Raw genomic sequence first — 72,089 nt, 5'->3', positions numbered from 1 at the left:
CAAACATCGCTGAAATAGTAACCGAAATAGATTTTTTTTGCAAAGTTACAGAATTTACAATTTTGGTCATCATTGTGTTTTTCAAAGTGAAAAGCTCTACTGGCAACATTGAAATTGAGACGTCATGGGAAGGCAAAGGTTCACTCTTAGGGCTGTAGACTTTGTTCACAATTGATCACAAACAGTTTCATGGTGTCAAAAGAATGCTTTGGAAGGTTGCCACAAATCCCACCCAGCAGCACGAGACAAATGCTCGGCATAGTTCATTTCTACACAGCCGCTCGAACCGTGAGCCTGTCATCCTGTGACGCAAGCACGTAACTAGAGGGGGTTCATGGAGTCCGGCCCGGCCCGCCCCGCCGCTGCCGCCCCCCGCCCCCCAAAACAAAATCCTGGCTATGTGCCTGCGTGACGTCACGGCAATGAAAAGCACAAGTATATTTCAATCTTGGATTGGCATCATACACGACAGTGGTAGGAACATTACTTGTGTCGAGCTAGAGAAGCCATATTGGGGGCTACCCCAGCTACGTCCACACTGGCTTTCATGGCAGTTATGTGCGATGCAGACAGCTTTCACTATTTCAACCAAGTGCCTAGGCAAACACTAGGCAAACACAATAAAGCGCAAGTCGTCGATTCCTCCCTTCGTGAAATATTAGACGCTTACAATTCAAGCTCGCGTTTGAGTTTGTGGCCCGCGGGACGCGGTTTGGAGCCGAAAATCTACCTTTTTCTTTAGGTTCCGCGGTGCGAATGCCTCATCATAGCAGGCGAACTCACTTCGTCTGCTCTTGCTCCTCGTCTGAGCGAGGCATGACGGGATCGAATTTTGGCCCAACGGCGCTACGGTGCCCAAAGACAACGCACTGCGAGCGGCGTGAACGCTCGCCTCCCCGCGCTGTCTCGTGCACCGCCTAGGGATCGCGAGGGATTTTTCGTCCCTCTAAGGTCAAAACCTGCGAAGTTGAGCGCGTGCAGGGAGGGGGAAACTTTGCGGCGTTCTTTTGGTCACTTCCACCGCTACGTCAGAAAGCAGAGAATGTCTTGTTCCACGAGTTTAGCGACCCTAGACTTCGTTTCACTTCAATTCAAGACGCAGCGAAAATAGCTCGCGAACACGCGGCTGCAAGAACATCGAGCATTGCGAGAGCACGCCCGCCGTTGCAGCAGCCAAACTCCGAGCTCGCGTAGAGTGCTTTCTTCCCTCGGGCGCAAGCCGAGCTTCTCGCCGGCGCCACTTCCAGTATTTGGTTCGAGCCTGCTGAAATCCGCGCGATTAACCTTCTTTCCCAAGGCTTTCCTAAGGAAAGGAGCTTTCCTAAGGAGAGGAGGGAGGGAGCGCCTTGACTGCGCCCCCTTCCTCCTCTTTGGTCAGCTCTGTCACGTTACCCGAGTGGAGGAGGGCGCTGATAAGCATAGCCTCCGAGATCGGGGAGCGCGCTCGCTGGCAGCCGCTTTTTTCTTTGTCTGCTTGTTGTCCGTTGCAGTTCGAACTTCGTTCGTCCTACGTCCTTCGACCTGCCGCTTTACCCCGCGGTCTTATTAGGATGTCTTTCGACAACGTATTCGATGTGCACCAAAGCTATCAGTGTTCAAAATGTCCTACGCGTATATCGGCAATAAGCGATTCTTCAAAGAAGTCAGGAATTCTTGCGGTTTGGTTGGCTTCGGCAAATGACAGCTTGTGCGCCGCATCGTGTTGAAACTTCCAAGGAGCCGTTCCCTTTCGCAGTGTTGTACAAGTTCCTCAAAAAAAAAAAAAAAAAAAGGAACGAAAGCTCGTTCCTCGTTCCTTCAGATTTTTGGAACGCGTTCCTGTTACAAGTTCCGTATGTGGATAAGGAACTCGTTCTCGTTACAGTTAAAGAAATGGAAGGTGTCGTTACATATACATTACATTTGTATTTTGCTGATTACCATATTTAATTAGATTAATCAAATTTTTTTTATCAATCTCATAAAATGGAGACATACGTCTCCATTTTATATGTCTCCATTTTATATGTCGTGATGGAAGGGCACCAAGAGAAGGAAACAAGCGGAATCAAGGTTTGTTTTGTTGATTTATTCAAGTTTAAATATCTCAGCTTTTAACCATATTTATGTTTGTAGTGAACGATTAAGACGAGCCAAATGTACTGTTACCCCACATTGCACGAGCGTTTTACAACCATCTCACACGTTTCAATCTAACAAAGTCCCTTGTTCGAACTTAACAACAGTTTAACAACTGTTGCTCCTCGATGTTGCTGTCCGCAAGACGAACAAGTGAAGTAGAGGATAGGGCATTTGGAAGGTTAGTTTTGCAAACTACAAGTACGTCTTTGTGAAGGTTGGATTCGTTGTTCAGTTTGAAGGTGGGGGACAAGGGGAGACAGAATGAAGGTTAATTTTTGTGTATCTTTTAAGTGACCAATGTTCGCGATTCAAGGGTGCGTTCGATGTCTGGTAGTCTGTGATTTTGTTATCACTGTAGGTCTCTTATTGGAAGTTCAGAAATGGCTTTAGTGGGCCTTAGATTTCTGGGAGTATGAGGATTAGTGGAAGGGGAGTTGGTTAGTTGGTTAATTTGGTGTTTATGGCGCAAATGCTACTAAGGCTATAGAGCGCCAAAAACAACACTATTGCTCGAAAATGTTTAGAGAGAAGAAAGAGGCTTTAGTAGCCAGTGATTCGATAATAGATGGTAATGGGGTACCAAAAGGTAAAAGGGTGATGGGCATGATCTCTGGGTTAAGAAAGCTACAATCGGTGTAGAAGGCCGATACTATCTAAAAATTTGAAAACATTAGTGTGTGTCACAAGAGAATCATCACTTAAGAGCAGGGCTGGGTGTAGTGGGACTTGTTCTTGATACAGTTGCGAAAAATACAAAAGACGTTCTTCATGATAAGCAGGATATTCAACTAAAATATGTAGAATGCTTAAGGCATTGTCACACTGCTCACAAGTGGGGGCATCTTCCCCACGAAGGAGGTAGCCATGAGTCAGATGAGTGTGACCAATCCTGAGCCGGCAAAAGACGACCTCAAAAAACCGTTCCTGGTGGCGTGCACTCTGCCATTCGCTCAAAAGAGGTTTGATCATGTGCAACTTGTTGCAGATTTCTTGGTCCCATTCAGCCTGCCATTTGCAGTTAACGTGACGCCTGAGAAGGCCTTTGTAGTCTGCATAAGGAATGCTGTGGAGGTCAACTGTTCGCTTTACACAAGTAATTGCTGCGCGATCTGCTGCCTCATTGCCCGGAATGCCCACGTGGCTGGGAATCCAGCAAAACACAATTTCGTATCCCTGTCCTGAGGCAGCAACAACCTTATTTCGCAGTTCAAGGAGCAGGAAGTGCTTGAGGGGTGTTAGTGAAGACAGTGCATACAATGCACTGAGGGAGTCGGTGTATACGATGGAGCGAGAAAGCTTTTTATCGAGTATGAAGCCTATAGTTAGGAGCAGACCGTAGAGCTCTGCTGTAAAATTAGAAGCAGAGGAGTTGATTCGCCTAACAAGTTGAACTGTCGGGCCAATCATGGAACACCCAACAGCAGATTCCGTCTTTGAACCATCTGTGTAGAAGCTTACATATTCGGCATACTGACTTTGCAGTGCAAAGAATTCCTGAAGAAACACACCATTGGGAGTATCAGCTTTCTTGTATCGCGTGAGTGAAAAGTCACACTTAATGACAGGGTGCTCCCAAGGTGCTCCCGCAGCTGTGGACTGCACTACGGGGGGCCTCCAATTGAGTCCCATGTTCTCACAGGCACTTTTTAATCTCAAAGGGAAGGAAGGCACAGTTGTGGCTTTGTTTTGAAGCACCCTTTCAGAGCGCATGTCTTCCACAGCCATTCGCGCAGGGTGATCAGAGAATGACCTGACTTCTCTTCTCTAGAGACAGCTCGTTGGCCTCTGCATATAGACTTGGCACAGGAGACGTGCGAAAGGCACCCGTCGCCAATCGCAACCCAAGATGATGGATAGGGTCGAGCATTTTTAGAATGGAAGGCCTAGCTGAACCGTAAACAATACTGCCATAGTCCATTCGTGATCGCACTATCGAGCGATATATCCTCAAAAGGCACGTCCGGTCAGAACCCCAGGATCGGTGGGACAGGACTTAAAGAATATTAAGTGATTTGTGAGCTTTTAATCTTAGATTCTTAATATGGGCACCAAAGGTTAGTTTGCTGTCAAATGTAAGACCCAGAAACTTGTGCTCAGGCTTCACAGAAACTGTGGAATTGTTTAGTGCAAGAACAGGTTCTGGAAGTAGTCCGCGTTTCCGAGAAAAGCACACACAAACTGTTTTATCTGAGGAAAACTTAAACCCATTTTGATTGGCCCAGGTTGATAGCTTGTTGATGGTTAGCTGAATTCGTCGCTCACACAGTGACAGATTGCAAGACGACACAGAGATCTGAAGGTCGTCTACATAGAATGAATATTGCACCGATGGGGGGATAGCCAATGCAAGAGACTTCATTTTGACAATAAACAAGGCGACACTAAGAACGCCTCCCTGAGGAACGCCATTTTCCTGGACAAACACTTTAGATAAAGCTGTTCCTATCTGAACACGAAAGGTGCGCCTGCGGAGGTAGCTCTCAATTGTACGAAGCATTCGACCACGGATACCCATATCATACAAGTCCCTCAGTGTACCAAAACGCCAGGCTGTATCGTAGGCTTTTTCGAGGTCGAAAAATACAGATAGGCAATGTTGTCGATGAACGAAGGCCTCACGCACGACTGTCTCCAGCCGTACTAAATAATCAAGAGTGGACCGAGACGAGCGATAGCCGCATTGGTTCACATCTAGATGTTTGTTTAGTTCAAGGAAATACATCAATAGTCTATTAATTATTCGTTCAAGAGTCTTTCCAATGCAGCTAGTCAAAGCGATACGCCTATAACTAGCCGCACAGGATGGCTCCTTACCGGGCTTGAGTATGGGTATGATTGTTGCCATTCTCCAGTCCAATGGAAAGTAGCCCTCGAACCAAATAAGATTAAAAAGGTATAAAACCATATCAAGTGTGGAAGGATGGAGATGTTGAAGCATAAAATAATGAATACCATCTGGACCAGGAGCCGATGACTTAGAGTTTTGGGGCACTATGTTCAGTTCGTGTAAGGTAAAGGGGGCATTATAAGCTTCGTGTTCACCACCGGATGTTTTCAGTACCATACTTTCAGCTTTCCTTTTATGTTGCAGAAAAGCAGGCAACTAATGCTGCGAGCTGGAAATTAATTCAAAATGCTCGCCAAGGATGTTGCCCTGCTCTTCAAGATTGCTTGGGCACTTTCCATTTCTGGAAAGGAGTGGAATAGTGAAAGCATGATATGAGCCATTTACTTTATGAATTCTGTCCAATACTTCCTTGGAAGAAGTACTACTATTGATAGAGGACGCATATTTTTGCCAGCTCTCACGTTTCGCTTTCCGACGAATGTACCTAGCACGAGCTTTCATTTTTCGGAAAAATATCAGGTTATTCCGACTTGGATAACGTCTTAGAACAGCCCAAGCTTTGTTTTGCTGTTTGCGACTCTCTTTACAGTCTTCATTCCACCATGACTTCGGTCGTCTAGGGAGCTGTCCAGATGACCGAGGGATTGAGAGTGACGCTGCAGTGAGAATATGGGATGTTAAAAGGTGGCTGAGCTCATCAATCGAAAGCTGATCGAGGCGAGAACAGGCCAGGAGTGACGACTGCTTAAAAATGCTCCAGTTTGCTTTTTTCAAACTTCCAGCGTGGATGGCGCGTAGGTGAAGACTGCGGAGTGTCGTTACATTTTAAAATAATGGGGAAGTGGTCACTTCCATGGGGATTCTGATCAAGAGTCCATGAAAAATCGGGTAGCAGATTTGCACTGCCAATAGAAAGATCGATGCATGTAGATGACAAGGATGAAGGACTAAAATATGTAGGATAGCCAGTATCAAAAATGTATAGTGACTGTGAAAATAATATGGATTCGATTATCTTTCCACGTGTATCTGTATGATCACTTCCCCAGAGGGTACTATGTGCGTTAAAATCACCGAGTAAAAGAAAGGGCTCTGGAAGCTGGCTTAAAAGAGAGTCGAGATCTTGTCGCTTCAGAGAAAGAGGTGTAAAATACACTGAACATACAGTGATGGCTTTATGCAACAAGAGACGAACAGCGATAGCTTCGAGTGGCGTTTGAAGCGGAACCTCTGCACACGGAATATGTCTTGGAAGCACCACCGCAACGCCGCCACAAGAAATGGACGTGCTAGGGCGGTCATTACGAAACACACTGTAGCGTCTCAGAAAGTTAGTGTGAGATGTATTCAAGTGTGTTTCCTGCAAGCATAAGGCCTTATACTTATAGTAATGCCGCGCGCGCCGCTGGCCAAGTAGGCAGGGCGCGCGTGGCCTAACGGTTATCGCGCTTGCCTTCCGCGCAGAAGGCCAGGGTTCGATTCCTACCCCGCACCTCCACCAAAATGTCACGGGTGGTGACCAATAAACAAGAAATAAACAGGAAGAAATAAACGTTTAATGTGGCGAACTTGTGCCAAAAATAAAAGGGTACAAAAGATAATAACAGAGCGTCGCGGGCGTCAAAGTCGGCGTAGCAGCAGAGTCGAACGCTGGGGCGAAAGCTGGGGCGAAACTGACTCCGCTCGCCTTGCGGAATCACTTATGTACCCTCGTTGGTTTCTGGATCGTTCGGCGTAGAAGGGTCGGCGCGTAGAACATTCTAACCTCGAATAAGCAAGACGGTTCTCGAATTCACCAGAACATCACATTACAGTGTCAACAAAGATGTGTAGCCGCGGGCAGGAATCGAACCCTGGCCTTCTGCGCGGAAGGCAAGCGCGATAACCGTTAGGCCACGCGCGCCCTGCCTACTTGGCCAGCGGCGCGCGCGGCATTACTCCTCTCTTTAAAAAGTGCATCGTCCCGATGCATCTCAAAAACAAAATAAAGCAAATAAAAATAATGGTAAACTGATGAGTCATTTGGAACACATAAGGTCCACAGTCCTATCGAGGCTCCTGTCGCATGGCTCCTGTCGCACGACGTGGACGACTTCCGGTCGTGGAGGGCGGCGTGACGAAGTCCGTGTTCCGTCGGGCATCACCTCGTAGTTCAGATCCCCGAGTCGACGAAGCACTTTGTAGGGTCCGAAGTAACGTTTCAGGAGTTTCTCGCTGAGACCGCGGCGGCGAATCGGTGTCCACACCCACACCCTGTCTCCGGGCTGGAAGTGGACGTCCCGATGACGAAGGTTGTAGCGGCCAGTGTCGACACGTTGTTGAGCCTTAATCCAGAGTCTGGCGAGCTGACGGACTTCTTCTGCCCTTTGGGAAACCACCTGGGCGTTGTCGCTTGCGTCGACAGCCGGTTCGTGGGGTAACATAGCGTCCATCATTGTCGTTACCTTGCGCCCATGCACCAGTTGAAAGGGTGTCACTCCGGTGGTCACTTGTACGCGTTGTAGGCAAATGTCACGTACGGCAACACCTCGTCCCAAGTCTTGTGCTCCACGTCGACGTACATGGAGATCATGTCGGCGATGGTTTTGTTGAGTCTCTCCGTTAGCCCGTTGGTCTGCGGGTGGTACGCCGTGGTGCGACGATGGCTGGTGTGGCTAAGACGAAGGACTTCTTGCGTCAGTTGGGCCATGAAGATGATCCACGGTCTGAGATTAGGACCTCGGGAGCGCCGTGCCGGAGGACGATGGATTCGATGAAAAACTTCGCTACTTCAACAGCCGTTCCTGATGGAAGGGCTTTTGTCCCAGCGTACCGCGTGAGATAATCGGTTGCGACGATGATCCATCGGTTTCCTCGCGTCGACGTTGGGAAAGGTCCGAGTAAATCCATACCGATTTGCTGGAATGGGGCAGATGGCGGCGCAATAGGCTGAAGAAGTCCTGCCGGTCTCGTCGGTGGCTTCTTCCGTCGTTGACACTCGTGGCAAGATCGGGTGTAGCGGTGCACTGTCTTCGCAAGCTCGGGCCAGTAGTACTTTTCGCGTATCCTGGCAAGAGTCCTGCTGTGACCAAGGTGTTCCGCCGTTGGGTCATCGTGGCAGGCTTGAAAAATTTCTTTTTGAAGACTGGAAGGGACCACCAACAGCCACGCCGTGCTGTTGTCGCCGAAGTTCTCCTTGTAGAGCACACCTTGTCGGATGGAGAAGGTTGGCAATGTTCGTACAAAACCGCGGGGAACGGCGCTTCCTTGTCCCTCTAGGTGCTCAATGAGTGCTCGTAGCTCAGGGTCGTCTTGTTGGAGTGCTGCCATGTCGCTGACATCCAGAGCGCCGAGGAAACCCTCGTCGTCGTCCTCTTTGGTGCAGGAAGGACCGGCCTCGACTGGGGCCCTCGACAGGCAGTCGGCATCATTGTGCTTCCGGCCGGACTTGTACACTACGGTCATGTCGAACTCCTGCAGTCGTAGGCTCCACCGGGCGAGGCGTCCGGAAGGTTTCTTCAGATTCGCCAGCCAGCAGAGGGAGTGGTGGTCTGTGACCACGCGAAAAAGGCTTCCATACAAATATGGGCGAAACTTTGTTATTGCCCAGACGACAGCGAGGCACTCCTTTTCAGTAGTTGAATAGTTCCTCTCCGCGTTAGACAGCGTCCGACTTGCGTACGCGATGACTCGCTCTGCTCCGTCCTGCACTTGGACTAGTACCGCACCCAGTCTGGTGTTACTGGCGTCGGTGTGGATCTCGGTTTCAGCAAACTGGTCGAAATGGCCAAGAATCGGGGGCGTCTGGAGTCTTCGTTTGAGCTCGTCGAATGACCTCTGGTGTTCTTCTGTCCACTCGAACCTTACGGCGTCCTTCGTGAGGTGTGTCAGCGGTGCGGATAGTTTGGCGAAGTCTCGAACAAAGCGCCTGTAGTAGGCACAGAGTCCAAAAAATCTTCTCACTGCCTTCTTGTCAGACGGCGGCGCAAATGCAGCTACGGCGCGGGTCTTCTCGGGGTCAGGTAGAACACCTTTGTTGTTCACGACGTGGCCGAGGAACTTTACTTCTCCATAGGCGAACCGGCACTTTGTTGGCTTGAGTAACAGGTCGGCGGTCTTGATGGCTTGAAGCACGGCTCGAAGTCGTCTTAGGTGTTCGTCGAAATCTCGTGAGAATACCACGACATCGTCCAGGTAGACGAGGCAGCTCTGCCATTTGAGACATGCCAGCACGGTGTCCATGACGCGCTGGAAGGTGGCTGGTGCTGTACAAAGTCCGAACGGCATCACTTTAAATTCGTACCGTCCGTCGGGAGTGACAAAGGCAGTTTTCTCCCGGTCACGTTCGTCGACTTCAATCTGCCAGTAACCACTATTCAGGTCCATCGACGAAAAATATCGGGAGTGACGCAGTCGGTCTAACGTATCGTCTATGCGGGGGAGCGGATAGACGTCCTTCTTCGTCACAGCGTTCAGTCGACGATAGTCCACGCAGAACCGCAGGGTTCCGTCCTTCTTCTTTACAAGGACGACTGGGGACGCCCATGGACTTCTTGAGGGTTGAATGATGTCGTCGTCGAGCATCTCCTGGACTTGATCTTGAATCACTTTCCTTTTCTTTAGGGAGACTCGATACGGTGACTGGTGGACAGGGAGTGCGTCGTCGTCAGCAATAATGCGATGTTTCGCCATTGGTGTTTGGCGAACTTTCGATGTCGTGCCAAAACAGTCACTGTATTGGGCGAGGAGATCAACCAGTTGCCGGCGCTTCGGAGCTGGGAGCTCGGGGTCGATGTCGAGCGGCGGCGGCGTCGTGCTCTTCTGCTGTGGCGACGAGGTTCCCTCGGAGACTGCGGTGACCACGGCTGGCGCCTGAAGCTCCTCGACGTGGCCCACGGTGGTACTCTTCGTTAGGTGCTGCGGTTCCTCTCGAAAGTTGGTCACAAGAACAGCTGTACGTCCTTCTTGGAGCTCAGTTACGCCTCTTGCAACACCAATTCCTTTTTCGAGGAGCAGTTGGACGCTGCCTTCCAGAAGAGCCTCACCGTGCATGGCTGCGTTGGTTATAACGGTGACGAAAACACTCGACCGCGGTGGCAGGTTCACATGGTCGGCGATAACTCGGATAGCGGCTGACGTCGTGTCGGTCTCCACCGGCGGCAGGACAGGCTTTCGCTGCGTCAACTGGTTTGCCGCGAGGTCGATGACGGCGCCATACTCGCAGAGAAAGTCCATTCCGAGGATAACGTCCCTCGAACAGTCTTGCAGAACGACGAACTTCACAGGGCATGTCTCACCATGGATCTCGACGCGAGCAGTGCATCTGCCGACTGGTGTAATGAGGTGTCCTCCGGCGGTTCTTATTTGTGGTCCATCCCACGGCGTCATGACTTTTCGAAGGCGGCGGGAGAGCCTCCTACTCACGACTGAGTAGTCTGCTCCGGTGTCCACGAGTGCTGATGCGTCGAGGCCGTCGATCACAATGTTCAGGTTGCTGGACACCGATGCAGGAGCGTCGCTGTGATGCGTGGTGTCGGGAGAGTGGGAGCGCTCCGTCGTTCTTGGAGGCTCTTTACGTCGGTCGTCTTCGGCAACTCCACCTCCAGGGGTTGCCGCGCCTAGTTTCCCCGGCGAGGAGCGAGGGGTGACAGGCTTTCATGTCGGGGTCGGTGCATCGGCGAAGCTGGACGTCGTGGCGACGGCGATCGGAACTCTCGGCGGAACGCAGGCTCGGGGCACTGAGGTCGTCGCAGGTACTCGTCGATCTCCCGAGGGCGTTCACCATACGCCCTCGGGGTGGAATCCGCGCAGCCCGAGTCGTCGGTATGGGCATCGGCGGTACACATGGTCGGCTTCCCCGCAGTGGTAGCAGAGCGGGCGTCGGTCGGCCGTTCGCCACACGTCGCTCTTCCTCGACGAGGGTTGCTCCGGGCGGACGTCCTGGACCTGTCCTACCTGGCGTCGAGGATACTGCGGCATCGGAGGGTCTCGTCGGGGTGGCGCCGTGGCCTGGCGGTTAGCTTGCGGCGGTCGTCGGGCCATGGCGGCGTAGCTCAAAGTCGGCTCCTCTGGCGTTGTGGTGTTGATCGGAACCTCAGGTTGGAAGGCCCTGTGAACTTCCTCTCGCACGACCTCGGCGAGCGACAGGGAGGACGGGCGATCCGTAGCGGGGAGAATCTTGCGGATTTTTTCCCGGACGACTTCACGGATGATGTCACGGATGCCTGGGAGGTCGGTACCAAGGTCGTATCCGGATGTCGCCAGAGTAGTCACGCCAGGGTGTAGCTCGTAGTGTCTGGCGCGTGCTAGTAGGGCACGCTCCATATTCGTCGAACCCGTCGACAGTTGTCGGGGGATTGCGAATGAGACCTCCGAATATCTCGCTTTTCACACCCCTCATCAGGTGTCGCAGCTTCTTCTCCTCTGTAGCCTGAGGATCGGCGCGGGCGCTCAGGCGAAGAACATCCTCGACGAAGTCGGTGACGCTCTCGTTGGGGCCCTGGGTTCTGGTTCGCAGTAGGTCCTCGGCTCTCTCTCGGCGGTGGTGGTTGCTGAACGTAGCCTTGAGATCGGTCTTGAACATATCCCACGACGTCAAAGAGGACTCATGATTCTCGTACCAGTGCTTGGCGGTACCCTCAAGCGAAAAATAGACGTTGTTATACTCTTTTACCTTATACTCTTTTAAAAAGAACTCAACATCTGCAAGGTTAGCGAATAAGCCACGGCAGTTCCACTGAAGAATTACAGAGCCCATTTTAAAGGATGAAAGGTTTCATAAATGAATTAAAGCAATTCTGCATGTGCTACACACTAAGGAAGAACCACCGGCTTTTTTGCTTTTTGTTTTGATTTAGCAGTTTGCCATTCCATGTCCTCCTGATCCGAGGAAGGAGCTGAAGAGTCGGCAATGTCAACAGCTTCCACTGCATCCTGAACCTTGGACGCAGGTTTGCCAGTTCCGACGTGGTCGGAGACCTGGATCTCGAGTTTCCGGCCACGGCCAGACCCCGCCGAAGAAGCCTTCGACGTACCAGGCCGGGACCCTCCTACATTCACGCTTTCAACGTCTTTTGACTTTGATGGAGCAGCAGGTGGGCCCTGTTGCTCCGTTACAAGGCGGGCCGCCTCCAAGGGATTGGAACGACGGCCTCGCTCTCCATCTTGAGAAGAGCCACTAGCACGAGGCTGCCGGTCAGCCGGAGGTCGTGCCTGAATCCACTGGGGAGTCAGTGTGCTCCCAGCGTTACCTGGGGCACTCTGCTTCCCCGCAGGTTGTTTCGGGGCCTGAGAGGAGCTTGCAAAGTCCTCAAGAGAGAACTGAGTGGCCCTGGACTCTATACGTGGTGCAGGGCCCCTGCGCACCGCGTCGGAGTAGGTACCTTTCGAAATGAAGGAAAACCTTTGTTTTGCTTCAGGGTACGATCAGTTCTCTTTGGCTCGTAAGGTAAGGATCTCCTTTTCTTGTCGCCACAGCGGGCAGGACCGAGAGTAAGCAGGGTAAGGACCCTTGCAGTTCGCGCAGGCAACTGAATCGTCACAGACGTCGGCCAAATGGTCGTGGCTTCCACACTTTACACACGTCTCCCTCCCCCGACAGCTGCGCGACCTGTGACCAAAACGCTGGCAACGGAAGCATCGCTGTGGGTTCGGGACGTACGGTCTGACACGACAATTCAAGTAGCCAGCTTTGACGAGTGCAGGAAGCGTGTGACGTTCAAACGTCAGGATAAGGTGTTTAGTTTTCACCTCTGCACCGTCACGCCTCGTCATAATGCGTTTGACCGCCACTACTCTGGATGCCCGCAGGCCTTCCAAGATCTCATCTTCACTACTGGAAAGAAGATCATCTTCTGAAATCACCCCTCGAATGGTGTTGAGGGTTTTATGTGTGCTCACTGTTACCTGCATGTCACCTAGCGATGTCAATTTTCGAAGCGTAATGCTCTGGGACTTTTTGGCAACTTCTACAAGCAGATCACCAGAATGCAGTTTTTTTGCCTTGTAATCAGCACCAATCTTACTGTCGAGAACCTTCGCTACAAGAAACGGTGACATCTTAGAGAGAGGTTAAAAAGTTAAAAACAATATGTTCGTAAATATATAGTTCTTATACTTTTGAAATTTCCCCCTCAGAAATGAAATAAAATATTACCCCATCGAACGAAAGAAAGGAACGCCTTTCCTTTTTCCGTTCCCGTAAAAATGTAACGAGTTCCCGTTCCAGTTCCACCGATGCCAAATGGAACGGCGGCGTTCCTTCGTTCCTCCTAAAAGGAACGCGTACCAGGAACGCCGTTCCTTGGAACGCCGTTCCGTACAACACTGCCCTCTCGTCTGTGTTCATGTGGTTGTCCTGCTTTGACCGTGTCGACATGTATCACGGATTACATCTTTCAAGTCCGCTATTATTATGGTAAGTGCACTCCAACCTACTTGTTGTCAACGGTTGACCGTTCTTCTACGCGTACTCTTCCAGATTATCTATAGAATTATGCAGCGTCTATTCTAGCGGAAGCCGGGAGAATAATTTCTCCGAAAGTCTACCATTATAGTCTACCGGGTGTCCCCAAATAGCGACCAGGTTCTTTAAATCGACCGCGCAATTCGGTTTCTTAACCTATCGCGCTACGACTTTGTGCAGCATTGCCCACAAGTGGTGCATTTGTTTTTGTCAAATTTGCAAAGAGCAAACTTACATGAGAAAAAGTAAAAAAAAAAGGTTTTAACTCTGATGGAAATGCAGGGAACCCACTGGTCTTCAAACAGTAGTGCCCTATTGTTTGAAGAACGGTGGCTTCGCTTGGTTTCCATAGAAGTTAAGCCTTTTTCTTTCTTTAATTGTTCCTCAGGTAAGATCGCTCTTTCCAATTTTTATAGAAAATATTAACCACTTGGCCAACGCTGCAGAAAATCGTAGCACGATAGGTTAAGAAACCGAATTTTGCAATCGATTTAGAGAGCTTGGCCGGTATTTGGGACACCCGGTAGAATTACCTCGGTTCTTGTTTGCTTTGCAATCATCACAGTTGTATGAAAGTGCCTCTTCACATTTCACAGGTCGCTTGCACGTTTGTACCTGTCTACGGAATAGGTTGTAATAAACTTATAAAAGAATTGAAAACAATCTTCTGTGTCTATTTTCTTGCCCATTTAAAAATAACTGCGCGAGCATTTTTTTTTTGTACGGGCTACCTTTATGTTATAAATAGGTTTATCAGTTATGGGACGCCTTAAATAAATTTAAAGGGGCGATGCAACGATATTCAATTGGAATGTTTTTTTCACTTTACACGAGCTTACTGGCACTAGTGGGACTCCAGGATACTCGAACGCAACGCCACTGACCAAGATTCTCCTTTGTTGCGGTGTAATTCCAAGGACAAAAGCGATCATTTTCATTCAATCTCTCCTTTGCAAAATTTGATGGCGTAACGTGGGGCTCGCAGTACACCCCAATGACAATATTTGAATGCGCTTCATAGACTGGACCCGAGCATTGCGCGGGCACTCGATTTGGGCTCGTGATAATTGCTATCTCGAGAAGCATTCGGGTAGTGGCTTGTCTCCAATCGCTGCAACGACGACAATAACCGAGCCATAACAATGTCTGAAACTCAGCGCGTGTCCTGTGCTTTGCCAACCCCAGCGCGTGACTATATGATCAACAATGGCGGCATATAATCGGCTCCCGATCACGTGGGCGCTTGTTCTGGCTGCGAGTTGAGGGGGTGAACTTTGCCGACCCCAGCCACGCGCTGGGATCGGCAAAGCACAGGACACGCGCTGAGTTCCAGACATTGTTATGGTTCGGCCATTGTCGTCATTACAGCGATTGGACACGGGCCACTTCCCAAATGCTCCTCGAGTTATAAATTATCACGAGCCCAAATCGAGTGCCCACGCAATGCTCGGCTCCAATCTATGAACCGCATTCAAATATCGTCACTTGGGTGTACTGCGATCCCCACGTTACGTCATCCAATTTTGCTGAGGAGAGATTGAATGAAAATGATCGCTTTTGTCCTTGAAATTACACCGCAACAAAGGAGTTTCTTGGCCAGTGGCGTTGCGTTCGAGTATCCTGGAGTCCCACTAGTGCCAGTAAGCTCGTGTAAAGTGAAAAACATTCCAATTGAATATCGCTGCACCGCCCCTTTAACCACTCGGCCACGACTGCGGGACGAGTAGGGGGCTCTGAGATGTGCTAGTAACTCAAGAGCTGGGGTTTGTCATGGATAAAACGTTGCATGTAGCCGCTCAACGTCTATACAGGAGAGGGCGCTGCGGTCAGATGCGTATATAATCGCGTTAAACTTTGCATGCATTGGCTCAACGTTTATAGACGAGAGGGCGCTGCGGTCAAATGCTGAAATCCGTATATAAACACGTTCCATACCACACATTCTCTTTCTGACATGGATGAAAACGAACGAAAGGCTCGGCATGCTGCGGCTCAGCGTCTACGCAGACAAGCACCACCAGAGCTTCGCCCCAATCAACATCATTCACCACGTGGAGATGCGGTCATTTTTTTAGAGTGTGGCTTCATGCGCGGGGTTGCCTTTTATGTGGTATTAAGTCGACACCCCGCTGAGCAGGCACATGCGCGCGTTTATGCGAACAGACGACGATCACGCCGCATGGCTATACTTTGTCTCACCCTAGAATGGACTAAAGGCAAAAGCTACGGACCAGCGGATGCAATCACAAGCCACTAAGAAATTGCGTGGTATTTCGCTTCGATGCAGGTGTCGCTTCGATGCAGGTGCCTGCGTCTAGGATCACTAATGGGTATGGGCCGAGTGTTGTTCGAACTGAATAGCGCTGAGTGACTCATCAATTTTACATCGCCAAGAAAGCCACGACATACAGGCTCTTTGCAGTGTCGAAGCTATACAAATGATGCACCTCTTTTTTTTTTATTTGGAGCATTATTCGTCCAACCCTCATCAAAGTTAAAAATGTCATAGCTCAGTGTGTAACCTGATTGGACGTGGCGGCCCGTGGCTTTGGTCTTTAGCCCACCGTAAGATAAGACAAAGTCTAGACCTCGTGAAGTCTGTAGTCGGCACGAATTACGCAACTGCCAGTTACGGCGCGCTGAAGAGGCTGTTTATCTAAAGAGTGCGGATGAGTCACGGGAGCACTTTTGTTTGAATGTACGTTTCGTATTCTACTTCTGTGTTCCGTCTTTTTTTTTTCTTTTTTTGAGGGCTGGGGGGGGGGGGGGGGAGGAGGGCGTTACTCTTTTACCATGCATGTTAACGACCAACTAGCCCGTAAATCCACTATTTTTAGCATAATCGAGAAGATGCCGTGAAAATTATCCCGATCGTACTTAGAAGACGGCATAGAAATGACAACGACGTCACAATACCAGCGAATTACCCGAGCGTCGAGCTGCTGCCTCTATGGCACACGTTAAGAGGCAACCTAAATGACCTCGGATTTGTTTGGCACGAAGCGGGGGCCAGATCTCCTTCCAATTTTCAAGGGGCGTGCTGGGACCGAGCGCCCTGCACTTACCTCAATGTTTTACTAGGCTGTTACGGCGTAAACAAACCCTATTGGTCGGGAATCGAAGCCAACGTAGGCAGCTTCCCGCAGGAAGCTGCGTGAACTGTGAATTATCGCTAGAGTGATATTCCGTAACATTTTTTTTTTGTTTGCGAAGCTTTCGTACGTGCCGCAGGTCATACATTATACGCGAGTAAATGTTGTCTTCCCCTTCCAGCGTGTATTTGGTCTCTCGCATTTGTGTACAAAGGAGCTGGTTTCACGTTTATTTTTTTTTTCTGCGAGACCAAGAGCATCTCTTTAATAGAACAGCAGGGACACCTCATCAGCCAACGTTCTTTTAAGATTTCGTCCCATGGCGGCAAACAGAAAAAAAATATATTAGTCGGATATCATAAGGATGTGGTTGACGCAGGTTTGATTTTGTCCGCCCATTTTTCTTTGGAATATAGTATGTTCTCACCAAGGAACGCATAATGCGATTTTTTTATTAGTTTATTTCCAATGTTCCCTTTTATGTATAAAAGTGTAGCTCCTAGCGATGGCGAGGAAGTACTCAAGCGAGTAAAAAGTATGTGTATACCCCATTAACTAAAATCTTTCTTTTTTTAAATTGCATTATAGTAGGTTGCTTGTTAAAGTTTGGCTTGAAACCAAGGGTATTGATGTGCCATGAAAATCTAGACTGTTTAAAATGTATTTATATTTTGCTGGAATACATTATTCTGGGGGGTATGCTTTGTGGCATGCTAAAGAAAGAGCTGTGCATTAAGCAATCGGGCATGCGGTTTAACCAATCCGGCAAGCAGTTTTTACATATGAGTAATAATGACGGTGTTCTGTACGACACGTTTATGTTATTGAGCTTGTGTAGCATCTGGAAGCCGCGCATGGCCGTTCGTCATGCTGACCCTAAACCGAAGGAAGTACAGCATTATTTGTTTTTCAGCCTCGTTAAGCAGGTGGAAAGTGTTTTTTTTTTAACCCGAATTACAAACCCGAATGGCTCAACTTTTGCAAACCACTTAATTATATAGGAGACTTTTAATGTGCTTTCCAAAAAACTTCCAGAGTGTCTTGATTTGTTTTTACTGATTACGATTTCATTATTGCAATAAAAGAAAAAAATATCTCCTTGTAACGCTGAGCAAAAAAAAAAAAAAAAAAAGGACCATGCATCTTATGATCCAGGGGTTGGATTCTCGCTGAGCCCCTTAGTGAATCTCGCTGGTTGCTATTAATTGTAATTAGTTAGATTTAGTGGTATATTATTATGACTACGTATCTCTTTTATATGCTCTGGATGCTCTACATGTCTTATGTTGCTTTGGTCTGCGTTTTTCGTTAAACTCGAGCTTCACACTTTTCGAACAACATCCAGCCCATGAACACATACTTTTATTTAATATTATCTTAGATGTCCGCAGTTCCGGTAACTTGCGACCTTTCTACGAGCTTGCATACTAGAGTAAACATCTTCGAGCAAATGCCATTGCTCTTGAAATTCATGTTCACTCCCATCGTTGCACAGTGCAAGTAAACAACAACTTGAGCATCGCGTGTACAGAATCATTGACAGGATAATACGCTTTGTTAACAGCAAGGAAATGTTTAAAACAGCTGGATCGAAAGAGCACCACGTAATCTTTCCGCGACATATAGAAAGATCCGGATTTTGCAAAGGCTATATCGCCATAGTTATGGCCAAAAATCTGGCTTATCACCACTTAATATACGATATAACACATTCTATTTCACCAACGAAACCTTCTTTGAACACTTAATATTATGACGCTTGCTTTACACTTCAGATCTGGTCCCCACTAAAACTAAAACAATGGAGGTAGGAAGAAGAGAAGGCAACGTACCTTCTCAAGTTAGTCAAGCGAGCAAACCCCAAGTGAACCAAGTAGAGGGCGCAGTTGGTGAGAACGCCCCCAAAGGTGACCAGAAAATCTGTTGGCGCCAAATCAGCTCTCCTTTCCGTCCAATAGCGTCTCTTGGTTTTGTTCTTGTTCATCGTTGCGGGCTTGTCCCTCCAAACTGCAAGTCTCTCCCGGCTTCACCCTCCGGTGGAATTATGGAGCGTCCAGAACCTTCCTACGTCTACGACTAAAACATATATGAAGCTCGCCCTTGTGTAAGCCGTTTTATTAAAAAAAGGTTTTGATTGCTGTAAAACATAAACATTCTATTAAGTAAGCAAGTTTTCTTTAGCACGAAATAAATGTTCACACTTCAATTCTTTTAATCGAGTTGAACAACTCTTTCCCCTCACCAGAGCTTAAACACCTGAACTGAAGTTCATTAGCCTGAGAGCGTATCCGTACAAATAAGAATTCGGTTCGACATCCTGTGGCCAAACATCGGTCAAGATGAGAGCGAGAGCGTTCTCTGCTGATAATTGCACGTGGCACCACCCATTGTGCGAAATGAACTAATGAGGCATTTTTTACCTGTTGACAAGCTCACAATCGGGGAATAATTGGTGATAACGTCTTACCAACCTAAAATTGCGAGAGGGGTGTCGCGGCCCTTGTTGTGCTCATCATTAGCGCACTTTAATCTACAGGTCGATGTCAGCTTGTGTACAGTCACAGATCACCCTGAGATCAGCGAACGAAGCGCGCGTTGTCAATCGCTTTCAAAGTAAACTTTGCAGGCCACCACAATTTCAGTCTGCTTTCGATCGCGCTGGTCAGCGACGCTCGGTTCGTAGCACACGATCAGCCTTTTTCCTTTCAGTTAACAGACGACGTACGACCTTGTTTTGTTTGTTTGTTTGTTTGTTTCTCTTTTTTTTTTGTCGGTTAACAGCGCTTTGCAGCGGACGAACAGTCTACGAACGGTGTCTGGTCTCGCTTCGTGAGAGGCAAATTAGATTTCGTTCTCGCTCTCACGATGACCGAAATTGGACCCCGATGCTGTAAAGCCACTAAACAATCAAGCTAAATAATACGTTCGCTCCAGCCTCTCCGTCTAAAAAAAAATAAAAACGAAAAAACTGTACTATATTTTGTTTTACGGTAGTTTGGCGAACTGTGGAGGCTGTGGCCCCCGCGACCCAATAAGATCGCCGGAGCAAGGCAGGTGACACCGCTCCATGGTCGAATCCACGGAGGCCTCGTTACCGTTAAAGCAACAGCGCTGTCCGCGTCAAAAAGTAGTTCTACGGTTCTTTTACTTTTAGTAGTGTGGCGGTCAGACTCTTCTGACTGCAGCACTACACGACATGGAAAAAAGACGAAGACATATTACTTCTAAACGCTGTTCTAAGAACAACATGACTTTTAAATGATATTTGAACGATCGCAGCCATGTAATTGACCGCATCCGCTCAAAAGATCGCCCTCGCATTAGTACCCACAACAGATTCAAGGGTAAATTGGGCGTATGGTTGTCCCATGAACTGTTCCCGAAGAGCTCGCTACTCTAGCGGACGGCAGTGTTGCGGTGGTCAACGTTCATCCGAAGTTGGTTGGTTTCGCAGCAGACGGCAGCCGATTCGTCCGGGCCTTGCATTGGGCGCGGTAACACGAACGCCCTCGTGACGTGGTGTCAGACGCCTCGCTCCGACGCTCTTACTGGGTCGCGGAAAGCCTAATTTCCACAGTTCGTGAAGGTATTGTGAAATGGAGAATAGCAGTTACCAAATATCATAGCCGAAATACCAACAAGAACAAATAATGAACACGATTAAACTATAATATTCTAATTCTGGGATCGCGCTATTTTTTTATGTAGTTAATTACTCTTGTAGACTAGCATACACGTGTCTGCTTGTCTGCCGACAATACGGTCGCAATTACCAATATACACGTAGATATTGAAAGCACAACACAGCGAATATTTGTAGTGTGCACGCTATTAGTATTACTAAGTTATATATGCCTCAATTTTTGTTATTTGTATAGCGTGTATGTTTTGTATCTCATGAGTGTTGATTTTGTTTGCTTTGCATGTTTTAATAACCTCCCTACTTTTTACGTGCACCGTCTTAAAGGGGTACTACAGCGATTTTTTTTTCAGCTTCCCCACACTTTGAAAACAAAGGCTGCCAAAAGGGTACTAAAAGGGTGGACCAACCAAAATTTTAAACCCTCAATCTGGTGAGGAAGGAATTGTGCCTTGCTTTTACCTCCTCGATGGAGACAGATACTAGTGCTTCCTATTTGAAATAAGTTTTTAGGAGTTAAAGTTAGCCTCTCCGTCACTTTTGTCGTTCTCATTCAGATTTCGATGGAACGCTGGCGTTTCTCGGTTTTAAAGAGCGTGTTTTCGCGTAAAAACAAACGGAAAAAGTTCTGTATAAGCGCCAGGGACAAGCAAGTTACACCCTAAAAGAACTACTGCAACCTTTCTATTCAAGAGTGCAACTAACTATATTACGAAATCGTCGGCTCTTACTCTTTCAGGTATGCTGTTTAGTATCGCGAAATTCAAAATAGGTATTGTGAACATAACTAAACCTGAAACACCGGAAGAAAAAAAAAAAGAACACGAAAATGAGGACGACACAAACAACGTCTCGTGGTGTGCGCCGTCCTTTTTTTCGTTTCCTTCTTTTTTCTTTTTCAGGTATCTCATGTTTGATGATGTCTGCAATTCACCAGCTTGCCTGTGATTTTACTCTTCTCTCTGTTATTTTGAAATCGGCATATCGAAATGACTCCAAAACCAATATTGGAATATCTCCGCGCTTTAGAATGGCGTGACGTAAGGGAAAGGCAGGCTTGCGGGTTGACCGGGCAGTCTAGAAAAGGACCATATTGGGCATTTGTTTCGTGCTCCTTGCCAAGGAGCTGGAGCGAGCTTCCAAGCGCTTCGTTGACACCATGAAATTTTTTGTAATAAGTGGGGAACAAAGTCTACAGCCCGAAAGAGTGAACCCCTGCCGTCCCCATGACGTCATTTTTGTATTGTTGCCAGTAGAGCCTTTCACTTTGAGAAACACGGTGAGGACCAAAATTGTAAAATCAATAACTTCGCGAAAAAAGATTGTTTTGGCCAAATATTTAGTTTTCTATTTCCCCGATGTTTGCTCCTGTGTTAAGTAAATTTTCAGGCAAATCGACAACTATGAAAAAATGCCGGAGTACCGATTCAAGGCCTTCACAATACAAACAGACAATCAACCAAATAAATATTTCATCAACAGAACTGGGGATCCTTAAACTGTATAGAAAATGACGTTAGTATCTCTCGTAAAATCCATCTTGAAACAAAACCAAAAAAATATTTTTAAATTAGCAAGAAACAATCAAAGAAATCAAGGAGACTATGCGAAGCCAAATTGCGTAAGAGATTATTGGTGTGGGTGAATGTCACAAATGTATAAATTCGAGAACTGATTTGAAATACATGATGTGGTGTATGAACACGGCTATTACGTTTAAATAACGCTGATTGTTTGAGCAGGGTTCCAAGACGAAATATTCTACTCCTTTTAATGATAATAACTATACATGTTTTTTTTTTTAAACGATAGCATTTCTTTCAGACCCGTTCCAGTAGCAGTGGCTGTGAACCACGTCAAAATGCTTTAGCGCGAGCCGTGCGCCGCGAGGACCAACTTCCCCAGAAACATTACCGTCTGTGCTAGGATCACTGAAGATACGCGAGTTATGAAGTATCCTTTAAAAGTTGTAACAGTTTCAAGGGTGGCAATCGCAGAATCGCGCCCACTATGTAACAAACACCCGTCCAAAAAGGAGCACTTATAAAATCACGGAAAGTCTTGATTCACCCACTTTTTGACATTTCCAGTTACATCTCTTCCTCACGTTGGCTTCAGTGCACACATTAGAGGTCAGACACTTTTGTAGGGTGGTCATCCACACAGCTTCGGCCAGCAGGGTCGCCGCAGCCAGCTAAGGCTGGTGTTAGTTCCGATCACGTGGCAATGCCGGTCTGTCGGAGGTGAGAATTGAATCATTTAAACGAAGTTCGTTTAAACGATCTTATGTATGTTTTTAATACACTACTGTTTGTGCCTGGTGTTGCTATTTTTTATAGAATCGTTGCATTTGCTTCAATATACGTATGTTCGTCAAATCGTTTATGCGCGGAAAGGTGGTCAAAATATCTTTATATTATTCCTTATCGGAGAAATCTTAAACAGGCTTCAATATATAGCAAAACACTAACAAATATATAGGTTGTTGAGAGAGGCATGTAAATTTACCTCTTGTGGAGATTGTGCAAAACCAGAACTAATTAAAACGAAAAAGCCTTTATACCTAAATATCAGAATTATACTTCCTTTTCATTTCTACGCTCATAAATAAGTAATTTTAAAAACAAATATTGCCTCGAATTTTTTTCTGGATGAAATTTTTGTGTATTGAATTCGAACACTTTATAAATTAATTTTATAGTTTGGGCAATGCATCTTTAAGAAATTATTCTTAGTTAGAACATTCGATAGTGTGTTTACTTATTTTCCTTGCATTTTGATTATGCTTGGCTTGGGAGTTGCGGAGTTCTTTTAATGTTTAGACCTGCACAATCTTCATCAAAAGAAGCTCTGCCCACATTCTGACTTCGATAAATCTGGTTCATCCCACTCTATAAGGAGTATTCATTGGAGGTAGGGCTGGGCGTCGATTAAAAAGTTTAACTCGATTAATCGACACCCTTTAATCAATCGATTAATTGGACTCATTAATTTCCATGCATAACATTTTTTTAAAGTTAAAGTTAATATTTTTTGTTTATGCATTTGCTGAACATAAGGTAACCTAAAGGGCGGAATGTACTATTTTTATTATGGACTAACCTTGATGTGTAGTTAAGAACAGTTCAAAGGCACTCCCACACAGAGATTATTACACTTCAGCTGCATCGAGGCAAAGAACTTTGTTGATATAATCTGGCAAGAGCGACCGCCTTTGATTCTCACACTAGTCTCTGCTGTGATAAACAGACACTCGAGCGGCGTTGAAGTACACGTGTAACCTTCTGCATTTCTCGGGAGTTACAAATCGTGCCCCTACAGTTTACTTTAGGCTAAATGTTGACTTAAAGCTTGCCCATCATTCGGGTGTTCCCGTCAACATCTGCACGGTGAAACCGTTTTGTTTTTACTATTTTGGTTCGTTAAAAATTTACCGATTAACCAGTTAAAACAATTTATAGCGATTAAACCAATAATCGATTAATTGGTTGGTTAATCTATCAATGGTCCAGCACTAATTGGAGGCCCTAGCTGTGTGCGCTGCTACTGAGCGTGTGCTGACGGCAAACTTTCGCAGTTTTATAAACGAGTTAAATATTCTCCAAAACCTCCATGTACAATGATATTTCTGACCATCAAACGATTTTGGGACTCATATGTCACTTTAGTGTGTTTTTTAACCTCTCTTCCTTGCCTTATATTTAAAAGTCGACTACATCGCTTTTCAGCTAATCCGTTCGCCACCGATGTGCGACAATTTATTGAATCATCGACGCGCAAGGCAATTTTGTGTACTAAAAACGTATTGTCTAGAAGTGTTGGGAACAAGTTTTTTCTGTCATCACAAGTTCGTAAATTAATCAATTTACTCCCATTTTCAATACTTTTCCATCCTCCGAAACATTTTTTATCACTACCGACGAAAACTTCAACTACATACATTGATGAAGGAATATGCACCTGAGTTCAATTACTGCTTTTCGAAACTCGCTCGTGTTCTGGCAATCGTGTCTTTACCTAACGCCGATGTGATAAAGACCCAAGGTTTGTAAATTCCGTCCATATATGTTTGCAGCCTCGGGATTAGTGTGTGATCTAATTTGTTATTTATCTTTGGTTCTGTTATTTCTTTTTTGCCGGTAGAAGGCACGTTTAAATATAACACGTTTTCTGTACCAAAGTAGTTAAAGCTGCGTTGGAGAGACCAGTGATTACGATATGACTCTTGTGACAAATAACAGATGGCAGCGAGATTTGGCGCATGCCCTGCAACAATTTCTACGCGTACTTTAAAAATAAATTTGCTGTATACCTAATTACGTCTAATTCCAGTGATGTATTTGCAATTGCATAAAACCAAAGTCGCAGATAACTTCTAACTCATTTTTTTAGGGCTCAGTTCTTCTTAAAGCGGTTTTCAAAAGCACACGTGATCCTTTGGTAGCATGAAAGACGTCAGATTAGCTAAATACGTCGGGGAAACAGACTGACGCGATTCGTAATACTCATAATACATACATATGTACATATTTGTTTGCCAGGAAAACAGTGTACAATATATTGCTGGTCAAAGAAAGTAGCATTTTTCTTGCACGTGTTTAGCAAAAAGGTTAAAAAAGCTTAGCATAAAATATAACCTTTACAAAATTCCAACATCCGCGGGAATTGAATGGGAGCCGGAACTAAAGAGGATGGAAACTTTTCGCGATGCAGTATGTTTGTGGTAGTCACTATGCATTGTCCTGCAAAGCAGTTTCCAAATGTCATCATGATGTCACAAATAAAGCGCGATAAAAAGGCGGGACCATTTTCCTCTCATAAGCAAAATAATTTATCGCCCGCCAATATTTCTCAAAAGAAAGCGCAAAACACGTCGTCTTTTTTTATATCCAACTCCTTCGTCCTGACGAAGGATTAGATTTTGAGCTACAACAGGTTTTCGATGAATACACTACGCGGGACATTATGCCTCTGGCTCTGCTTGATGTATGCTGGTGTGGAATGTTGGCCCAAAGTTCGTCTAAGTTCAAGACAGGAAAATGACGAAGGTATGTCGTTTCTTTTTTCTCTCTTTTTTTTTATAAGTGCTATTGAAACATGTTGTTTTCGCTGCTGCTTGAGAACATAACCACTCCTCTTCCATTGAACATAACGCAACAAAACTTTATTTATTTATTTTATCTATATAAAGTCACCCATAAACAACGTGGCGCCTCCTTAGTGATGCACTTACCAATGTCAGACCGTATTATTGCTCGGCCACAATAAAAAAATAAAAGTTAAGACAAAACGATGGTAGCAACATACTTTCTAAGTTTACAGCCTTCGTCAAAAATATATAGAATAACATTCCCACTATGGTGTTTTTTAAATGACTATACGTCAATTGAAGGCATGTCATGGGTACTACGTTACATAGATTGGGAGGATAAAACAAAGAGTAAAGTCAACTAGACCTACGAGGAACGCTCAGGTGGACGCGAGTTAGTAGAGCTGGTGAATCCAATCCTACCATTTCCAAACTTATACAGAAACCTCAATCCACGGATCGTTCTCTTGTTGAGCAAATTGTCTAATTTCACGAGGTCACAAAACATTTCGTAGCTGTATAAATAATGTGTTTGAAAATAACTAACAGTACACGAATGGGTTTACTTTACGTCGAACACGCTAAACTGCACCTGAATTAGTCACTCCAATAGAGTTTCATACAGTTGAGAATTATTCGACGCGACTGTACGCACCCTTGAAGAAAACAAAACATAAAAAACAAATAGTTTAGAAAAACTGCGTGTTTTTCTGTAGGTCTTAGGTTTTACTGTCGAACCAACGCTAGAGGTGATAATGGAAAAACCAAGAACAAAGTAATTCGGAAAAAAAATTGTCGTCCTTAAAGTATAGGTTTCTAAAGCAGAATGTAAAATATTAAAATGCTTGCGTGTGGCAGACTTAAAATGTGTTGTATACTTTGCCCACTCATATCAGAAAATAATTACTTTGACCCCTAATTCACGCTACGATAAGTAACAACAATTCGTAATAAATATCTGTTATGTGAAATACAGACAATTAAGCATATACCATAGCCTCCTCTATATTCACAAAGCCTGGCAGTTTGACGACGGAGCCAAAGAGTGCCCAGTCGCAGATTTGGAGCGCGAGGATCCGGCAGCACAGAGTATTAAAGAGACATATCTCGGGGAACCTGGACGTCAGCACTCAGCTTCTGCAGCGGCGAGGACCCGAAACACACTTGTTCGCTCGGGAGAAGTGTGTTTCGGCGTCTCGCCGCAGCGGGGAGCCAGTCACGTGGCTCTCCTTTCATCCGTTGTCTGCCGCTCCACTTTTTCATGTTCGGTGGCCGCTTCTCGTGGCGATCTGCCAGGCTTTGTCAGTATATAGGAGGCTGTGAATAAACCCATGGAGCGCGTGTGTGTGTTCCTTGCCCTGTCTGTGGAAGAACACAGCCAGGTTAAGAACCAGGCTGTGCGGGGGCAGAGGTAGCAAAGGTGGCCTCCACGTGCGCATGCCCAAGTTGGGATGCCTGTACAATGCCCCCATGGATACTGCCTCGGCTATACGGGGCAGAGTTGGCACATAGGTGGACTCCACGGAAACACTGCGTGGGCATGCCCAACTTTGGATGCCCATGCAATGCTTCCTTGGGTCCCGCCTCGAATTTAAGGGGCCAGATTATAATAAATAAGGGACTCCAAGAGGGCAAAGCGTTGGCATGCCCAACTTAGACAACCTGTGCAACTCCCAAAATTGGACTTTCCGTTGATATTGAGAACACTTGATGCACGTTTCGGAAATGCAACATGGGAGATCGTTTTACTTTGGTACCAAATCACCGAGAATTGTGATTTTACATCTGAAAAGTAAAATTCAGGTTTGCAAAACTTTTTTTGTTGACTTAGTACTCAGCGGGTATGTAGAAATGGCTTTTTTACGTGGGGTGGAATATTTTACGCAGGGTAATATATTCGAGGGTAAACTCCAAACACGATCATCGGAATGTTGTTATTTGCACTAAAGTTCGGTGTCTGTATCCGCCTCAAGTTGGTTATGTATCCCTCTGCACCGTTTTTTTTTTTTTTTTCATTTCGTCCACTTAAAATTTTTTATTTCCAAAGGTCTAGACGTTTTAATATTTATCAAATGTATCAAAATGGTACAAATGTCCCACTGGGCACAGGGAAAAGTGAGGTATGCTCCATTTGTGATGCCATGCATTATCCCACATCGTAGAGAAATTATCAAATAACCCCGAACACGATGAGTTTTCCGGGGAGACCTTTGTGGGCTCCCACGTAGGCCCACTTTGGGCCGGGACGGAGAAAGGGGAGGTGCATGTGTGTGGGCCCATAAAAGGCCCTCTGTGAGCCGCATGAGGAGGGTCTTTGCGAGCTGCTCAAGTAAACCCATTTTGGGTTCCATGATGGAAGCTCATGAGGGCTGCCCAAGTGGACCCCACTTTGGCCCGGCTTGAAAACTGAGGTGGGACCCACGTTTGCCCTCCTTTCAGATCCAACTTTGGGCTACTTGTTTTGCTTTTTATCATGTCACCGACTATAGCGGTATCGTATGTTAATTTCTGCAATATTGCAACTTTGTGCAAAAGCTAATTACCAGAAGTCCTATTGATATCCAACAATTGAACAAAAACACCTCTAGTCAATAAAAATATATATTTCTACCAAAAATATTTTCGAAATTATTGAGCGTTTATACCAGAACAATCAAAATAGTAGCGAAAATAGTTAAAACCTTTACGTAAACCACCAACTTCATCTTTCCCCCTGGGCAGAGTAGAGTAAAAATATAGCAATTAAAGACTAACTTCGTGGTAATAAAACCCGAGACTCATAAACACAGAAGTAGACGAACACAACACAAAGACTAACTTTCCTGCATTCTCTTTGCACTTCCCTGCTACTCAAGTTAAAAAAAAGAGTGAGAAAAAGGAAAGCAGGAGCTAAACCTAAGGCAGATAAAAGGCACATATCAAGATACTATAAAATCCTGTTTTTGAATGTTTTACTGTTGAATAACTATATGTTCTTATATACTTGACGCTCAATAGCTTTTCTAGCTATCCAAGTGTGGACGAATTTCTACAAATTACAAGTTCAACGCTCAACATTTTATTAAAAGCTGGCATCTATAATGCTCTTCATAATCAATCGAGAAGCAACTCTTCAAAAAAAATATAGAAAATCAATCAAAAATGGACTGTCAATGCCCAGCTTAACTGTCAAACATAGATTGTGTGCTAATAATATTAGATAACCTAAAATCAGTATATGATAGTAAGCCATCAAACGTCGATATTCTGCTACCAATAATCAACTTTTACACTATCTTTATTTTAGGAAAAATGATCTAGGGTATTGATAGTAGTTTAATAGATCGTTTTAATTGTCACTTTAGACGCATCTGCAGTTTCGTCTCTGTCGAGTCACTGAACGGGTGCTCAAGTCACCAGGTACTCATTAGTTCGCCAGCGCGGCGTTGAAACGGCGCCGCCATGCATTAAGCCTTGTACGTGAAAGCGTTATGAGTGGCAGCTGACTACCTCGACTAAACTACCTTGTGCCTGCAACGTCTTGTTATCAACGAGGCGTTCGCCGGGCACAGGAGAGGAAGAAAAGAAACGCGTGAAAGTGGCGTCATCGGCAGTGTCAGGCAACAGCTCTTTTAAAGCAAGGCCTTTGCACTGGGCTTTTTCACGTCACCTATCGAAGCCAGCGCCTGGCACAGACTGCGCGTTACGTCATCGTTTGGCTGGGAATGGAACACGTGTTCCATCAGTGATAACACGACTCTCAGCCGAATGATGACGCAGCGCTTGTGCCCATTATGTGCTCTGCGCAAGCCTCCGGATAATAGCGTAGAAAATTTAGCGCTATGTCCGTATTGCCTAGGAGGTGTCGCTTTTGCTCACCCTTCAGTTTGTTTTTTGACGAAAAACGGGCAGCAGAGGGGTTCACCGCGCGCCCTGCAACAAGTGGTACACGTGCCTCTAAAAGAAAAGGTGGTTTACGCTGAAACCTTCTCAATTTCAGTGCAACAACCGAATTCCGGAGGCAAAAAGCAACGACATGCCGCTCCTAACTCGATGTTCTGTTTGCGTTGTTGTTGTGGTGGTGGTTGTTGTTGTTCCTTTCTAGCGTTTGAGCTTCCCTTTAACGGCGATTATAAATTTGGCTGCATGATCCTATACCAAGGCCTATTGTGTTCTTTTCTAATTTCCACTCTTTTTTTTTTTAATTCGTAAGTTATAGATTTCAAGCCATTCAAAGTACCTGACTTATGTCTTAAATATTTCAGAGTCTGCAAAACTCAGAATATTATATCTGATAGATACCACCGTCAATGCGACTGACGAAAGTGTAAAAAAATTTATAGGACTCGTCAATACTCAGGTAACGTTTTTGCTTTATTCTTACCAAGATAGCTTGCACTATAGTAATATTAAAGTCTCTACCGTAACGTTCCAGAACAGCAGCAAAAGCCATGACAGACATTGGCAGCGGCCTTTATCTTCGAATTTGCATAATGCAAGGGATGAAGCATATTTAAGTGGTGACTGTCTAAATGTGCTTAGAAAAGATTGAACAGCCGTTTTATGTAGTGAAGAAGGGCATATGGGGGGGGGGGGGGGGGGGGTATTTATTTGTCCGCAAAATTCGGGGAAGTTCAGGAAAATTCGCCAACTTCGGGCAAATTCAAGGACGTCACGTGACCTGAAGTTCCGCGGCGTAGACACGTGACTTGACGTCACAGGTTTAAGTCGTGGTGTGACGTGGTAGTACCTCGACGTTATTTATGTGACTTCAAGTTCCTCGCTAACTTTGTCGGGAAAATGCACGGACGGGGAGACAACATTATGGAAATGGGTGTTTAGAAATCTCTAATACGCCTGATTTTGTCCAAAAGCTTGTTCTGAGATGGCTAGCACTAGAAAGATATGCTTCCACGGTATCTCCTCCAAATGCGAAACGCAGTTGGAGTATGAAACAAAACAAGGACGGCGATATGTGTTCTAACAGGTTGATTCGCGAATGTCTTAATAAGTTTATTTGTATTAACCCTATAAAAAAAAAACTTGTATCCATACCGTCAAGAGACATGCAGATTGCCTCGTAGTGGTTTTATTGCTTAAAAACTAAGGTCTAACAACTTAGTATTGTTCAATTTAAGTAACCCCAGCACAATCATACCATGCTTCCTTCCAAGATGCGTATTGGGTGTGATAATCTTTTGCTTCTTAATTTTTATTAATTGCTTATGAAACTGGTACCCAACAAGTGTAGGAAAGGTGCGTAGCACTCCAAACTTAACTCCTCCGTACTAGCATCCTCCCTTGGCGAAGGGGCGCTGTGTGCGTAGTAGCGGATATTGTTTTTTACAACCCGTTTATGTGCCGGATTTGCCGGATGTGCCGGATGTGCCGGATGTGCCGGAATGTTCCAAACTTCTGAAAGCGGCAAAAAAAGAGGCATTCAGACGGCTGAAGTTCATTGCTGAGCATACTTCTTACTCAATAGCAACATTGATGCTCAGGCTACAGATCACCCACTCGTTTAGTTTAAGTCTCGTGTTTTTAACATTGCTCAAATATTGCGTGAGGAACCAATAGCAGTATTTTTATACTCTTTAGTGCATAAACTTTCAGCTTTTGGTGTCGATCAGACTTGTTATAACGCGTTGCAGGTAACGAATTACCTGTATCTAGTTACTTTTTCGGTAACGAAGTAGCAACTAAAGAGCGAAACACATGTACGACGAAACCGTCAGATCCGACGTCCGATCAGGCAATACGACGGTCGGAGGCGAGGGTTTTCCACGCTCTCCGGTGCTACGAAAACCCTTGCCCCCGAAGGTCATTCCGGCAGTTCGCACGTCGGATCGGGTGGTTTCGTCGTACATGTGTTTCGCGCTTTAATGCGGAGCGAAAGTTCGTCTGCCTCTTTCGCACCGGTTGTGGTGACGTCAGAAAGACGCCGAGCTCTGATTGGTTATGAACGAACGATAGTGGGGTAGACCTCGAGGCAGCTTGCTTTGAGGTCTACCCACTATCGTTCGTTTAGAACCAATCAGAACTTGGCGTCTTTCTGACGTCACCACAACTCTTGCGCAAGAAGCAGACGACTTGCTCTCCGCATAGTAACGGCGCGTGCGAACTGCGAAGAACGAAGCGAAAAAAAAAAAAAAAATAAGATTGCGCGTGCTGCGAAGAACGAAGCGAAAAAAAATAAGATTGCACGTGCAAGAAAAGGGCGGTCGCTGTTACTGGATTTTTTAACCTGGCATGGGCCACCACTAATGAACATATTCAACGTTACAAGCATTTCAAGCGAAAGAACGAGCGACATAATTGGTTACGGGCTGAAGATAAGCTAGTGGTTCATTATAATACCGGAAATGGCCAGCTGGACGGAAATAAACCTGAACGGGAATAAACCAGCTGGACGAAAAGAAAATAGAGATAAAGAAAGGAAAAAAAAAAAGAAATCGTTTCACACATTGTGGGTTGTAGCCAACGTTACTAAAACACTCAGTTGGGAAACTCCCATAGAGACAGCCCTAAAAATATGGCCCCAATCTGTCTCCGAGCACCGAGCTAATGACGAACACAACGCCACCATTTCTCCCGCAGCGGCCACTCGAGAAACTGCACGTGACTTCTATTTTTGGCTTTGACATGGGTGAACCCCGTCTCCCCGGCGGACGCGCCGCGTTGAACTCCTGAAGTTAAAATGCACCTAGGTCGGGACGCGCTACCTGAAAGGCCCGCTGAGGCATGGTTTTATAAAAACAATATTAATTGTTCCGCAAAACCTTGCGAACTAAAGATGATAAAAACATCACGCGCCCATCATTTGGTACTAAACTCCAATGAATTTCATACAAAAAGAGTCTTTTCCGTTTGTTTTTACGCAAAAAAACAGGCTTTCAAAGAGCTTGAGGTGACCATAGTACAGACAAACGAAAAAGAGTGGCGCTGTTGTCGCATTTAGCTCGGTCTCGGTGGACGCCAGCGGCCCAGGTTTCGACGGCGAGTTTCCCAACTGAGTGTTTTAGTAACGTTGGTTGTAGCAGAGGAGGCTAAAGAAAACAGAGTCGTTACTCTAGCCGCGCCTATATTCCTTTTTCTTGGTGTGTACATTTAGTTGTTTTTTGTTGTTGTTGTTGTTGTTGTTTTTTTTGGTAGCGTGTAGGTTTTTTTTTTAACTTAACAGTACTTACTTACCTCTGGACGGAAATGTGTACAGCACATGTTGCGCTTGTGACTTTCGTGGTGCAAAAGGGCGAAATAGAAAATAAAATGGTGGGCACGGAGTATGACAGTAAACAGGGTGTGCAAACTACTTCCAGCCGCCATGACAAGCGGAAATAAATACTTACGGTTCTCCTATGTTTACCTTATGTTTGGGTGGGTGTGCGAGGATGCTTGGTTCGCTAGCGAGCAATTCTGTTAGAGTGACGCGCTAGAAATGCCCCAGTGTCGTTCTTTTAAAGGGACCATGAAATAACCTCTTTACTTTTGCCAAATAACTGAACGCCGAACAGGTATCCGTTTTCGTTTCGGTTTATTAACTTCTATACGAGAAATGCTTGAAATATCGAATTTTTCTTCCTCTTAAACTCAGCGCAAAACTAGCCGCGGCGTAATTCTGACGGTTGTGACGTGCTCTGTCACACGAACCGAAAGTTATCTCGGCAATAGGAGACTGAGGGCGTTAGCGGCGAGATAGTGGAGTGCGGGTGTGTTTTACCACATGGTTTTACCGCGCTGATGGCGCCGATGCCGCCGACATATTTTGTGAATCGGCGCCTCTCAGCACCGCCATAGCCATGGACACATCGCAGCTGGGCGAAATTCAATTAGATACGTTGTGCTACAGCGATAACATGGGACTGGTACCATACGCCGGTACGAAGCGCAGCAGGTCGTCAGCGTGCATGGCAGCCGCTTCTCCGCCACCGTCAGCCGTTTCCGCGGTACCTCTAAAAAACAGGGACACGCTGTCATTCACCGGAGTAGCAGATATTGCACAGAGTTTTCTATGGGCTCAAACTTTATTAACTTTTATTTCGTCAGAATAGGCTCGCAGGGCAGAGTGGATAAAGAAAGAAAAGAAAAATATGCAATATGCCGTCTTGGAATCACGACTTTACGGATAGTACAAATCATGCCATACGCCTTTTCTACGATTCCAAAAGAACATGTAATCTTAGCAGAGATATAGCAACGTCGAAATATGATTTCGTGATCACAAAGACGTTGGATCGTTCAAGGAATGATAACACTAATCACTTTTTTCGGATGATAAAAACGCGTCAAAAATATCATCCTTCATACACACCTTCAGATACAGTACACACCAGTAATATCTTGAGCTTGATCACTCGCATGGAATGCGCAAAACAAGAAATCCGGGCAATGTCTGAGAAGACAAATGCTAAGAAAGCACCACTGTAGTCGAAGGAAACAAAGATGGCGGCACGAGCGTTTCTGCTGTCTTAAAGGTGCCGCCACAACATCACCGCACGAGTAGATGGATCTTTATTCCGAAAACACACTAGGTATCATCGCGTCACGCGACGAGAATTCAGTCAAGGATAGCGCTCCACGCGGAACAATGAGCTTTCACCACGCCGACCACGTCGACGATCACCACCGACACCATGTCTTTCGGCAAAACAGCGCGGAACAGTGCAAGCGCAGTCTTGTTCTTCTCTTGCTTCGTTTTCCACACGACAGATGGCGCATAGCTCCCGGCATTATAAAATCCGTCAATTTCCGCAACAACGCTAATTATTCTGCAAAATGTGGATCAGAATATTCATTAACAAAACTTTTTTCTAAATATTCGCCGGCAATTTATTGTTTATGATCGCGGTGCTGGTAAGAGGCCCTGATTCAATAGGCGATGAGGATTTGGGTGACGTGCCGTGGCACCGCGGATGCATCGCTGTGAAAAGGTAAAGAGCTTTCGAAGGAAAGAAGGTATTAAAGAGTCCGCGTTTATATTAAAAGTTATATAGTGAAATTCATTTTTTTCCTCTCTATTTTGTGTTTTGATTTTCTTTTCACACCTTTTACGACGTGCAGTGGATGAAATTCGACTTCAAAATTGTTTCATGGTTCCTTGAACTAGAGAGAAATTTCGTGAGAGCTACACCCTAGAAATGGCCCGGTGTCGTGCTTTAAAGTTGCCGATGAGTAACCGCACGAGAAAAATGTCACAAGTGAAGTTATTTTAATTCTCTCAAGACAAGGGACGCCACCAGCACCACCAAGCCAAGGTGATCGCAGGGCGACGGCATTGGCAGACGATGCCAGCCTACTTCGATATACTTCTGACAGGTGGCGCAACCCGACAGAAACGAAAATGCGGCGTCGGGGCCACGGCTCCTCGACCGACCATCTTCGTACAACGATGGGCCATTACGGCACGTACAAATGCAATGCACGGTGATCTGGGAAAGAAACCTTAAATACCGAAGCAAGAAAGTCAAACACTAGAAAGTGTACATTGCAGAGACTCGAGTCGCGCTAAAGGAAGGGTAATAAAATCTTTCGGAGGATTGTCTGCTAAAACCAAGACCCGGCTTAACGACCCCTGCAGGGAAGCTGGGCGCGTATATTCAGCGCCTGGGCGAGGTAGGTGCACACCGCCGATGCCTTGCCGTTCACGAAGTAGATGATCGCGTTTAGGGATTGGTAGGGATTAAGTCGTTCTCAGGTATATGAACCAGGAGAGCCGAAAAGGTAGTCCTGAAGTTGGGCCCATGACACCTATGGCAGATTTGTTGTTTCCTTGAGGAACAAGTGCACTTTCTTTTCACTCAAGGGAACAGAAAAGGATGTGGATCCCGCAGAAGTAAATTTCAAAGGTACCTTATTTAGTCCTTTGCGGTGAGACTTTTTAAGTATACGCTGCTCCCTGAGGGCCCTTAGGAAAAAACAAGAGCAATAGCCAAGCGGCAGTAACATGCTCCCTTGAACTTCGGCCATTATTGTTCTTGTTTGCCTTTACACACCCCGTATGATAATAATAGTAGTAGCTTTAATCACCATACAAGTAAGGTGGGAGCTGAGGAAAAAAGCTGTACAAGCAGCTCAGCCTCCCACAGGTACACAGCATTGGTGAAATCATACTCAAGAATTCATGGAATACAATGCACTTAACAACAGAAACAAAGTTTTATGTTACCATGTTGTCAACGAGGTCACTATAATCTACAGCGTGCCCCCGAACCCGGGTGAAAATATTTAGTTGGCCGCATAAATCGACCTGATAGCGTATCTCGCTACGACTTACCACAGAGGTGCCTGAAGGTGGTCCAAGCATCGCATCAAAGTTTGAAAACACAAACTTACCTGAGTAAAATCGAAAAAATTATGCAACTGGTTTTCTTTTGCCTACGGAGCCCCTCTGCTAACCACGTACCCTAGGATTAACACAAAAACCGATGTTGGCCGCGAGCCCGACAGCATAAGGAGCCTTCCCTACAGTGGCTTACGGCAACACAGCTGCCGCCCGGTGGCGCCAAAAGCGGACGACATGTCGCTGAACTTACACGGCGAACCATAGGTTTTATTTGTTTTGTGTCTGTTTAATGTGTTTTATTGGGAACAAAGATATCATGCACTTACCGTTACAGCACTAAAAAGCGCGCGCCATTTGTGATTTTAAAACGTTGCCTGGTTTTGGCGCGACTGATGTGACGGTTGTTGCGCTAGTCAGAGGGTGTGCAGTTAGCAGACGGATGCCATTTTTCTTGTGAATTCAAAGCAAAAAGCTCCTCTACAATTATAAATAACAAAAACCTAACTAACATGGGTATATTTTGTTGTAAACTGTAAGCGCCCAGTTTATGAGCTGTTTCCACGGCATATTGTTCTGAACATAGCCATGCTGCCGCAACGCATGATTAGCACTATTTCTTCGGAAACACATGGCTCTTAAGCAGTGTTGGACAAAATACTCGAGAAAAGTATTTAAGTTAAGTTACTAAATACCTGCTTCATAAGGTATTTAAAATACTACTCAAGTTACTTGCAGTTTAAAGTATCTTGAGTAGAGTACAAATACTTAGAATTGTAATTCAATTACTTTTGAAAATACTTCCGCATTGCGTGATTTGTATCAACGTCAGTCACAAAGACAATTATACAGCTGCGCAAATCTGGTTTACCAGAATGGTTTATTAGCACGCATAAGAATCAGGATATTGTCACGAACGAGAAATGATAAGGCGGCGAATAACTGAAGAAACTAAAAGTGTAAGGGGGCGAACTTCTGCACAAAACAATAGAGAAAGGCTAGCGTCGCAGGCGTCGATGTCGGCGAAACAGCTGGATCGAGGGCTGGGGTGAGATTGAGGACCGCCACTCGGAGCACCTTTTGTATCCCCGTGGGTTTCTGGAACATTTGGCGTAGAACGTTCGGCGGGTAACACTCGTAACTCAATCAGACGACAAGGTTCTCGAAGTTACGAGAATGTCATGTTGAAAGAATAAATAAAAGAGTAGTCCGCTCACTGGTATGGAACCCGGAGCCTCCGCGCGAGAGCCAAGCGCGGTAACCATTTTGGCCATGCGCTCGCTCGGCAACGCGCCTGGCAATCACTGATACATGTTCTAAATAGGGTTCCGAAAAAAAAAAAACATTCGCCGGTATATTTTTTGTCAATTAGGATTTATCCGAAAAGCTCAGAATTTTGAGGTCATAGCGACCAAATGAACAGCAAAAAAGACGGAGTTTTACGACTAAACTTTATCAAAGCACAGGGTCAGTGATCCCGAAGAGATTTCACTTCAGTTTCCTTTGAAATCTAGAGCTACTGTCAAGAGGGGCTTGCCTTTAAACACGTCGAGGTTCCTTCGGGACAAGCGGTGATGGTACCCGGACCTTATTTATTTTGTTTTTTAATTATTATTTTAACTCTACGCAGTAAAAAAAAAAAATCAGAATTTTAAAGGATTGGGTATCCGACAAGAATAAACTCCGATAAACCCCGAATCCCCAGCGAAAATTAAACTCCGAAAAAACCCTCCGAATTTCACGAGCAATAAACTCATAAAACACGGAATCCTAGTTATAAAACATTTCCGGGACAACAAGAAAGAAGTTGCTTTAGCTATTGGGGATTCAGACCGCGGCGCCGCAAGCGGTCAACTTTAGAGCTACACGGATCGAGACAACTAATACAATGACTCGGCGCTCGGCTGACATACCCACACGCGGGGTTAGCGTTCGGCTAGAGTTCGTGTTCTCCGGTGATGGGGAGGAGGGTCTCTTTTGTTACCACTCCGGCCTGCATGAACAATGTAGCATGCAAGGTGGCCAGCTCAGCACAAAAGCCCAAGTAGGTCAAGCTCGCATCCTCTGACGACTGCTTTCGGGAGATATCCGGCACTTGACGTCACTTCGCTTATTGTTAGTATTTTTACATTACACTGTTCCCCGCTCTCTATTAAAGATGACATAAACATTCACACAAGGCTTGTGGGCATGTGTACAGGCCTTGTATTGGGTACACACCGAGGTGAGGGGGCAACAAACGGGTCAGAGCGCCTCGCCAATAGTGACATCGCTGAATATCACGTCCTGCGGCGCACTTTAGAAGCATCGTTTAACTACAAAAGAAAAATAAATGCTTTGACGTTCTGCCGTAGCTGGGACAACTATACAAACAGCAAAACAAAGAAAATTTTTGTCCACTTCTTATTCTCTTTTTTTTTTTCTTGGCACTCAAGTCTGCATAAATTTCGTAGGTCGTCTCCCGGTCTGCGTTGCGCCTCAGTTTGGCTATCTTTACTTCCGTAAAACCACCCCTTGCGTTTGAAGATTTTTTGGGGGAAACTCTAAAGAACAAAAGACGCCTTTGGAGAGGCAAGGAGAAAAACTTCATTGTACGAATTTTGGGATGAAATATGAGTCACAATCGGCACAAAAGTGATTTTTTCGCGAGCGCAATCTAAGGCACCGTAGCTAATCGGAGCTAGCAGCAGGATTTGGTTGCTCGAAAGAATGTCCACGTTTTCTCGTGCCACGCCCACACCACTTCATCCGAAAAACTAGGAAAATGGCGGAATGTCAAAAATGTATTTCAGATAATGAGTACAAGATACTCAGAAATGTAATTAAGATAGAGTATCAAACACTCTCGATGAAAATTATCTGCAAGATACCAAGATACTTCAAAGAGTATTTGAAATACAGTATATTGAGTAAAGCATCTGAGATAGGAACAAGTCTGCTCTTAAGACTCTGTTATACTCCCATATTGAGGGCAGCGGATGGAGCGTAGCGCAGAACGTGCGCCTTTCATTGGCCGGCGAGCAGCAACTCGATATCTTCCACAAATCAGCACCTGTGCACGCTTCGCTATGGCGCGTTTGATTCGCTCGACGTCGTCGTGTAACAGAACCTTTAGTCAGAGTGCGAAATACGATAACAAAAAAATTTACCTGCGAGGTCAATTTTAGAAGCTTTCTCCGCGTCAAGATATGACGCATACAAAAACGTTTCAGTTGGAGCTGCAGTAGCACGATGAATATATATATATATATATATATATATATATATATATATATATATATATATATATATATATATATATATATATATATATATATATATATATATATATATATAGGTAAGGACTTTCAGAGCGTCCAAAAATCAACGAATTTCAATTGCGCAGTTCAACCCCCACGCACAGCGAACTAGACTAGGCCCCCTTGTTAGAATCAAAATATAAGACTGTGGAAGCGAACAGATACAATTCACTCAATGCGGCATAATTCCGGTTAACATTCTGCAAAATATTTAACGTCGTCTTCAGTATTTGATTTACCGATTAATAGTAGCAAATTGGTGTGTACTCCTCAAAGCATCATTGTAGTGTGTTTTGCAGATGCGTCATAAATTCCATAATAAAGTGTATTGATAACATATGGTCAAAATTCAATTTAGCAGTTTTCTGGCTTTCATTACTCGCACTTGTTTAAATCATGCCAGAATTTATAGTTATTTTCCATTAAATTTTATAGCTTAGATAATTAATATTTTAAGTGTGGGGAAATATTAATTCCGCTAATTGCGCGTAATAATAACCGTCTACATGATCATTAGAAAACACCAGAACTCTTCTACAGTAACATAGTCAATCAACTCTACCGCATGTGTTGCTCGGCTTGCGAATTGCGCAGCTGTAGCTTAGTTTGGTCTCTTTTTTTTTTCTTTTTGTTCTCAGTATTCCAATAAGAAGGTTAGTTATGCCTGTTTTGGGACACTATCAGAAAATCAATTATTATTATTATTATTATTATTAGAAAAATATATAGCACTGACGTATAGCAGATAAACCTAGATAGTTTCATTATGTAGTGTTTAATCACATATTAATTAACGTGCTTAACATTATCATTCAATATCAAAACAGTCCCTCCAAGAAATGCTTCATAATATCTCATAAATAGTACGCTCAAATTGTTTCTATCTTATCAATATCTAACCTTAACTTGGTGTAATTCATTTTTACAGGCACAACAATTTCTGAAGGATTTCTTTGAACTCAAAACCATTCTTGACAGCAGGACCAAATATATTGTAAGAAACTGCATTGTTACCATGGCGTTAATCAAGCACACGTTATAAAAACACTCTCCTGAGATCTCTTGGCAGCAGGAGAAGTTAAATTCTTAGCTGAAGGACATCATAATGGCGGCTCATTGTAGGAATTAGCACCCTTCTTAAATACAGAGCTCTTCAGGTATGCCATTTATTATCAAATTAAATATAATATTAAACATTATGTAAGCGTATTTATGGTTTTCCAGCGAGCCCTCTAAAAGTCAGACTAAATCCAACAACAGCATTTCCAACATCATAAGCTAGATAATAGTTGATTTAACCCTCACTTAGTCACAATATACCTCACTTGTCTTGAACAAATTAAAGAACCGGTTCCCCGATGTATTTAATAAAAGTATCAACTCTTCGTTACGTTTGTTCTGAAGCTAGGAATTGCATAGTTTACGCCTCAAGGGTCACAGCACGTGAATAAAACAGTTCGTTTGCTTTAAACCTTCGTATTCCGTATTCCAGTAAATTTAAGTCTATTAACAACACTTTTCAAGGAAGAGGCTGTTTTTATCTGCACAATATACAATTTCATAACAAATACATTTTTATTAAAAAACTGTGTTTCAATTGTTTGTATCTAGAAAAATGACAGTCAACTGGAAACTTTGATGAAAGATAATAACCGTTATCCCTATATATACCTGGACGGAACAATTTATAACCTAAACTCTCATTTCAATGAGAAGAATATTCATCCTGACATCATTTGCCTCGTAACAGGGTAAGAATAAACTAGCATAGAGATTCCACACCGACCGCTATCCCGAAGCTAACATTCCTGATTTTCTAGCTATGAAATCTACGATGGAGATCAAGTAAGCAAAGGTTACGGTGAGTGCATATGTCTTCAGTTATTACAAGAGCCATTATTTCGAACTTAATGTTTAAATATTTCTTGTTTTCGCTTGTTGAATATGTTTCACGAAAAGTTTAGCCCGCGATTTTTAGGTATCGTCAAAACTCTCAATGTAATAATCAAATATTGCGAGTGCTTCGGCGATCTTAATGCGTGCGGTTTTTAATCGCACGCACGCAAGCTACGAGTCTCGGCGACGTGGAGGCAGGACGGCTGGTGCAAGCTTGCGCTCTGATAGGAAACTAAGACTTGCGGAAACCTAGAAACCTGTCCCAAGCTATTTTTTTTTACGTTGTAAAATGTTGTATATGACTTATATCCCTCTAAAACGTATGTATTCTGTGGTTATCGAAGCTTGTGATGAAGATTATAATTGAAACCATGTTTATTTTTTAAATAAAAATTAATTAGTGAATTTAAGGTAATTTTTCACATATTTCGTAAATTCCTGTAATTTCTGACGTCCGCCATGAAAAAAAAACTGCTTCTCAACAATACTTTTTTTTTCTCCGCAACCCTATTTTTAATGGTTTTTTAAAGTCTTCGTTGAAACAAGAGGTGTAACTAAAGGCTTGCGTTCCAGAAATAGCAGATATTAACTAAATTTTCCGGAACTGCAATTAAAGCATTTGTGATCAGATTCCGACTACTTTTATTTATTTATTTATTTATTTATTTATTTATTTATTTACTTTTACTCATTTAAGAAACAAAGATATAAGAAAATATATCTTTAAAGGGCTTACACTACACACGCATTTTACAAAAGAAACAAAAAAATATCATGAAAAAATACATTTTTTTTTGCGTAGTATTCCTGACGCTAGGAGGAATTTAGGCGACGTTAGCCACCCGCTTTGGACCCCGCCCACAAAACAAGTGTGTGTGTGTGGGGGGGGGGGGGGTTATGAACCCGACAATTCCCGAGCGCTGACATCGGTTTCAAGAAAGAACGAGAAACAGAGGAACCAGAAAGCACTGAAATAAAGACGACTGGTTTGGCGAATCTCGTTTTCCTGTGACGAGTATAAGTTGCTCGAGTGATTGTCAAATTTATTTATTTTAATACCATGCGCGACGCGGTGTTTTTGTGCAAATTAAGCTAGGATTCAGCTGGATACAGACAATACAGGTGATGTTATGGTGCCTCTTTTTGGATATTAAGGCGTTGCCAGCAATACGAGCCCATTGGGACCCCCATTGGGACCACCAATGTCCACCTCTACGCCCCGCCTGTCCGAAGCGGCCAGAATGCATGGCGGTTCTCCCTCTAAATTATTATATTAACTAGGGCTGGGGATTTTATCGATTAACCTACCGATTAATTAATTAATTATTTAATAGCGATTAATTGTTTTAACGGGATAAATTTTCACAAATAACAAAAAAGCTATAAATTTAACGCTTTTATTACGTAGACCTGGACGAGTACATCTGTATGAAGGCTAACTTTTGGTGAGATTTTGACTTAAAGTAAACTGTAGGGGCGAAATTTGTGACTCGTGGAGAAGTGGAGAAGGTTATACGTGTCCGGGCCACTTCAACGGCGTGCGAGTTTCCGTTTAGGACAGCAGTCTCTTGTGAACTATCAAGGGAGTGCGCATTGCCTGAGAATATCAACGAACCTCTTTACCTCTTTGGCTAAAGTAATAATATGTGAGTGTATGTGTAGTTTCAATGTCCTCAACTACATATCAAGGTTTATTTAAAATCCGAAATTGTACATTGTGCCGTTTATCACCTATTCATCAAAGGCAAAATAAAATTTAATTTGACTCTTTAAAAAGTGTTCTGCGTAGGAATGAACAAAACGGATTAATCGATTAATTAGTCAATTAAAATTTGACGATTCATTGGATTAAAATGTTCGATCCACGCATAGCCCTAATATTAATTCTATGCCACAAAACGGTGGCCCCACCCACTACTGCTGGATTGGCTTGGCTGCTAGGCTGAACACGTTTGCAAACCTAAGGTCTTCCTGTCGCGACGTCCGGCGAGTCAACTCTGGAGTCTGACACCGTCTGCTAGGCGTGCAGGCAGACGAGTCGCAGCGTACGGCATCGTCTGCTATTAGAACACAATCTATTGCCACCTGAAACGTTTATAAGACCCGGCCATGGAAGCGACGTATCGGCGTCCGCCATCGCTTGCGTCAGCATGAAATTCCGTCTAAAACCGCCTGCAACGCTCGCAAGACGCGATCATGAAAGCGGCGTTCTAGCGTTCCAGCATGCACGATCAACGGTCCAATTTAAGCGTCTGTCAGCGTCTTCTGGTGTGCGGTATAAGGCTATCAAACAGTACAAAAAAAGTCAAGAAAATGAATACGTAGACCTTTTAGTTTTTTTGTTCTTGCTGCTCTCCTGCATAGCATCCGCTGTCAATGTGGGTGAGCGTGATGCCGCACAATTGTAACACGACCTAAAAATGTTCGCTTTCGAAAGCCAGGTGCACTGCTCAAAATTTGACAGCTGGCCTTCAGGAGGAAAATGACTGAAACATACCTGGACGTGTTAGGGGGGCTGACTGGGCGAGTGGGTGGTTGCTGTTAATTAACGTTAAAAGCAAAAACAAAAACAAAAAAAAAAAACTTATCGTGGCAGGCACACTACAATATGGGGTGTCTGAAGCCACCAGGCTCGATCTAAAATGGGCCGTAAAAATCGGCGCCTGCGCGTAGAAATCTAAAGTTTTTGTCAAAGGTGTATTTCATAGGTCGTTTTTTTCATACGATCTGCAAAGCGTAGCTCCCATTCTGTAAAAACTGGAGCCAAAAAACTAGCCAGGATCTACGGCGGGCGGCGGCGCAGATAGCCAAGTCCAGTGGCGGGACGCGTTTGGCGCACGTATTGATAGATGGCGCCACCTCTTTATCGAGACTGGTCACGACGACCGTGGTCTACTAAAATGAACATAATCTTTTTGTAATGTACCAAACCGGAGTAAAAAATGCGGTTGCATAACGACAGCGCTTTTGCTGTCGACGGATTTCGTCCCCATGTTGTCTACTTTCAATAGCTGGCCGGCTACACTTTCCGACCCTGTTACCGACGCCATCTATCAATACGTGAGCCAAACGCGCCCCGCCACTCGACTTGTTTGCTTGCGTCGCCGCCCGCCGTTGACCCTGGCAAATTTCTCGACCCTAGTTTTTACAGAAAGGGAGATAGGCTTTGTAATTTTACTTGAAAAAACAACTACCTGTGGAATACACCTTCGACGAAAAGTTCAGATTCCTACGTGCAGGCGCCGATTTGTACGGCCCATTTTAGATCGAGCCTGGTGACTTAAGACACCCTATATAGCACAGTCGCCCAACGCCTTGGTTTGTATTGGCTATCTTCTTCTGCTATACTTACAATGAACAACTCATCTTCAGACGCACTAAGAACGAGAATCCAATCGAAAAAAAAATTCCTTACAAAAACCACAAAAATGAAAAATAAGAGCACAAATTAGGGTTAAAAAATGAAAAAGTAAAATTGAAAAATTAAAATTAATATTGTTAAAAAATTTTTACCGTTGCTGCATGAGAAACCCTTTGGCCGAATATTCAAGTTCAATTTTTGGAAGAGTTATAGATGGGCTGCTGACACCTGTCAGCGTTCTTTTTGTTTTGTATTTATTTGTCGGGGAATTTTATAAATATTGTAAAAAATTTCAGTTTTTAATTTATAATTTTGCTTGTAGTGCACAGAAAAGGAGTTGTTCAGTGTAAATACAGCGAAGAGATAACCAATACAAACCGAGAGTTGTGAGTTCAGCGCTGAGCAACTATTATTTTTAGCGTGTCCGTGTCCGTGAGTGATTTTCTTTTTCTTCTGTGCGCTTTAACGTGAAATAACAAATACCGGGAAAAACTTGATGCGAGGCGAACAACCAATTGCTTCCAACCAAATGACTCTCAATTAGGGCTGGGCGTCGATTAAAAGTTTTAACCCGATTAATCGCAACCCTTTAATCGATTAATCGGTCATGTTAATTTTTATGCATAATATTTTTAAAAAAGTCAAAATTAATATGTGTTTTCTGTTTTTGCATGTTCTGAATATGAGATAAAAGACGAAATATGCAATTTTATTATGAATCAACCTTGATGTGTGGTTAAGAACAGTTCAAAGGTACTTACACTCACATACTATTACTTCAGCTGCATGAGGTAAAGAGGTTCGTTGATATTATCCGGCAAGAGCAGCCTCCTTTAATTGTTTAAACTATAGTCTCTGTTGCGCTAAACTACACGTGTAACCTTCTGCACTTCTAAGGAGCTACAAATCTTGCCCCTAGAGTTTACTTTACACTATATTTTGACATAGAGTTTACCCTTCATACAGGTGTTCTCGTCCACGTCTGCGTGGTGAAACCGTTTACTCTTTATTTTATTTTGGTTCGTTAAAACACTAATTACCGGTTAACCGGTTAAAAAATTAATCGCGATTAAAGCCTTAATCGATTAATCGGTAGGTTAATCGATCAATTGCCCAGCCCTACTCTCAATTCTTACCTGTTCGGGTTACCTAACCGTACTAAAATCATGGTCGCCATCACCACGGCTGCGAAATTCTCAAAGTAACTGACCGCTTTTACGGGAACCGACACGTTTATTCAACATAGAAACGCGCAAACGAACAAATCAAGCAAAACAGTTGACATGTGATCCTAGGCTTACGCCAATTCGGCTACGAAAACCAGCACCCGTAGAGCGCTTCCGAAGTCCTATACTCGACAGTTTGCTGCAAATTACGTGATTTGAGATCTTCCTCTGAACATCTCGATGAACGGAAAGCAACTCACTCATAAAAGTAGACTAACTGAGCCAGTTACTCAATGTTAGCGGTTTATAAACCGCCTGCCGCAAACGCCGGCAGCCATGTTTCTTATCGTCCGAAACCGAAGGAAAAAAATTGCGGTGGCTTAGCTCGGCTATGCCAGGATATACGTAGCGTGAGCTTAGGCGCACAAAATGAGAGGCGCTATCAAGCGACTCCGGTGCAGCGTCAGACTTGCCTACTGTGCAACGGAGGCGCATAGCTGGGCACGCGGCGGCGCCAGCGCGTCTGCCGCGGCTATGACGTCACTCCTCTGGAATGCGCAGACCGGCGAGGCGCGCGCGGCGGCGGCGGCTCCGGCGCGCTTGCTGTGCGCCGTGTGACCTCACCGCTCCTCGCGCATGCGCAGCACAAAGCACGGCTCATTATGCGAGCCACGCTACTGCTTAACCACCGCCGGTGTAGCTTACGCTACAAAAAGCGATCTCGTGATATTTTCTTTCTAACCAATATTGACTTCACGCACATTGTTTGTTTCTGAAACGTACAAAAATATGTCTAGTAAAGGACTACCCCGTCAGGAAGAAACAATTTTGCAACAAACATCCATTCGCGCGAGGATTTGACCGAGAGCTTGATCGCGTGGCGAAGGATTGACGTATGGCAGGTCCAAAGCGCTTGTACCTTCCCCCGCAGTCTCAGCTTAGGAATGAACGAACGATAGACCGGAGCAACTTCGACCTGAATATCGTCTAGTACATAACTATTACGGTAATTTATTTAAATATTTCTTTCCGTAAAAAATTGTTTCATAAATTACTTGTCCCATCTATGCCCTTTAAATTTGTTTCTATTCATTACAGTGTCAATTTAAGGAACCCTTGAAAAATGACGTTATATATGGGGAAAGTGTAGATTGTTGAAAGAAGCAACGGAAGTAACATAACGCGTATATTTCAGGATATTCCTCGCAGAAGACGTTGTGCGAGGATGTCGTAACCATGATCTTAGCATACGATGCACACCATCCTAACGACATCAGCAAGATGCTGGCCGAAATGATCAGGGACAGGTGCGTATGAACCATAGTAGACTACGCATGTTCCTCGTTTTTGGATTTTCCTTTAAATTAGACCGTCTACACACGTTTGTGGACAAAACTGCATACTTACAAAGTTTTACGAAAATTTTAGACGATGTACTTTCTACTCGTAGTGACTCAGCCGAGAGCGCGGTGAAGAGAAGAAAGCGCGGCACGCATTATGGTTGGCTAAGGTGCACACGGCGCTAATTAAGAGTTCAGATGTAGAAGAAGGATTCGTAAATTTGTTATCAGTGAACTGTAAATGAGGTAGTAAATATGAAGTTAAAAATAAACCAGTAGTTAAAAATCAGTCCCTGAGAGCGTAAGACACGTTAACAAATATAAAGTTTGCGAATTATAAAAAAAAAAAAAAAAACGTGTGACTTTGCGAATGTGCACCTTGTAATGCAGCGCTCTCAGTCGTGGCTTGAATAAACTTCACCATCATGCTGAATGGAAAACCGTTGACAGGGCGCTGTTAAAGTATTCACGCTTCTGTCGCGTTTTTTTTTTTGTTTTTTTTTTCATAATTTGCTAGTTCTTTTGGAAGCCCTGGAAAACGAACAGTGTTAGAGGTTTCTTGATAAAACCTCTGAATTGGATGTTTTTTGGAGGACGCTATCCAACTTTGTCATTGAAACTTTAGTTAATTAATTAATATTAATTATTATTTTACTGCGTAAAACACAAAAAATAGCCTCACTTACTCCAAACAATGAAGAAACTTATTCGTTTCGTTTCGTCTTCCTAAAATACACTAAGATATTTTTATATGTTGGCTCAAGTTACGTGGAATACCCTGTATGCTGAGAGAGAGCAATATTAGAAAAGTTAAAATGATGTAGGCGACGACATGACACGGCCATTTAAAGTCTTATCAACAAGAACTTATCAGTCGCGATTTGCCTATTTAACAAATTTGTTGTGAGAAACTAGAATGATTCATTTTTGTGTTATTTTATGAACACAAAACTGGTTTTTAAGATATCAGCAGAAATATTAAAATTCATAAAAAATTGAGAAGCTTAATTATACTTAGGGTGTGTACTTTCCGGTGTTTATTTGTGAGAAAAATCGGCGGATGTTTTTCGGTGTTTATTTATTTTCAAAACACCGGTGTATTTCGGTGGAACGTCTCACGACGAGGCTAAAATCGGTGATTATCGGTGAAAAAAAAGCGATTGACCACAGACAGAGAGTTCCAATTTTATTCACATAGTTCATTCACTTCTTCTCTAGGATGCAACTATTTCTAACACTTGGTTATTATAGCAGACGCAAGCATACTTTCATGTTTGCATCTACACGCAAGGAACGTGCTGCCGTCGTGGCAGCACGTTCCTTGCGGTTCGCAACCCGCAATTATGAAAACGCACTCTCCTGTGCGACTCGGACGTTGGCAGTGTCTTCCAGAACCACAGCAACCTCTGAATACATGGCTTGCACCGACATCACTTGGCCAGACACAATTAGGAAAAGGCACGTGAGAGCCTACCCTCCACTGTGTTCATTGTTCCACAAAAGGGGGCCATGGGAGACACAATAGGGGAAAGGCGTATGAGAGCTTAGCTTCCACTGCGTTCACCAGACGCTTTCGACCCCCAGAAAGGAGGGCGGACTGACGCCACCTGCAAGCCATGTATAAACACTGGAAGAATGCAGGATCCACGAGATAACACGTTTGACGAACCTCTACGGGGAAGGGGTTTCGCTAGGTCGGAAACTAGCAACGACCGGTGATTTTCGGTTTTAACCAGGGCGAAAATATCTAACCACCGGTGTTTTTCGGTTTTAACCGATTTTATATTTTCGTCACCGACGGATGTTTATCGGTGTTTTTCGGTTAAAACCGGAACATACACACCCTAATTATATTGAAGAAAGTGGGAGTAAACAGGCGAGCTGGTTCATGTTATACACATTTGAAAGAAGCGGAGACGACGGCCGATAAGGGTAACAATGTGGAGCGGGTCGCAAGGAGGTGCTTGGAGAGAATCGGATAAATGGTGAGGAAAAAAAAAAGGGAGAAACCAGACAGGGTCGTGAGCATTCCTTTTTTCCCTCATTTTTTACGAAAACTACTGGTGGTGGCCAGAAGATTCCGGGTGAGAGTGATTATCTCTTTCGACTTTAAATTGAACAGGTTTACATCGTTTGTGGGTGGAGCACAGGGTTGTCAAAAACGGCATAGGGAAGCCGCCATTGATTGCCAGGTTGCAGTAGTGTATATCCCAATGACCTGCAAGTTTTCGTGGAACAGACGAAAAGGTGCCTAAATGACAGACTTCTTGAGCACCTGAGGATGGTAAAGAACATATATCTGAATTCTGAGGTCCCTAAACTGTGCAGGAATGCAATAATCGTTTGACTGATTAGAAAAAGATAAAAATGTGGTGTTAAGCAAAAAAAAAAAAGATTATGCAAACAATCAAAATTGTGTCTGTAGGGAATTGTGTCAGCCAACTGTCAATACCACTAGATGGAGTGACCCTAATGTTTTTGTCGTTGTAATAGTTATTTTTTAGCTTTTGATAATGGGTTGTTGTTTGTCATATCAGGCACCTGTGAACAGATGAATGAGTGTGCGCTTTGGCAAGGTTGTTTTGTTTTGAAGTGTTGCCTGCACCATTGTTTGGTACGAGAGGAGGTCTCTACCGCGTTTGAAGGTCGCAAAGACGTGTGCCAAATCCAGGAGACGGACGTGTGCTTTATTGCGTGGGACACGAGGTCGTTCATTGAATAGAGGTCAGGACGCGCTCTAGTGTGGCGGAAGGTCACAAAAACGCGTGCGAATTCCGGGAGACGTGTGTGTGACAAATTATATATAAGCGGTTGTGTCAATAAAGTTTAGTAGCTGCGTTTCAGACGTTTTGTACGTTTGTCCCCCTTTTCATCCGTCTTCTCCGGTTTTTCAAATATGTGTAAATTATACTTATTTTTGTTTTATAAAAGATACCACCTGCATCCAAAAGGCATTGATCTTCGGGCCGGACTTTTAGTATGACCAAATTCCGTTTTTGTTTGCCATTAACGAATAACCTGAAATAATAATAACGTAAGCCAGGTAACACCGCTACGTCCTGTCAGCAGTTGACAGGATATACTTGGTTGTGCCTTAAAGACCTCTGCGAACAGTTTATATTTAACCGCTGTTCATTTTTCAGTGTAAACCCGGTTATAGTACCCTTTGTGCACGGAAAACGGGACAACTTGACAAAATCGATGGAGGACTACTTAAGGTGCGTACATCATGCTGAAATCATTGCATGTTTACTACAACAAACATTCTCTTGAAGGGCCCAACATCCATTAAATATTTTATTCCAATTAATCGCTGATTTTTACTTAATTGATTGACCGGTTCCATTGACCACCGAGCATAATAAGTAAACAGTGTCAAAACAACAAATGTTTATTTTTACTATATCTTAATATGCGCCATCCATGGTAAAATATGCATTCTCATTTAAGAACTGACTCCCTGAAAATCTGGGCAGCCATTTCGATTACAAAATATTTTTTTTAGAATGAATATAAGTCTGGTAATACCTCTGGATTACTATCATAAGGAATCATAAAGTGTTTTGCCCCGGAATACAACAATTCATTAATGCATCAATATGCATTAAGTAGTAAAGTAATTATTTTAATTTCCTTCAGAAATGTTTAACATAAACCTCATCCGATTTACCGGCTAAACATTAGCCGGTATGTCGGTGATCGGTAAATTTACCCATTAAAACATTATTCGATTAATGGTAAGGTTAATCGATTACCGTATTTTTTGGACTATAGTCCCCATCTGGTGTGTAGTCCGCAGCGGCAAACTTGAGGTCAAGAATGACAGTTTTTGCTTAGATAACCCGCACCCAGTTCATAATTTGCACCCAGCGCATAGTCCGCACTTACCAACTTAGTGCTTAATCCGAACGTAAAACTTGTCATACACATCACATTTTGACAAATGTCTACTTTATCAGCTCACAAAAAAAGAAGCTTGTATCGTATATAAATCACCATTAATATACTCTGTCATTCATAAAATTGTTCACGTCTTGTCACAGTGAACGATCTAGAAGAAGAAAAAAAAACTCTGGAGTTCGCACCCGTAGACGGTCTGAACCGGGCAAAATTTCAACTTTTAAATTTGTGTAGTCCACGGATTATAGTCCTGAAAATACGGTAATTGTCCCGGCTTAGTTATCTTGCGCGTGTGGGGAATCAAATATGCATGTAATAGCAATGTTCCATAATAAAGAATGTTAAGGTGATTTCCCACTACTGTGTAATTAGGTGTATGCACCGGTAAAGAATTGTTGTGTTCTATACTAACGTACCGGCAGCTAGGGTTGAAAAGTAACACCGATGAGATAGGTAAACAAGCTTCTTATGAAACATCACTGAGAAGATTAATAACATCGCCCCTGGCGTCTAAGAGTGGCAAGGTTAAAGCATTCAGAAAAAAGTTTGAACCCTCTCGTGGAGTCACCAACCGTTGTCCCCATCGCTTCTCTCCGTCTCCCATCTTTTGAATTTAAGAACTAAAACCTGGCATGCTTACGTAAAAAAACTGCGTTCAGGTCAAAACTGAGAATCAGAAGTGAAGAGCTTGAAGCTCTTGAAGCGTGAATTCCTTTATCAAACAATATCATTACTCACCAATTATGCGCTTTTCATAAACATTTTGTACTTAAAAAAATAAGTACAGAAACAAATCAAAAAGATAAAAGATATAGGAAAGTGAAGCCCTCAGCCATACCAAATGTAAACTAACGCGAACCCACTTTCGATATTCCGCAAAATTTGGTAACTCAACGTACTGCGCTGCTATGCATTTACCACGGAAAAATGTCGAAGAATAAACTTACCTTTTTCCTAAAAAAGTAATAAATATACTATTTCGAGCAATCCACGGTGGCATTCGCAGACGATGTCATCAACATGCTCGTTTAGTTCGTCGGTCCGCCGACAGATCTTTTTTTATTATTATTTATTTATGCAGGTACCTACAGTGCCATGGGGCAATACAGTAGGAGGAAAGTTGACAATGAAAAATATTAGTAGTTATACAAAAGCTAACAAAATAATAATAAAATTCATATATATTTCAGTCCCTAACAAAGCTCAGGTTCCTTAAAAATGCAGTTTACGAAACACTACGACGTTAGTGGTAAATAAAACATATCGTTAGGAAAAATGTTTACCACCAAGGCTGAAAAAACGTTTTACAGCAGAATACCTTAACCTTATACGTGTGATCCTTTCGTTGCGATATATAATGTGGAGGTTGAAGGTAGTTTTCGCTGTCAATCCCAGTCCTACAATGAAATATGTTATGAAACAATTTGAGTAGAAGGCTAATCGTCCTGGCGCGTACCTCCCTCCATCCCAGTCTGTTTCGCACATGACATACTAAGTCGCCTGTCATAATTGTTTAAAACAAAACGGGCAGCCCTCTTTGTACATTTTATAGATTAGTTTTTTTTTGTTTTTTTTTTAATAGAAGTGCAAGGGTTCCATATGGTGCAAGTATATTTTAAAATTCGAGAGAACATGCGAGAAATAAAGTTTTTTCTTCAGGAAAAGTGGCAGAAACTTAACATTACGAGAGAGGAAGTCATGCATTCTCGAGGCTTTAAAATCAATATAATCAACGGGCTTATTTCAACTTAGGATCGGTGTTAAGAATACCTCAAGATATTTTTATTTGTAGGCGATAATGACGGGTTCGTCATTTTACATAAGCACCGAGGTATGGGACAAGACGTTTAGTGAAAGTAATCTGAGGAGTTTTTTTTTTTAAGATTAATACTCATTTCCCACCGTTTCGACCGATCTGTAATAGCATTTGCATCTGCCTGTAGAACGACGATGTCATCACTCTCTTGTATTTTTCGATGAACAACACAATCGTCCGCAAAGAAACGCACTGAAGATGACTCAACATTGACGATATCGTTCTAATACAACATTGATAACAGCTGTCCAAGAACAGATCCTTGCGGAACTCCTGGTGTCCCGAAAGCGCATTCGGACTGGCAACTATTTAGCACAGCGTATTGTTTTCGGAGAAACAAATATTCGAGTATCCAATATACCACCTTTTTATCAATTTGATAACCGCGAAGTTTTGCTATTAACAAATCGTGGGATTGTTAATAGCAACATGCATTCAACACTATCACGGCCATCAGCAGCATCAGCCGGTTCATGTACAAACTCTGTTAACTGTGTCACACGCGAGTAAGTTTGGCAAAAGCCATGCTGGCACGGATGCAGCATTCCCGAAGAATTTACGCGATGGATTATACCCGTGTATAAAATGTGCTCAATTAGCTTACGAGCGATACTAGTCACTGAAATTTGACGGTAATTTGCGACTACATTCCTTGGATCTCATATGTGTATCGGAACCATCTGACCAAGCTTCCAATCTAGCGGTAATGATGCGCCACTTAAAGATTTCTCAAAAAGAACATAAAATACAGACGTAATATACCATAGCAATAGAGAGAAAAATGTTATCGGGGCCTGTTGTTTTGCCTACATCCAGTTCACTTAAAAGCTTCTTTATTCCTTCTACCTCGAGCGTAATCGACGGCTACTCATTAGTCACAAAGGCCGCATCAAAATTAACATCCCGATGTGCAGAGGGGCTAAACACGGAAAAAAAATTTAATTCAAAATCTGGGCCCTATCAGTACCACTTTGCACAACACTTTCATCTTCTTTAAGAGGTGGAACAGAAATATCACTTTTGCCAGTATTTCGCACAAATCTCCAAAATTCCTTCGGGTTATTTTTCACCCTCTCGTCAAATGTTTCAATATATAGTTGTTTGGCTGTTTCAATACTAGTTTTCACGTATACACTTAGTTCGCATAGCTTGGCAAAATCGGCTGCAGGTTGAGTGCTACGCTACTTTAGAAGCACCCTTCGCTTATTTTTAACAAGGCTACGGAGCTGACAAGGTACACAACGTTTGTCATGTGCACACTTCTGAGGAAGCGTAGAAGGGAAAAAGCTACTATTTCCGTTAAACACGCCACAAATTCTCGATATTCAGTTCCTCAGCCAACGTTTCCAAGGTTGATATATACGAGTAGAGTGCACATCGTATACCGTTGTACTCTGCTTTGTTGCATAAAAACACCTTCCGTGATTTTGACCGACAAACATTTTTTTTTCATTTGCTAGGTTAACATCTGCCACGACTGCTTCATGGTCGCCGATGCCAGGAATGACGTGCCTATTTGAGATATTGTCTGGCGTGTTGGATAAAAGCACGACCATTTGAAGGGCTTCTAGACCCCAGGCTTTAAATGATGTGCGAGCCAGCAGATGCAGAGAGTGGCACCCGCAGTGTTAGGGCCATGAGCTAATTTGTCGACCGCCCAAAGGTCTTTTATACGAATGACATTTGAAATTCCCGCAAAGCGGAGTTCTCCTCGCTCATGAACATGCAAGGAACAGAATTTTAGCGTCTGAAACACTTACGCCGCCGCTTCGCCAACCCCTCAAGGCCTGTCCAAACAGGATACTACAAAACTCACGACTCCGGCAAATCGTGCCGAGATCTGCCGCGATCCGCTTCCGGCCGTCGGAGGGAAATTTCCCCCCGTCAATTCTTCCCGGGGGGAAACTTCCCTCCGTCAAATCTCCTCCTCGCTTCCTCCACGGCGGCCTTGCTCTGCTCATCACGTGGGTCCGGAGAGCCACTCACATGCTCTGTTGGCTGTCGATCAATCGCTCAAGGCCTCCGCTCTCAATACGGAACCGCGTCGGACGCCATCACGACGAAAGTGAATCTCGACAAAGAAAGCTGAACCGAGGCGGGCGAAACGCAACCTTCGACGGAGGAATGTCCCAAATCCACCCGAAGCCGGACCCCCTTGGCCTTCGAGCCGAGGCGACAACGGTACACGAGGTCGTTGGCGAGGTGAGCCAGATACAGGTGGCGTGTGACGTCAGAGAAAAGTGGAGGAGGCGAGGAGAGCTGTCGTGATCGTGAAAATTTTCACGACTCCTCAAAAATTTTCACGACTCCTGCAAAAAATTTCACGACCCCGACAAATCGTAAAAATAAAAGCGTCCGCTTCGATTTTCACGATTTGTCGGAGTCGTGCGTTTTGCAGTGTCCTGTTTGGACACCCCTTCACACGGTCGCCTCGTGTCGTTTGGACGGACGGAGAGGTTCATCGGCGGAATTGCCTCCGTCGATTGCTTTTGATATTTTCAACCTAATTATAAATGTAAAAGTAACGAACACGCATAGAAAACGTAAGGAAGCACGTCGGAAACAGCCATACCCAGCGTCTTGTACACCGTGTAAACGAGGTCCCGCTCCTAGAAGTGATTGCGGCACACAACTGCCGACCTTGACGGTGCCTTTCCCACTCTTATGTCACATTCAATTGGGGCGCACCACACCGCACCGCACTGCACCGACGGACGCGTAGCGTTCACATGGTCGTGTCGGTGCGGCTCATTTGGGACTTGGTGCGGCGCACGACACCGGCGCGTTGCTGCACCAGCTGCACCGTCGGAAGGAGACCGTGCAGCTTCGCGCACTGCGGGCCGGCGCGGCCTTGAGCTACCGCTCTCCGCCTCCTTCGGCCCCTTCTTTCCCTCGCTTAGTCTTCCTCGTCTCGGTAAACATGGCGGCTCTGGAGACTCTCGCTAGATGGCGCGCGCCGCCGCCACACTCGCGGCGGATTTCGTTCAGTGGTCCACCCGTTTATGTTTTGCCCTTGAATTGACCGCGCCAAGCGCGTTGCACGGCGGAATGCTTCGCGTTCACTTGGTAGTGCGTCATACGCTGCACCCGCGCGGTGGCGCGGCCTTGGGGGCAGCACTTTCTCGGTGCTGCATGCGCCCCAATTGAATGTGACATTAGCTTGACTGTCCATGCTTTCTTAAACCTCGACGTCTTTGGGTGGTGAACGCTGACACCGGCTTGTTTCCGGGATTCGCATTGCGGCACTGAACAGTGGGTCAGCATGATCGCAAACGAGAACACGGGGCAGGGAAGGGAGCCGGATGCGATATCGCTAAGCGGAATCCTTCCCCTGACGTCACGGTACACATGACTCAATAAGGGAGCGGCGACCGCAGCAACGCTTGTTTTCGCTCTCGGGGCTAACAGACGCTGACATAAGTCATCAGAGTAGGCGGTCTCGATGGACCCATATCGCTGGCGGCGCGCAGCAAAACATTGCCTGTGGCATTTTTCTAACTTACCTAACAATAAAACGCCGGCATCGCGGATTGTATAAAAAACAATTAAGTTGATAAGCACTCGAGCAACTTAAACCATGCTTCAACTCGTCGCAGCAAAACGAACACGCCTAACCTTTCCGCCTGCTTTCTTTCTCAGCTTTCATCTCGTTCTCTTGCTCGTTCTTTCGCTCAGTACCACCGATGTCAGCGCTTAGGATTTCCCGCGTTCTCCTCCTGTCATTATCCCCCTGTTTTTGGTTATGCCGGCGCGGGTCCCCCTTATGTGCGATACTGAAAATGCGATAATTACCTCATGAACATAAAAATAAACTTCATAGGAAAACACAGGTTTAAACTTCTTGTGGCTCCCCATTTTTAGTACGGAGATGATCGATCGAGGGGCCGCATACTCTCGTGTCTCACTCTGCACCATCTGTCGGCAGAACATACAACTAGGGGAGCACGGTCATGACGTCGTCTGCGAATGCTGCCGCAGATTGCCCGGCACGGGTTTTCCTTTTTCATTCTCTAAACAAGGAATACTTCCGCACATATTTCCACTGCAAGCTTACGTCACTTAGCCGGACGTCTTTAGTAAATCGCAGCGTGATACGTTGAGCAACCGATTTTACGGGCCATCGAATGTGGGTTTGAAGAGTTAGTGTGCGCGCTGAAGGTCCTTAGTTCATCGATATATACACACAAAAATTGAGGGAGAGGAGAAGTTGAGAGCGTGAGGCGACGTCGGAACACCGAGCACTGGTTGGAATGATTAGTAGGAAGAATAGTGGAGTGATTAGTGTGCAGATTGGGGAATTATTAGTGGGCAAAGGTGGAATGATTAGTGTGCAGATTAGGGAATTATTAGTGGGCAAAGCCTTTGTCCTTACTCACTGCTCAGACGCGTTCGAACGCAAACGCCAAACGTCGGGCACGAACGTTCGGCATTCGAACGCGTTCGAAGATTCAGTGGTGACAAAGGCAACAAGCGTTGCGTCTACCCACTAGTCACTCCAACCAGAGCTCGGTGTTCCGATGTCCCCGCACGATCTTGTTTCCTTCTCTCCCTCAATTTCTACCCGTATAGGCATGAAGTGACTTTCTCTTGGGGTATACTCAGCTTCACGATTAGTTAGAGCGTAATCAAATCTAGAATAGATAAAAATGCAGTCAAGCATGTTGATTAAGTCTTGATTATGGTTTAGCCATAATAAAGATGGCGATTGCTGGTATGTTGTGCTTTAGTTGCTAAATGATTAGCTGAATGCACTTGTAGCGTAGGCTGCGTTCTGACTTAACGTGATACAAATTGAAAATAAAACGCTAGGTCATACGACTGATGACAACGTATTATAAATAGCTGTATTTTACGTGTCATCAGTCAAACGACTGATGACAACGCATTATAAATAGCTGTATTTTACTTGCGAAGCAGATGTCATTACACAGCACGATTTCGGGGGCAAAAGAGGCTCTCCCATTTACCAAAATTAAGACTCTACATTTGCACCTCCACAATTGCACCTCTCAACGTAATAATTGCAATGCCTTTAATATAAATTTAAAAAAATAAACTATTTTACTTCAGGAATATTCGCACCAAAACATCGCTCTTCCGATATCATAAGTATAATTCTGTCAGGTGTTTTTTTTTTTTTTTTTATAATATGTTTAAATGGGATGTATGTCAACTTTTATTATAAAAATGTCAATACAAACCTATTTCACAATTCGTTTTAGAGCGCAGCTCTAAAACGAACAGTCGGCGTAACGGCGCGGCGCATTATGGGACGTTTACCATAATGACGTCACATGGGACGTCACGTTTGACGTCACGAAGGTCACTCGTGAAGGTCACGACGAAGGCTACGGCCTTCATGAGGCCTCCACGAGTGACGACACGAGGGACGCTAGGGTCGCAAGTGACGTCACAAGGGTCACGAGTGACGTGACGATGGATGAGGAGGGGAGGAGGAGAGCAGGAGAATGAGAGGAGGAGAAAGGAGGAAAATGGAGAAGGTATGAAGCAAGAGAAGGGGGAGATAGAGGAGGAGGGGAGGGAACGAAGGAGGAGGGGGGGCATATCCTAACCCTCCTTTACGTACGCTCCCATCTTTTTCTCAAGAGCTGCGTTCTGATTCGGCATTAAGGGGAGCTGTAAAGGTCTTTCATTTTTAGTGGAATCATAAGTAATATGCGTCACCTGAGATGTACTAATTCATGAAGTATTATTAACAGTACGAAGGGATTCGCTAGCCGATTACGCAGGGTACCACAAGGCCGCTGCCAGACAACGTCTTAGAGGGAGGTTTTTCTCTTTAATTATTGCTTCCTGTGGTTGCATGCTGTACTTTGGCTCTTCTCTGATGGGACAGGTGTGCCTGTAGCGTTATCATTTTGAAACAGTCACCATTGACAAAATCAATGGTACAACACTAGCATCGTCATTCATTGATTTGCCGGCCGGAAAGTGGATGCCACAAAAATATTAGAGGCACGAAACTACTCCCTGCAGTCCCTTAGCAATGCTTCCGAGGACGGCAAAAATCTACAGCCAGTGTTTTATTTGGTTGCTGCTAGTTAGGCTTCTGATAGTTAAGCGTATCATTGCCAGGCCGTGAAGAAACGTAAAGTTATAACTTTGTACGAATTTCACGGTGTGTTTCTTTTTTTTTTCTGTTTTCGAGTTTTGTACGTATGCATAGCTAGGGCGTTTAAAGGCGCCTGGTACTGCGCTGCAGTGTGACTTATGGTGCGCGTTGTCTATTTCGCTGATCGTTTAAATTGTGTATAATATAAATATTTCGTTTTTCACACAGCCAGTGCAACGGATCTTTCGAACAGGAGATGCCTCCTGACGTCCCACCTAAACCTAGTGAGTTTACCCTTCTTGTTCTACAAAGTACAAGAAACATTCGTAAAAATTAACAGGCATGCATATAAAATATGCCAACAAAATAGTTACGCTTGTTGTATGACTGAATGCGCATTTTAGATTAAATAGGGTCCTGCCATGAAGTTTCAAAGGAAGTGCGAAGCTGGGTGTTATTTTTGTATTGAATGTGCAAGTCTGCAAAGCAAAGCACACTGATTTCATTCTTGAGCTCCGTCGATAGTTGCTTTCGATCTGAATGAGCATCGTACCCGCGTGCGGTCGTCTATCACTACTGTGTGAGGCACGTTAAAGACCCCAAACAAGCAGTGGTACTTCACTGATTAATTTTGCATCCACAGCGTCCAACAGTATCGCCATAGCTAAAAGTTAGACCGACCTTTCGCTGTCCAAACACTAATGTCAAATTTGATTTGTTTGTTTTTTGTATACTTTTGAAAAGTTGTGTTTTTTTTAACCCACATACGTTAAAAATAGCTACTTTTATATAGAGTAGGAATGATTCGCATAATTATCATTTTATTTGCATTTTAGACATGCATCTTAAAAACTCCGACATACCGCAACTTTTTTTTTTGTCATTTGCTGCACGGTTTCAACGCCGCTTAGCGCCCCCGTAGATTGACGTGTTTTTGGCTTTTTCTCGATTAAAATATGATGCACTAATGTTTTGCACATTCTCCCCTTGGTCCCGGAGTAGCTTGAACACCCATTAAGTTAGAAAACGTTACAGAGGCACAGGCTCAAATATCGATACAGGGTCTCTATATTGTGTGCATATTTTTTATATAAATTGAAATATTTTGTATGTTAGAGAGTATGTTGTTACTCCATCCTTTAAGAAAAAAGTATATAAATCAATTGATTTGTCGAAAAAATTTTCCGAAAATTCGGAGACGCACTCAAAGATACAATTCGTCATTCTCAGTAGTCTTCGGCACAAAATATGCGACCAAAACAGATATGGGAGGTCACATAAAAGACGCGCAGATGTTAAGACCACAGGAGGCTCAGCATAGCAAGACCACAATCCTGACGGTATAAACCGGGACATCGATAAAAGAAGGGAGGCGAGGAAGGAGTAAAACGTTCGCTATCATTCAGTTCAACGTAAGAACACGAAGTTCTCCCAATTAAGAAAATCAAAATCCTTTTTTACCAATATTTATACAACGCGGAAGAAATGTTTCCAACCGAAGCATTCCAAAATAGTAATATGAAAAAATGTTTCGTACACATGTTCATATGTACAAAATGCATCCCAGAAACCGCTCAAATTTGCTCTCAATGGGAGGTAACATTTTCATTGTATGTTTATTAAAGTTAAGTTTATCGCAAAAAAACATTAATTCGGTTTTTTTTTTCTTTTACTCGTTTAGTACTGATTCCGCAACTACGCACGCTTTCGCGAAAACGTGGCATGCGACTTCGTTGAGACAAATTGGCGCGACAGCTATAATGAACCTCTGGAACGGTACCGACAAGCCCAAAGCTGAACTTCGAACAAGACGTAACGTGGTGATGGTTAGGCTGTAAAATCGAACAAGATAGAATAGAATAGAATATCTTTATTTGTAAGGAAGCATCCCAACTCTCAGTACCGAATCTGAAATTACTTTCAAATCTGGCCTATGCTCGTTACACGATAGAATGCACCTGAGTGAAAAAGCGCTTGCGTAAGCGATCTTCTACTGAGAACATCATACTTGTGGTACTAATCAAGCGCATTAGTAAGCAAAGTAACCAGGAATATTCTCATATATCTATAAATGTTAACTTTCAAAAACACGTCTAAAGAATACTTTATACCATGTCGTCTCTCCTGCTTTAAATCGTTTGGCTACGAACGCGGTTCATGATATAAAATCAAGAACAGAAGATAAAAAGTAGGGTCATGTTAAGTGTGAACGTAAAGCATAGGCACGAAGGATTTTTGTTCTTATCTCCATCACTACGTACGAATTGGGCATCAGTATCTTTAACTTCAACTGATTAGATAAGGTATTTCGCCCAGAGACAGATTATTCTCTGCACTTCCATATTATCAAGCATGAAATAGCGCGATTAGAGATAGCAGGAACACGAGACAAAGATATTGATTTAAATAAAAAATTGCAATGTTTCTATGACTTGCATGAACAGCCTTTTGGATAAAAAAACAAAATATTTCGTGATCAAAAAGACCGTTTCCAAATTTTAAAATTATGCGTTGTACACTCGAAGAAATCTGAGGCATCTAAATTCCTGCAAAACGCTTAGGAGAGCCTGTAATCTATTGAAAAGGCGCCGCGAATCATGAGGTTGAAAATATATCTAGACCGCTAGAAAGAAACAGTTCACGCTGTGAACTTGAGCATGGTGAAACGACACACTCAGCGTCACTGCGCAAACTGGTCTCGTAGCTCTAAACATATTTCCGATCTTGTGATTCGCCGCGAGCTTCAATCACAGATCGCAGCGATTGGCCGACCCACGTGTTCTGCGGGAAGCAAGCGCTCCAGAGTTCCTAGAGAGGAACGCGGGAGGTGTCAAATCCTAAGCACCTACTTACTCCTCCGTAGTCATTAAGAATGCGGGATTAACCGACAGGAACACCGAAGGACGATTCACAAAGCAACAGCCGTGAACGTATAATATCCCACACCCTACGAAACTGCGCTGTTATTTATCATAGTTTATTTTGAATTACTAACTAACTTAATAGTAAGCACAACTAACACTCTTCCTTCTTGAACACACCCATTCGTTCTAGTAAAATTTCAGTTTGCGCTCTTCACATCCGACAATATTGTAAGGTGTCTTTTACGCCGCTGTTTCATCAATGTCAAAAAGGCCACTTCTTCACAACACGCTCATCGCGTGTTTTTTTATATTTAACTATTTCAGCACCCGAAGCGCCAGGAACTCCGGGAACGCCGCTGCCCCCTGGACCTCCACCACCACCGTCCCCACCGGGACCTCCGCAACCACCACCCGAGGTGACCACGACGGCCGAACCAGAACTACCGAAACCAAATCCACCACAGCCACCAGTGCCACCAGTAACACCAAAGGAGCCATCCAGTACAGAAGGGTCAAATTCCACAACTTCCCTGTCACCAGAAACACCAAAGGAGCCATCCAGTACAGAAGGGTCAAATTCCACAACTACCCTGTCACCAGAAACACCAAAGGAGCCATCCAGTACAGAAGGGTCAAATTCCACAACTACCCTGTCACCAGAAACACCAAAGGAGCCATCCAGTACAGAAGGGTCAAATTCCACAACTACCCTGTCACCAGAAACACCAAAGGAGCCATCCAGTACAGAAGGGTCAAATTCCACAACTACCCTGTCACCAGAAACACCAGAGGAGCCATCCAGTACAGAAGGGTCAAATTCCACAACTACCCTGTCACCAGAAACACCAGAGGAGCCATCCAGTACAGAAGGGCCAACTTCCACAACTACCCTGTCACCAGTAACACCAAAGGGGCCATCCAGTACAGAAGGGTCAAATTCCACAACTACCCAGTCACCAGAAACACCAAAGGAGCCATCCAGTACAGAAGGGTCAAATTCCACATCTACCCTGTCACCAGAAACACCAAAGGAGCCATCCAGTACAGAAGGGTCGAATTCCACAACTACCCTGTCACCAGTAACACCAAAGGAGCCATCCAGTACAGAAGGGTCAAATTCCACAACTACCCTGTCACCAGAAACACCAAAGGAGCCATCCAGTACAGAAGGGTCAAATTCCACAACTACCCTGTCACCAGAAACACCAAAGGAGCCATCCAGTACAGAAGGGTCAAATTCCACAACTACCCTGTCACCAGAAACACCAGAGGAGCCATCCAGTACAGAAGGGTCAAATTCCACAACTACCCTGTCACCAGAAACACCAGAGGAGCCATCCAGTACAGAAGGGCCAACTTCCACAACTACCCTGTCAGCAGTAACACCAAAGGAGCCATCCAGTACAGAAGGGTCAAATTCCACAACTACCCTGTCACCAGAAACACCAAAGGAGCCATCCAGTACAGAAGGGTCAAATTCCACAACTACCCTGTCACCAGAAACACCAAAGGAGCCATCCAGTACAGAAGGGTCAAATTCCACAACTACCCTGTCACCAGAAACACCAAAGGAGCCATCCAATACAGAAGGGTCAAATTCCACAACTACCCTGTCACCAGAAACACCAAAGGAGCCATCCAGTACAGAAGGGTCAAATTCCACAACTACCCTGTCACCAGAAACACCAGAGGAGCCATCCAGTACAGAAGGGCCAACTTCCACAACTACCCTGTCACCAGTAACACCAAAGGAGCCATCCAGTACAGAAGGGTCAAATTCCACAACTACCCTGTCACCAGAAACACCAAAGGAGCCATCCAGTACAGAAGGGTCAAATTCCACAACTACCCTGTCACCAGAAACACCAAAGGAGCCATCCAGTACAGAAGGGTCAAATTCCACAACTACCCTGTCACCAGTAACACCAAAGGAGCCATCCAGTACAGAAGGGTCAAATTCCACAACTACCCTGTCACCAGAAACACCAAAGGAGCCATCCAGCACAGAAGGGTCAAATTCCACAACTACCCTGTCACCACTAACACCAAAGGAGCCATCCAGTACAGAAGGGTCAAATTCCACAACTACCCTGTCACCAGAAACACCAAAGGAGCCGTCCAGTACAGAAGCGTCAAATTCCACAACTACCCTGTCACCAGTAACACCAAAGGAGCCATCCAGTACAGAAGGGTCAAATTCCACAACTACCCTGTCACCAGAAACACCAAAGGAGCCATCCAGTACAGAAGGGTCAAATTCCACAACTACCCTGTCGCCAGAAACACCAAAGGAGCCATCCAGTACAGAAGGGTCAAATTCCACAACTACCCTGTCACCAGAAACACCAGAGGAGCCATCCAGTACAGAAGGGCCAACTTCCACAACTACCCTGTCACCAGAAACACCAGAGGAGCCATCCAGTACAGAAGGGTCAAATTCCACAACTACCCTGTCACCAGTAACACCAAAGGAGCCATCCAGTACAGAAGGGTCAAATTCCACAACTACCCTGTCACCAGAAACACCAAAGGAGCCATCCAGTACAGAAGGGTCAAATTCCACAGCTACCCTGTCACCAGAAACACCAAAGGAGCCATCCAGTACAGAAGGGTCAAATTCCACAACTACCCTGTCACCAGAAACACCAAAGGAGCCATCCAGTACAGAAGGGTCAAATTCCACAACTACCCTGTCACCAGAAACACCAGAGGAGCCATCCAGTACAGAAGGGCCAACTTCCACAACTACCCTGTCACCAGAAACACCAGAGGAGCCATCCAGTACAGAAGGGTCAAATTCCACAACTACCCTGTCACCAGAAACACCAGAGGAGCCATCCAGTACAGAAGGGCCAACTTCCATAACTACCCTGTCACCAGAAACACCAGAGGAGCCATCCAGTACAGAAGGGCCAACTTCCACAACTACCCTGTCACCAGTAACACCAAAGGGGCCATCCAGTACAGAAGGGTCAAATTCCACAACTACCCGGTCACCAGAAACACCAGAGGAGCCATCCAGTACAGAAGGGTCAAATTCCACAACTACCCTGTCACCAGAAACACCAAAGGAGCCATCCAGTACAGAAGGGTCGAATTCCACAACTACCCTGTCACCAGTAACACCGAAGGAGCCATCCAGTACAGAAGGGTCAAATTCCACAACTACCCTGTCACCAGAAACACCAAAGGAGCCATCCAGTACAGAAGGGTCAAATTCCACAACTACCATGTCACCAGAAACACCAAAGGAGCCATCCAGTACAGAAGGGTCAAATTCCACAACTACCCTGTCACCAGAAACACCAAAGGAGCCATACAGTACAGAAGGGTCAAATTCCACAACTACCCTGTCACCAGAAACACCAAAGGAGCCATCCAGTACAGAAGGGTCAAATTCCACAACTACCCTGTCACCAGAAACACCTGAGGAGCCATCCAGTACAGAAGGGTCAAATTCCACAACTACCCTGTCACCAGAAACACCAGAGGAGCCATCCAGTACAGAAGGGCCAACTTCCACAACTACCCTGTCACCAGTAACACCAAAGGAGCCATCCAGTACAGAAGGGTCAAATTCCACAACTACCCTGTCACCAGAAACACCAAAGGAGCCATCCAGTACAGAAGGGTCAAATTCCACAACTACCCTGTCACCAGAAACACCAAAGGAGCCATCCAGTACAGAAGGGTCAAATTCCACAACTACCCTGTCACCAGTAACACCAAAGGAGCCATCCAGTACAGAAGGGTCAAATTCCACAACTACCCTGTCACCAGAAACACCAAAGGAGCCATCCAGTACAGAAGGGTCAAATTCCACAACTACCCTGTCACCAGAAACACCAAAGGAGCCATCCAGTACAGAAGGGTCAAATTCCACAACTACCCTGTCACCAGAAACACCAAAGGAGCCATCCAGTACAGAAGGGTCAAATTCCACAACTACCCTGTCACCAGAAACACCAGAGGAGCCATCCAGTACAGAAGGGTCAAATTCCACAACTACCCTGTCACCAGAAACACCAAAGGAGCCATCCAGTACAGAAGGGTCAAATTCCACAACTACCCTGTCACCAGAAACACCAAAGGAGCCATCCAGTACAGAAGGGTCAAATTCCACAACTACCCTGTCACCAGAAACACCAAAGGAGCCATCCAGTACAGAAGGGTCAAATTCCACAACTACCCTGTCACCAGAAACACCAGAGGAGCCATCCAGTACAGAAGGGTCAAATTCCACAACTACCCTGTCACCAGAAACACCAGAGGAGCCATCCAGTACAGAAGGGCCAACTTCCACAACTACCCTGTCACCAGTAACACCAAAGGGGCCATCCAGTACAGAAGGGTCAAATTCCACAACTACCCTGTCACCAGAAACACCAAAGGAGCCATCCAGTACAGAAGGGTCAAATTCCGCAACTACCCTGTCACCAGAAACACCAAAGGAGCCATCCAGCACAGAAGGGTCAAATTCCACAACTACCCTGTCACCAGAAACACCAAAGGAGCCATCCAGTACAGAAGGGTCAAATTCCACAACTACCCTGTCACCAGAAACACCAAAGGAGCCATCCAGTACAGAAGGGTCAAATTCCACAACTACCCTGTCACCAGAAACACCAAAGGAGCCATCCAGTACAGAAGGGTCAAATTCCACAACTACCCTGTCACCAGAAACTCCAGAGGAGCCATCCAGTACAGAAGGGCCAACTTCCACAACTACCCTGTCACCAGTAACACCAAAGGAGCCATCCAGTACAGAAGGGTCAAATTCCACAACTACCCTGTCACCAGAAACACCAAAGGAGCCATCCAGTACAGAAGGGTCAAATTCCACAACTACCCTGTCACCAGAAACACCAAAGGAGCCATCCAGTACAGAAGGGTCAAATTCCACAACTACCCTGTCACCAGAAACACCAAAGGAGCCATCCAGTACAGAAGGGTCAAATTCCACAACTACCCTGTCACCAGAAACACCAGAAGAGCCATCCAGTACAGAAGGGCCAACTTCCACAACTACCCTGTCACCAGTAACACCAAAGGAGCCATCCAGTACAGAAGGGTCAAATTCCACAACTACCCTGTCACCAGAAACACCAAAGGAGCCATCCAGTACAGAAGGGTCAAATTCCACAACTACCCTGTCACCAGAAACACCAAAGGAGCCATCCAGCACAGAAGGGTCAAATTCCACAACTACCCTGTCACCACTAACACCAAAGGAGCCATCCAGTACAGAAGGGTCAAATTCCACAACTACCCTGTCACCAGAAACACCAAAGGAGCCGTCCAGTACAGAAGCGTCAAATTCCACAACTACCCTGTCACCAGTAACACCAAAGGAGCCATCCAGTACAGAAGGGTCAAATTCCACAACTACCCTGTCACCAGAAACACCAAAGGAGCCATCCAGTACAGAAGGGTCAAATTCCACAACTACCCTGTCGCCAGAAACACCAAAGGAGCCATCCAGTACAGAAGGGTCAAATTCCACAACTACCCTGTCACCAGAAACACCAGAGGAGCCATCCAGTACAGAAGGGCCAACTTCCACAACTACCCTGTCACCAGAAACACCAGAGGAGCCATCCAGTACAGAAGGGTCAAATTCCACAACTACCCTGTCACCAGTAACACCAAAGGAGCCATCCAGTACAGAAGGGTCAAATTCCACAACTACCCTGTCACCAGAAACACCAGAGGAGCCATCCAGTACAGAAGGGCCAACTTCCATAACTACCCTGTCACCAGAAACACCAGAGGAGCCATCCAGTACAGAAGGGCCAACTTCCACAACTACCCTGTCACCAGTAACACCAAAGGGGCCATCCAGTACAGAAGGGTCAAATTCCACAACTACCCGGTCACCAGAAACACCAGAGGAGCCATCCAGTACAGAAGGGTCAAATTCCACAACTACCCTGTCACCAGAAACACCAAAGGAGCCATCCAGTACAGAAGGGTCGAATTCCACAACTACCCTGTCACCAGTAACACCGAAGGAGCCATCCAGTACAGAAGGGTCAAATTCCACAACTACCCTGTCACCAGAAACACCAAAGGAGCCATCCAGTACAGAAGGGTCAAATTCCACAACTACCATGTCACCAGAAACACCAAAGGAGCCATCCAGTACAGAAGGGTCAAATTCCACAACTACCCTGTCACCAGAAACACCAAAGGAGCCATACAGTACAGAAGGGTCAAATTCCACAACTACCCTGTCACCAGAAACACCAAAGGAGCCATCCAGTACAGAAGGGTCAAATTCCACAACTACCCTGTCACCAGAAACACCAGAGGAGCCATCCAGTACAGAAGGGTCAAATTCCACAACTACCCTGTCACCAGAAACACCAGAGGAGCCATCCAGTACAGAAGGGCCAACTTCCACAACTACCCTGTCACCAGTAACACCAAAGGAGCCATCCAGTACAGAAGGGTCAAATTCCACAACTACCCTGTCACCAGAAACACCAAAGGAGCCATCCAGTACAGAAGGGTCAAATTCCACAACTACCCTGTCACCAGAAACACCAAAGGAGCCATCCAGTACAGAAGGGTCAAATTCCACAACTACCCTGTCACCAGAAACACCAAAGGAGCCATCCAGTACAGAAGGGTCAAATTCCACAACTACCCTGTCACCAGAAACACCAGAGGAGCCATCCAGTACAGAAGGGCCAACTTCCACAACTACCCTGTCACCAGTAACACCAAAGGAGCCATCCAGTACAGAAGGGTCAAATTCCACAACTACCCTGTCACCAGAAACACCAAAGGAGCCATCCAGTACAGAAGGGTCCAATTCCACAACTACCCTGTCACCAGAAACACCAAAGGAGCCATCCAGTACAGAAGGGTCAAATTCCACAACTACCCTGTCACCACTAACACCAAAGGAGCCATCCAGTACAGAAGGGTCAAATTCCACAACTACCCTGTCACCAGAAACACCAAAGGAGCCGTCGAGTACAGAAGGGTCAAATTCCACAACTACCCTGTCACCAGTAACACCAAAGGAGCCATCCAGTACAGAAGGGTCAAATTCCACAACTACCCGTTGTCTGCGGAGCAAGCACTAATTGAGATAAAGGATAAAATTATTGGAAATAATGTGAAGAAATTGGTTACTCTTGGTTTATTTTTGGACTTAAGAAAAATGTTTGGTACCCTGTGACATTACATTCTATAAAATAGCTTAAAATCTATGTTGTACGTAAAATCTATGTTGTACGACGGGTCACGAAAAGACTAGTGACACATATCTTACAGATCGTTATCAATATGTATTGAGTGGTGATCATTCATCTAATAAAGTTAAATACGACATGGTGTTCCTCTAGGATCCTTACTAGAACCTTTATTATTCATAAGGTACTTAAGGTACTGAAATAGTTTTGTTCATTTTACATATATCTGTAAAAAACTGAGAAGAATTAGTTGCCTATTATATAATGCAAAATATTTTTTCCTCTATCTGTTCAAAGAATGATTGCCCATTCGCTTGCATATAGCGTCCTTCGCTATTCCATCGCCGTTTTCGGCCATTCTTCTAACTATTGGAAAACAAAAATGGACTGCATCTTAAAAGCTATCCTGAAAAGTGTCTCTTATAAACTTAAAATACCTGACAACGCTAAACTTTTCGATTATTTGCAACTACCTAACTTCCAAACCCTCTATGTTTATTCAGTGGTATTGCGGCACTTTTGGAATTCTGATTTCAAAATCTTAGCCCACCCTCACGTGATCTTCGACATTCGCACCCTTTTCAATTACCTTTTTCTCCCACTCGTTATGGCGAAAGTACGCGTGCGTTCTATGTAGGGTGTCGAACCGAAATGTTTTTCGTTACGGTTTTTGTTCCGGTTCAGGGAAAACGGTTCAGCTCCGGTTCAACTCCGGAGTGAAAAAATAAAGGTTCAAACCGGTTCGAACCGGTTCGTACTCACATGCTACAAAAACAATTGACGGCAGCAAAAGATAAACTATGCATATTTTATAATCGTGTTATATATAAAAAGCCAAGTCTCACATTACTGTGTGGAAGGAACGAGCTAGTGCTGGAGTACTTTGGGACGTGGGTGAAAGCGCAGTCCAATGTCAGGCAGCTTACCGAAAAAGCAGGACGTCGTGAACCATATCCGGGGAAAGACAGCACCTCTGTGACGATAAAATGAACTTCAGTGCATAAAAGGCTATCTCCACGCTCACCTGAGTCGCAGGCACTCCCAGGGCTACTTGCGCCAATAGGTAGAGTTCTGGATGGCGTTCCCTTCTCTCAACCCCTCTTTTCCTTGAGGAGCGCTTGCAGGACGTCTTCCGGATCATCTGGAGCCGCCGTTGTTTCAGAAGAAAGGGTAGAATCTTGCTCGCATTGCTGAGGTGTGATTTGCCTCCAAGTCTTTGTCAAATGCAACGTGGCCCGGTACTTTTGCTCAGGGGCGAGAAGAAGGCGATAGCAAAGATTCATGTATACTGCTGTATAGAAGACATCCGTGTCAAGAAGTTCCCTGTTTTTCATTGACTGGACCAAGGCATTTGCTAACGGCGACGATATCTTGGAAGTGTCCATGGAACATCTCAGCCATGCTCAGAAGAGATCTCCTTTACAGTGAGCTGTTCCTTCTGCAATGTCTTCGTCGCCAGTTCTGACGGGCGAAGGGCGGTAGCGGGGATTCATGTACACTGCTGCACAGAAGACATCCTGTCTAGTAGTTGTAGCTCCCTGTTTTTCATTGACTGGACCAAGGCACTTGCTAACGGTGACGATATCTTGGAAGTGTCCATGGAACATCTCAGTCATGCTCCGTAGAAATCTCCGACAGTGAGTTGTTCCTTCTGCATTGTCTTCGTCGCCACTTTTGACGGGCGAAGCGATACTGCGAGCATTTCGACTTCCACCTTACGCTTTCAGTCAACCCGGAGCTTTCTTATCTTGAGAAAAACCCTCCAGCGAAGCCTCTTAGTTCAAGTGGCCTGGTGAGCATATGCTGCGTGGACATGCACCGCGTTGGACAATCAAGCACTGGTTTCTTCAACCCTAGCTTCAACCCGAACCAGCCGAATTGCCGAGCCGAGGACCTCGCAGAAGAGCGAGCAAGAAAGAACACTGGTACAGAGCTCCACGCTAAGGTGGATTGCAGCGAACGCTAGGAGCTCGCCTAGCATATCCAGTGCTAAGAGCCTATATTCCCGGCTGAGCAGCGACTCGCGGAACGACCTCTTTGTACGTTCAGAGCGCTGAATTTTGAGGATGGCTCGCAGGAATGGCCGCGGTTCATCTTAGGTTAAAGCTGAGCATAAGCAATGGGAGTCGTCGGGTCTTTGAACGCGCCTGATAGTCTGGACAGAAGAGCGGCAACTGGCGAGGCGCGTCGGCCGCCCGCCGTTAGTTAAAAAGCAAAACACGAGAACGCGCGTGGAGGGTGGAAAGGAAGCAATGCTCAGAAGAGCCGTGCTTCTTGATGTTTGCGTTTCTGAGGAGAAAACGTATTGGTCCTTGCTGTTTCTGCTACCAGAGATCGAAGGTGTTTTGCTGTTTTCTGTAGCTGTAACTGTTGATTGAATCCCCCCTTCCCGGTGTTGGACTTTAATTTCGGTCAGATTATTAAATCCGCTGAGTTGTTTTAAAAGCAGATTAGATACGCCACAGTATGGCAACTAGTGCAGGTTCTAAAATATACATCGACCTTTGTATCACGTTTTTATCTGATAAGTCGTACAATGAAATCAAAGCGTTCAGAATAAATTGCGCACAACCCTACAAAATAAAAGACAAGAAACACCAAACAGGCTTATAATTGGCCCCGCACGAATTGGGTTTGTTTTAGTGATAAATTGTTTTTTTGATGAACCATTTCCGGTCCTCAAGAAAAGGTTGGAACGAATGTGGGCATTTGTTAAAGAATCACATAATACCAGAAATCCCGGAGAATTTATAGTTATACTGTGCTCATCACGTTTGTGCTCTCGAGACAAACATTATAAATTATGAAGACGGCCGTTACGTGAAAACCTGATAATGGAACGTTTCAGAGCTTTCCGCTACGTATTTTGTTTTTCACTTTTTGACTTCCCACATGAACGAAACACCGCGAAAATAATTTACCAGTTTTGCCCAGGAAAGAACAAATAATTATTTCGGTCGGATTCAACCCCGGTTTGCGCGAGAATAATTTTTTTGGTTGCATATATATATATATTTTTTAGGTTACTGTGTTTTTTGCCGCGCACTTTTCACGTGACTTGACTTCGCGCACGGCCGAAAGTCGCGTGGAAAACATAGCGGTTCCGCTCCGGAACGAAAAAAATTGTTTCGTGCCGGTTCAACTCCGGTTCATGCGATAATAACGGGGTTTTTTTTTTTTGCGGTTTTTGGTTCACGGTTTGGGTTCGGTTCAACACCCTGGTTCGATGTACAATATTTTTTTTTTCACTCGTCACCTCAACTTCTAAGACAAACATCCTTGGGAAAAGTTAAAAAGATGCTTAGACGTATTTCGTTTTAATAGGGAACTATTGGTTTCAGTCTCTATCCTGTTTATTTATATTGTAGACGCATTTTGCTTGGTAATGAATGCCACTCTTAACCGCCTGCCTTTCTGGAACATTAATATGGATTCTGCTGTTTGTAGGACATTTTAACAGAAGACTCCTTTCGTGAATTTTTTTTCGCATATTTTTCAGTCTTCTGGTATTTCATTTTGTTTTGACGTTACTCTTGATTTCTGTTTTAGTGTGTGCATAATATTTTGTCTCTTAAAATCTTCACGTTATATCTAGGATAACTAAACTCATAGAATTGTGTTTACATTTCTCTTTTTTGTCTGTTTTATACCATTGTATTTTCTGTAGCTACAGAGTTACATATC

At 44.6% G+C, this 72,089-nt stretch overlaps 1 protein-coding gene across 1 annotated transcript; it reads left to right on the top strand.

The window, feature by feature from the left end:
- Nucleotides 1-25,086: 25,086 nt before the first annotated feature.
- LOC120847897 (formin-J-like) lies at nt 25,087-61,739 on the top strand (the record flags this gene model as incomplete). Its single annotated transcript, XM_040219833.1, has 9 exons — nt 25,087-25,192; nt 29,478-29,572; nt 39,716-39,781; nt 40,399-40,538; nt 40,608-40,648; nt 46,406-46,517; nt 49,694-49,768; nt 58,568-58,623; nt 61,528-61,739. Coding segments are annotated over exons 1-9 (903 nt in total), but the record flags the coding sequence as incomplete, so codon positions are not given.
- Between the last annotated feature and the right edge of the window lie 10,350 nt (nt 61,740-72,089).

The sequence above is a fragment of the Ixodes scapularis genome, unplaced genomic scaffold, assembly GCF_016920785.2.
Source record: "Ixodes scapularis isolate PalLabHiFi unplaced genomic scaffold, ASM1692078v2 PGA_scaffold11__112_contigs__length_91849675, whole genome shotgun sequence".
NCBI lineage: Eukaryota > Metazoa > Arthropoda > Arachnida > Ixodida > Ixodidae > Ixodes > Ixodes scapularis.
Note: the sequence above shows the minus strand (reverse complement) of the source record. Positions and strands in the feature narration are given on the sequence as shown.